This window comes from Toxotes jaculatrix, chromosome 24 (genome assembly GCF_017976425.1).
Source record: "Toxotes jaculatrix isolate fToxJac2 chromosome 24, fToxJac2.pri, whole genome shotgun sequence".
In the NCBI taxonomy this organism is placed as follows: Eukaryota; Metazoa; Chordata; class Actinopteri; family Toxotidae; genus Toxotes; species Toxotes jaculatrix.
In genome coordinates, this window is record NC_054417.1 from 5,967,877 (window position 1) to 6,028,824 (window position 60,948).

General features: G+C 42.6%; 1 protein-coding gene across 2 annotated transcripts; it reads left to right on the forward strand.

Annotated features, from left to right (window-relative positions):
• The first annotated feature begins 26,638 nt into the window (after window positions 1–26,638).
• On the forward strand, window positions 26,639–60,441 carry prox1a (prospero homeobox 1a). Of its 2 annotated transcripts, XM_041032552.1 has the most exons (8): window positions 27,168–27,457; window positions 27,594–28,924; window positions 30,451–30,868; window positions 31,112–31,732; window positions 32,016–33,251; window positions 37,101–37,208; window positions 45,510–45,704; window positions 58,317–60,441. In XM_041032552.1, exons 3-8 carry the CDS (start codon window positions 30,518–30,520, stop codon window positions 58,500–58,502), a joined length of 2,697 nt encoding a protein of 898 aa, XP_040888486.1. In that variant the 5' UTR covers window positions 27,168–27,457; window positions 27,594–28,924; window positions 30,451–30,517; the 3' UTR covers window positions 58,503–60,441. The 2 variants fall into 2 exon arrangements, with proteins under 2 accessions (XP_040888485.1, XP_040888486.1); XM_041032551.1 differs by lacking the exons at window positions 27,168–27,457; window positions 27,594–28,924 and adding an exon at window positions 26,639–27,005.
• The last annotated feature ends 507 nt before the right edge of the window (window positions 60,442–60,948 follow it).

The following is a 60,948-nucleotide window of genomic DNA, read 5'->3' on the forward strand; positions in this document are numbered from 1 at the left end:
ACTGTTTTTAAATCTTTACACTGGCTTCCACTTAGTTGTAGAATATACGCTGCTGCTTGTTTTGTTTGTGTTCTATACTGAAATACTGGGCACGGCTCAACAAAGAGGTATGTGCCTATTTTCCATTTTTAATTTGAGGAAGATCATGTGCGTCAGTGCTTAATGACACAGGAAACTCCTGGTGAGCTGCCAGTGAGTCTGTTCAGAAAAGCTGAACTCTGGTTATTCTTTGGCCCATTGTCAGAAATCATTTCTCTGAGCTTGCTGCGCAGAAAAAAAAAAAATACTATTCTTTCCTTGCAGTTTTGCCCAAATGCTTAATGTGTGGATTGGGCAGTGAGCTTAGGATTCTAGTTTTAAAACGCTATTGACGTTGTTGGATCCTTCATTGTATTGTGTTGTATTTTTCTTTCTTTTTTTTTTTTATTAAAAGACCATTTCCACATTGACATTGTTAAAAAGCCTGTCCAGAGCCATTTTGGACACACTGGCCTAGTGATTTCCTCACATGAGACATGTATAATGGGTGCTGACAGATTCACTCTTCCTGATGTTTAACAAAAGTATAAGAGTGCACACCACACCTACAGCATGAGGTTGCATTCACATGAACGCACACAAGTCCACCATCTACGAGGTCACGTACACTTACAGGGTAAAAGTCGAACCTTGTAATTTCAGCACAGGAAATACAAGGGGAGTCTTAAAACATATGCACAGGTTGATAAGTCCCAGGGGAAACACAGGGCAGTGTTTTTATAGTGGTATTGTTCTGCTATTTGGACAGTTCAGATGAAGTTCAGAATAACTGTGCTGAACGTTTTTCAACGGCCACTGACTGGTTTAAGTGAAGGGACACAGACTCACACAGACTTCAACCAGAGCCACCCTGCACCACTTCCTGTTCGGGGTCAGACGAGAGGTGAAATAACTTTTGCTTCCCGGGTCAAAGGTTGGGGGCAGGTGTAGGATCCAACCGCAGCTGCATCCGTGAGGATACGGCAAAATGTGTGGGTGTGTATGTTTTTGAAACCTCGGCTTGTAACCATGCACACACACTTGGATTTAAGATTCCTTCACTGAAATCGGGACAAACACAGACAAGATGACGTCCATTCAGGTGCAGCCCTGAGGGAACATGCAGGTGGGTGTTTCCTGTTGTTTGTTAGAGGCTGTGTGAGCTGCTCTTTCTATCCAGTCTTTTTCTGTGTGTTGTGCTTGTTTGTGCTTGTAGTAGACTGAATTCATCTACTTTAATGTGTGCATATTGTCATATAACTCACTGGGGGAAGTGAGGGGGCATACACATCAGTTTCTGTGCTTACCACACACACACAGACACACACGCACACACAATTTGCCATTGATTGAACCAATTCAATACATGCACAGACAGTGCTGGCTTGAAGCAGGAGGACAGAGCCTGTGGCAAGGTGATAGAGAGAGCACTGTGTGCGTGCGTGTGTGTGTGTGTGTGTGCTTGGCTGGCAAAACAACTGGTGACATCTGCAGATGAGTGGCATTAAAGACAGACATGAAAGGCACAGTCGAGGTACCTGTCTCTCTTATCTATCTATCTATCTATCTATCTATCTATCTATCTATCTATCTACCTACCTACCTACCTACCTACCGACCTACCGACCTACCGACCTACCGACCTACCGACCTACCACCCCACTCCTCTCTCTCAGATGTGTCGGGGTCTTTAGTAGTGTGATCCAGAATCGCCTGCCGCTGCTCTTTGGGCTTCAAACACACGAGGTGAGATCAGCACACATGAAACAATTACAGAGAGGGACAAAAAGATGGCGGGAGGGAGAGAGAAAGGCCGAGGTGGGAGGGAGAGGGTGTGGGGAAGGGGGAAAAAAAATCATAGGGAGGCTATCGGCAGGAAAGGATGAAAGTGATGGGTTGGGATGAAGGAAGGGAAGGGAGGAGACAGGAAAGAGGGCGAGGAAAGCAAACGACAGGGATGAGCCCTGACGTCTGAATGTTAACTCTGTTTATAATGGGTCATGGATTTTTGTTAAGGACGAGTCCCAGATGGACAAGATCTTTCCAAGATGTCTTCTGTCATAAGCAGTTCAAGGAGCCCACCGCCTCACCCAAACTCTTTTTAAAACGTTCACCCTCGTCTAGCGAGGACAGCTAAAAATCAAAGCGCTTTTATGCGTCCGAGAAGCCACTGTTCTCATAAGGACAGTTGTTTTAGTTGTGAGAGCTTCTCTGCCTCGCAGCAGTTGTGGCCGTAGCGAAGCTCTGGGCAAAGGGAAGTGAAGGGCACTGCTAGCTCAAGGCAAAGCCCAGTAGGTAGGATGACTCACACAGTACAGATACACACCAACACACACACACACAGGCATTCGGTTCACTTTAATATTACCTTCTTTGTACTTTTATTTTTAATTGTACATGTTTTATGGAGCACATATTTTAGCATCTTAAATGCTCCTTTGTCTGGACACAAAACACAGCAGAGCTGTGGAGTCCTCGTCCTGCACAAAGGTCGAAACTGTATCTCCAACTCTGAGTGCTTCAGAGTAAAAGTAGCACACAAGTAAAATCTACTCGATGGCGCCGTTACTAATTTACACCACTGCAACTGAAATGCACAGCGTCAGGTGGGAAGCAGCAGGTACAGCCGTGTTCAGAATATTCACAGAACTAACACTAAATTTCTTTTATTAATTAGGCAACATTTAGATGAAATCCTATCTGATGAAACATCTGTGGATTTAACATTATCTGTGCTTTTGGTGCCATTTGCTGACCATTGACCAGTTTCTTAAACTAAATGCTGAATTCCTCTTGTGTAACTTGATAACAGAGAGGACAACGCATCCATGAAAGAAGTCAAAGGTTAAGAAGCAGTTTACAGGAGCAGGTTGGTGTGCACTGGGGTTTTGTGACTACAGACTGAAAAGACAGAGGAGAAATCCACTGAGCTGCGTATTTCGTCGTCGTCGTTGTCATTTCTGTTGTTGGACCTGGTCTTCAACGCTGCTGATAACTGAGATAATTATGCTAATACTAACGGCACTGCTAGCCTCCCCCGGTTCACGGTGTCAGCGTTTCTCATGTGAACCGAGACACTCGGCGAAATGTCAGCCTCCGCCTCGTGTGTGTATAAGTGTGTGTATGTACGTGTGTTGAAGAGAGATGGCTTGAGATAGAGGAGAGATGGCCACAAGTGTGCAAAGAAACACACAAACATGCACACGCACCCTCACAGACGTACATTTGCATACTTTAACACACACATGCAGACGCCAAGCTCAGATATTAATTAAAGTTCATTGCTTCAGTAATTAGCAGGGCAGGATAATACCAATATGTGACTTATTGCCCCCCCAGGTTCAGCTCTCCCTCGAACTTTAATTGAATGAGAGACATTAAAAACTTCAGAGGCCATTTGGCAAGGTTGACTAAACACTCGTAAACACCAAAGGAAACACTTCAAGCACAGACAAAAGGCGTCTCAAAAACCATAAAAAGTGTCCTCTTCCTTTAGCTGTAGGGAAGCCATAATCCAGACTGAACAAGTTTAAGATGGACTCTGAATGATCTACAACAAGTTACCAGTTTAGGGAGAACAGATTTATAACCTAACAGAACCTACAGCCCTGCAAAGACAATATTTTTGAATGGTTCAGGTTTTGTTGACAGTCTGTCAGAGTTAAATCTTCACCTCTCTGTTTACTGGACTGCACTGTATCGTACAGGTGTCTGCACGGATTTTTATGTACCAACAAACCCAAAAATAGTGTTTTCTATTACTGGAAAATGTTTACTGTAATTAGAAAGTGTAGAAAAAACAAGGGAGAAAAACAAATGAGCTGCTGGATACACACTACAGTCTCTCAAAGTGCATTACTACAGGACAGCAAGGAGTATTTTTAAAGGAACAGATCAACGTTTTAGAAATATAATACAATCTTTAGAATTTTTATAGACATGTGGAGCTGGAGTCAGGGCTTGTTTAACAAGACAGATTAAAACTGTTGCAGTCTGACTCCATCCAAATAAAAAAACACAAAACAACCCTAATTTCATCTCTAAAAATGTCATTTCTGTACTCAACTTATAAAAAAGCAACAGTGCATAGCCCAGAATGTGGAGTTAGTCCTCTGAAGTCTGATTTTCACTTGAATATGTGCAAGTCTGCAGCTGATTGATTTTTAACTTTTCTATAAATCATGAGTCCTGTCAGTTACCTGTCTCCATCTTTCACCTCATCTCTAATTTTTTTCTGCCTTGCTCTTCCTCTCTCTCTCTCTCTCTCTCTCTCTCTCTCTCTCTCTCTCTCTCTCCAAGCATCAAGCCAATCAATCATCATGCCTTTTGTGGCTCTGCTGTCTCGTGCTCAAATCTTATACACACACACACACACACACACACACACACACACACATACACACATGTACAGCCTCATGTGCACATATACAAAGGCATGTGCACAGTTACACGCACACACACAACACACTGTTTCTGCCGCGCCTTTGTGCTCCTTTAACCTTGAGGTCTGCAAGCGCCCAACTGTGATAATCTCTCAGACTGCCTTCATTACTGTTACAGGACACACACACACACACACACACACGTGTGCGTGAACACACGCGCAGAGACAAGCATCAAGGTAAAGCACATACATTCAAGCCGAACACACACAGACCTGGTAAGAGGTGGAACGTTTAAAAGCCACCTTTTTTTTCTCACTATTGACTTGGATCAGCATTAGGCTCATCAGATAGTCAGGGCACTGTGTGTGTGTGTGTGTGTGTGTGTGTGTGTGTGTGTGTGTGTGTGTGTGTGTGTGTGTGTGTGTGTGTGTGTGTGTGTTATTGGCTGTCCTCCCCCTAACTGGCTAGACGGACACAGCCTCCAGGAATGTCAAACCTCCAACCTGCATTCTGATGTGGGCACCCGCCGTCACTTGTACACCGTCGCCCACCGTGCGTTGCCGAGTGTGTGTCTATGTATGTGCATGTGTGTGTATCTTTGTAAACGCGTGTGTGTGCGCGCGCTCTTTACTCATCTTCGCACAGTTGTCTGAGTGACAGGCCCGGGGCGTCGCAGTAACCAGACAGGTACAGAAACAAAGTGGAGAGATGGGGAGGAAACTTTTGACTACACATCATTAGCTAATCTGGGTTTGTGGTGTGTGCGAGTGTGTTTGTGTGTGTCTGTGTGTCTGTGTGTGTGCTTGTGTGTAAATGTGACTCCCACAAAGGCCAAATATAGAAAATATATTTTGATAGTTGTATTTATGTGAGCAAATTTTAAAAGATATTCTTTGTATTTTATCCCTAATATGTGACTATGTGCATCCAGCAGCTGCATCGTGGAGAGGTTAGACTATGTGGTGTGTGTGTGTGTGTGTGTGTTTGTGTGTGTCTGTGTCTGCCCTTTAAGTGCCAGTGACAGTGGCTTGGCATGCGATCTGCCCTGCCAGTCAGTCACCCTGCCGCTCTACCTCTCTCTTTCATTCGCACTCTTCCTCGCCTTTCATCCCTCCGTTCCCTCTGCGACACACCCTGTGGTTTCGGAGAAAGTTTTAGATGATTGATTCTTTCATCTTTTCACGAGTGTGTGTGTGTGTGTGTGTGTGTGCGTGTGTGTCAGTCTCAATCAAGTATATTTGCCTCAGTCTGCTTCACTATTCTTTCAAAACTGGCAGAGTGGGGGAAAAAAAGTCGATTTTTTCCTCCTTACAGTTTAGCACTGAACAAAAAGCTGAATGAACACTGAAAGTTAAAAATCAAAATCGAAGACCCAACAGGGTGATGATTTTAAGTGTTTAGTATTCTCTGAAATTCTAACTCTGGTGGAAGTTGCAGAAACTATTTTTTTTCCCCCACCAAATAAAACCATCACATTTCATGTCAAAGCTGGTGCTTGTAGCTCATGGGCACAGCAGCTTACAATATGTAACAAACATGACGACCATGGTGATAAAATAAGCTCCATTTTAGTGACGAGGACTTGGGTCAGTGCCATCATGCCCTTGCTTCATGGAAGAGAAGCAACAGGAAAAGAACTGACAATAAAAGCTAAGGAGAGCAGTAGAAAACCTTTTAATTTCTCAATGCGAGCAAATCCTTCAAAGGAAATCTCTTCATAGATAGAGGACGCCTTTAATTGAAACTTCATTTGAATTAAAAATAAGATGGAAGAAGAGCAGCAACAGAAAATGTTTTCTTTCTTCAGTGCAAAAAAAAGTCAAAAATCCTTTAAACGTCTCTTAACCTACAGAACATATTCTGATTTTTGTCTAAGATAAAAATGTTACAGGACACTCAGCTTGTCTAAGAACGCCTCTATGTAACTGAAGATGCAGAAACAGATGTTGGTCAGTATGACTTGTTTGTCTGGAAACTGATCGGGGTAGTTTCTTAGCTCTGGCTTTCAACACACAATCACTGCTTTTTCCAGCAGCCTGTACCTCTGTAGCCCAATCTTACAAAAATCAATTTATCTTTAAAACGGATTCATGCAACATGAAACCTGACTAAGGGACACGAGGGTGTCTCACTGAGCACGTTCTCAGAAAAGGCATCTCGTTTGTCACTGTGTCATGGCGATATTTGTCACATTCGTGAGGCGAGTTGATGGCGAGTGATCCCTGAATCTCTGCAAACAAAACTCTCAACAGTTTAAATTCGTTCTAACGTTTATGCACAATACAAATTAACCATTTGAAACTCATGCATACACTGGTCATACACTTTCTGTACAAGCTCAATCAATTTAAGAGAAAAAAATAAGCCTGCTCACAATTCATGGCTGGATAAAAAGAGTTCAAGTTATGAAAAATAATTTCAAAAAGACATAAAAGACAAGGTAATGACCTAGACGGCTGCATTTGGAGAATCAGTGGAAAAAAAAAACTTACAGGAAGAACTGCTGTGAGGTTGGTGCCACTGATGGGACTTTCTTCTGACTTTATACTGAAGTGATTTCAATTATGTTTTTTTTATTTCTCGAGTTTCATTGAGAGACCTCTTCATCTCTTCATCCATTGAAGAGAAAGCAAATAATTAAATTGAAACTTTCTCACCTGCAGCCGCAGACAAAAATCTTGTGCTAAGCCTTCCAAGGCAAGTTTCTCCACAACCAGTATAATTGAATCTACCATAAACAAAAACATGTAAAAATCCAGGACGAGTGAACCGAGCCAGTTCAGTGTACATGTATTTAGACACAAAATGCCAATCTTTTCTCAATGCCCTGACAGCATCCTTGGAGAGATTTAATTTTCCCTCAAGTGCCTGCCTCCCATCTCTTAGAAAAGTATGTTGTCGCTTCTCCACAAGGTTTCCCCACTCGGAGGATGCATCTCTCTTCAGTCAGAGTTCAAGTGTCTAATCTTCTGTGTCTCAAGGTCAGCATTTGTATGCACTCTTAAGGGTCTTGATTCAAACAAATGAGACAAGAAAATTAATCGCAGGCAGCGTAGGAAGCGTTGAGGGTGTGTGTGTGTGTGTGTGTGTGGTCGTATGTGTGCAAATACGAGTGCAAATTGTTGTGTGTGTGTGTCCAACTGGAGTCGGTGCAGGCAGAGCTCAACTGCTCGGGTCCTGGGCCCGACGGGATTGAGCGAGGGATGAAAGAGAAAGATAAAAGACGGGCAGAGAAAAGGTGAAAGAGGGAGACCGATCACTGTGCAGAGCGGAACATTGTTCTCTTGATCACCGTCAGAAGGTTGTGTGTGGTTCTAAGTGTGTGTTCTGGGTCTCTATACGCCTGTTTGTGTTTGTCCTAAATATATGCATGTTTGCGTCAGAGGAAATCTGTGGCTGTATTTTATTGTGTTTTAGGACGTGCAGCTCGTCATAGCTCTATATAAGGACAACTCCACTCTCAAGCCTTTTCTATCTAAAAATCCCAGTTCTGAGGTCAAAATGGGGAAAATACAGTGAGGACAACCTGCTTTTGACCTGGACATGAGCTTCTAAAGTGTCCATTTAAGCCATTTAAGACACTTAGGTCAAAAGATGTCTTAGGTCTCGTTGTCATATACATGTAAATTAAACTTTGCACAACAGCACAAAAAAGCTGAAATATGTAAAATATATGAAATTAAAAAAAAAAAGTTCTTGCCAAACGAATGTTAATAATGAAGCCTTTCTTTGTGAATCCTCGATCGAAGGAAAATCAGATAAACAGATCTAGGTGGTGAAAGAGAACAAGAGGGGCACATGTTCATCTCTCATCCATCCATCCATCCCTCCCTTCCTCCTCTCCTCTTTTTATCGTTCGTTCCCTCACATCTATTATTCAGTCCATTTGGCAAACACCTAAATAAACCTCCAACCATGTCGTCTCTCTCTCCCTTTATCATGTTCTCCTCATTCTATCCGTACCACTCTTTCATGGATTCATTCCTCTCTGTCTCCACCTACCTACAGTATAAGTCCCTTCATCTCATTTACCAGATTCCTCTATGTTTAAGTAATTTAAAAAAAAACAGGGTTTTACTTTATGCTAATTTATTGTAGTGGCCAAAATATAAGAAAAGCCTGGTTATAAAGGAATTAGAAGGATTTTAAAGTTTATACTCCCAAGAAATGTACTTTTAAAAAAGGAGTTACAGTAGATGCGACATGGTTTCTTTCTTCACACCCCGAGAGCAGGTGGAGCATTATACAGCAGTGACTCAGCCTGTTTACACCGACAGCTCAAGAATCAACAGATCACTAACAGTTTTCTACAGAAACACACACAATGCTCCTGTCCCAGCTGCTAAACTGTGTCATGGGAATGTGTCTACTCTGCATTTTGATCTTTGTCAGTGTATCTGTGCTTTTGTAGAAGATATGGACAAAGATATGGAAAAAGAAATTAGATATAAAGAAATTATGCTATGCTATACTATGACAAATGTGTAGGCATGTCAAAGTGACACACCCACACATCCACACATTCAAAGCTAACACCAGGTTTTCCCACATGTGCCGACTCCAGATGGCCTCAAAGAGAGCAGGTAATGTTATCACACACACACACACACCCCTACACACACACACATACAAAGTAATGACCCACCCCTGAGACCCCTCTAAGCAGGTTTCATGTTGAGATCAAAAACAAAGTATAAAAAAGAAGGTGAAATGAAAAATGGACGGTGGTGAAGGCTTTACAGAGAGAGACAAATTTACGTCCCCTACACTAAGAGGAAAAATGGAGAGATCTTTGTGATGACATCAAAGCAATGCCGAGAGCGCCTGCACGTGCACGCTCTCTCTCTCACACACACACACACACAGTGAACAAACTGAAAATTAAACCCTATTTAACATCATATGTTGGCCAAAGTATCCAAACTGCCAATGTTTAGGCTCCTGTCAAAGGACCACAACCATGAGACACAGAAGTCCTAAGTATGACAAGATGTATCTGATTTTTTCTAATGCACTTCTGTTGCTGAGTAGAAACCTCTCTGCCCCTTTGGTGAGATACAGAACACTGTCCCTCATTAGACACCGTAGGAAAACGGCTTCTCCTCTGTAGGAGCTTGCTGACCTTTCTGAGCTGCTAAAGCAGAGCAAACATTAAATGACAGAGCTAACTGTTTCACCCCAGAGTCCATTCACTCTCTCTCATTCCTCTTTACTTTAACCAGCCCTTCCATCATTTCTTCTAATTTCTCTCAATTACCGTCTCCTTATGCTCTCTCTCACGGGGACGTGTGTGTGAGAGTGTGTGTGTGAGTGTGTGGGTGACCTTCCTGAACTGTATGGCCATTTATGGAGATTAGATAAAGTTGCCTCTTGCGTGACTCATTGGCATGCATTAAGCGAGTACAACAACAACATACGCACACATGCAAACACACACACGCACACACACACACACACACGGTCACACACGTACACAAGGAGTCCGTCTTAAATCGAGGATATAGGGCCAAATTAAAGGTAAAAGCGCTCTTGGTTTTCTTCTTTTGTGAGACATCATCTGATTTTCAAAAAGCCATGTTCAGTGTCCTTTTACCCCTCTCTAATGGATTTTTGATTTTTCCAGAGCATGCAACACAATTAGCTCGTCTTTCTTTTTTATTAATGACACATTTACTCTTTTCTTTTCCCTCGCTGTTGTCTATTCTTGCAACAAATTGGACAGCGAAGAGGTCTTAAAAGTGCATGGCATGTGTGTGGCAGCATGTGTAATTTGAATATGCTTAGAGCACATTATTTTATTTATTTATTTGTTTTTTTTTAAGCTATAAATTGATCATTGTTTATGTTAAATAATAACCAAATGAAAATTAAAAGCAAACCAGTGATGCAAAAATCAAAGTAAATATCAGATTTTAAAAATACCATTTGCAGACACTGTAGTTTAACCATTTACTGTTTTTAATAACTTTGAGAGTCTGTGGTGCATAAGCTGCAGCTCATTTGCATTTTCTCCAAATTTGGAGACATGGGACAAAAGGACAAAGGACATGTTTAGTTTAACCTGGAGTGAACAGTGTCTTCTTGAAAAAAAAAAAAACACTTTGTAAGCCGAGAGAAAAAAATCTAGGTAAAAATCATTTTAAACTATTTTGGTCTTTTGAAAAACTCTACAGATATTTTTCAGTGAAAACTACAAACTGAGTTTTACAAATAATTTAGAAAGTGAAAGAGGTCTTATGGGCCATTAGGGTTGTTCGCAAACCTAACTACAACGGTAAATATAAAAGAAAGAGAAGGATATCAGAGTAAATATAAGCAGGACAAATACAGAACATTTTCATTGCAGGTTGTTCATCACGAGCATTTACGAGCAGCAGAGGACCATCACACCGAATGCTGATGAGACACGTACAAAAAGGAAAGAAGCAAATTAAATAATTACAAGGAACAGCAACCGCCATGGACCGTGCATGAGCACACCTGACATCTACACGCAAAGACCTTCCTCCCTCTCAAAAACATGAGCAGCAGAAGAAAGATCCATCCAGACAGTAAAGGAAATCAAAGCACATCAAAACATTCGAAAAAGCTAAACGACCTTCTTCAGCTCAATCTCTCAAAACCGCTTTTGTCTTGACCCAAGCTACTGCCAGGAGAAAGTCCAAAAAAAAAATAATAATAATAAAAATAATAATAATAATAATGATTAAATAAAATCAGAAAGCAGCTTTGTTGTATTCATTAAACGCTGGCTGATACAAGTTCATACACATTTGTTGTGTGTTCTGTGTGACCCTCACTGATTCAGGTGGGGCTGAATGACTAAGAAAACACACATTAAGTAGGAGTGGAAGTGTGCGACACCACACCGCGTGCCCCCCGTGGGTGCTGTTCTTACTCACTGTGTGTGCGTCTGTGTGTTTCTGCCTCTTTCTGACTGGTGTGTGTGTGCATGAACCGGCGGTCCAGTAGGCTCTCACAGCTAAAGCCACGGTGAGTGTTTCACAGTTGTATGGCGAGGACACTGACATTGTCATGCACTGAACTGCACATGAGAAGGTCAGTACACATCCTATATACAGTGCTCGGTTTTATTCTTTTTCTCATTAAAATATTCATGGAATTTAGGTATTAATTTATAAGGTTATTAAGGATACTGCTGTTGATTTTGGTGATGATGTCGCAACAATAAAAATGAGGATTAAACAGATTCTTCCTTCATTTCGATCTGTGAGCAGAAAAAAAACTGTACCTTCCTAAACTACCAGCTTCTCCTAAATGTTTCAAGTCTTCCCACGGCCCTTCAACACAAAGCCTCACCTAGCCTTTACTTTGAAGAGTTCACTTTCATATGATGGTGAAGAATTCATCCTTCCTACCAACAAACACAGTCGTATCTATTGTTCCCCCCTTTACTCTTTATTTAACTTTCACTTCTTGTCCTTCACCGTCCTTCATGCTGATTCCTTTCACCACCAGGTGCAGCCCTGTCAGTCGCTCACTCAGAGCTCTGCTACACAGAAACTCACACCGAGACACAGGCACCCAAATAAAATCGAGCAGAGCTTCCCTCATGGGTCCACGTCCCACTTCCTCAGCAGGCAGTACATGGCCATACTGCCGCCATGCGACTGACGGACTTCTGGCACAGAGTGGCAGAGTGGCGCACACAAAATCCCTCTCAAGGAGCAGATGCTTGCTTCCTCTTGACATATGAGGAGGGAGGAGGAGGAGGGAGGAGGAGGGTGTTCTCTGGGCGGAGAACACCCTCCTGGGCGGAGGAAAGAAGAGAGTAGAGGAAATGAGGATAAGGTAAGAAATGGATAAAGAAGAGTAAAAGTGACGGATCTAAGAAACTGTTTCAAGTTGTTTTATTTACTTATGCTCCTTTAGGTAATCAGCTGCATGTTACGCTAACTGTCAGAGAGTCGTGTTGGTTATGCTGAAGCCCTGCTGAAAGCCACTGAGGAAGTGGATTTAAAGAGAAGCTCTCATTTTCTGTCAGAGAATGACGAAAGAGACGAAAATGAGCTCCTTCTCCGCTAAAGACGAACATATGGTGCTGAGGAGTGAAAGAACTGATACGATGGGATAAGACAGGATGAGGGGATTTTGAGTAAGAGTTGCCACACTGGTATCTTCTCCATGTCACTGCTTCTCTTGGCAGCACTGCTGCTCTTTAGATATTCTTGACAGATGACCATACTCCATTTAAAAAACGGTGCATTAACCATAAATTAGAATATGTGTGGTGGTCAATAAGAGACATTGAGAAATTGCTCAGGTTTCTTGTGGCTTTTGCAGCCAGTGGCAGCGGTAATTTTCCGAGAAATGGAAAATAATAATAGACACTTTAAATTGATTTGGATATTTCCTGGGGACGAGGCTGTAATATGTGAGGAATGTACATGAAATGATCTGTATTCAGAATCAGAATGTTTCATCAGTGGCTCACCTTAAACCAGCCTTGGTGTCCATAGAAAGAGGAAGCAGTAATAACTGTATATATCTTTGACTATGTCACACAAATTGCAAAGCAGGTATTTAGTTATTCCTTCGGCTTTTAGGTCATTCATCTATGAGATTTCTGTGATAACTGGAATTGCATTTTGCAAGACCAACGATCTACAGCCACGCTATAGAAAGCAAAATGAGGGGATCACCAAAGTCCATCAAAAAGTTGTTGAGATGTTTTGGTATGTGCCAAACTGATGGATCAACAATTAACAATCAGCAACAGCCTCCCCATAATTCACACAACACAGAAGTCACAGGGACATCGTTTCTGCAAAGAAATAAAATTAAATAAATAAATAAATAAATAATAAATCCACATCAGTCTGCACTAGAACCTCAGCTTCTCTCGTTCTCTGTCATTTTCCTAATCATTCATTCCCAGCTCTGATATTTCCTTCCCCAGAGTAAATTTGTCATTTACTCTGAGGTGGTAAACGCACAACACACTGCATGTACAGCCATTACACACATACTTGAGAACGTGAACATCTCCAACAACCAAAACTGCTGCAAGGTGAAACCTTTTTCATTAACGCAAACAAACAAGCAGAGAACACGCACAAAATTACAGAGCAGTAAACAGAAATTCAAAGTCTTTCATTAATACACACAAGAATTTAATTAACAGCTATTGATAAGCTTTGTCTGTCTTAAGGACATGTTTGTTTGTGAATATGTATATGTGTGTGTGGGTGCGTGTCTGTGTATCTTAAGGACATACTTGTTATGCAGTCATTATACAGTGATCTTCTTGATTTGTCAAGCATGAAGAGGAGACACACACACACACACTGGTACAGTGTAAGATACAAACACGGTGTGTTGACGGATTAGATGGGAGTTTTTAATCATCTTAATTAAGCCTAATTGTTATTTGTTGAATATGTGGCATTTCTAAAGTTCACAGGGATACAAAAGCAGACTGAGTACTAATTAAAATCCTATACCTGCACTTTATTACAAGAATCTGTTAAGAAGCGAGAGGTGTTCAGTGTCGCGTCAGACAAACCAGAGGAATACAGTGTATGAGGAACTACTGAGAGAGGTTTAAACAGCAGACAGCACAAAGTGTGTCGCTACACACACTTTTTCTACACTCATACCTTGGAACTGTGGACTTAACATGAAGTTACAAGTCTATGAACATGCACGCAAACATTTACCAACTAGTTCACTGAGGTAATCAAACTATGCCTTGTTGTAGAAATAATCCAGGTAAAACACACGCCAGGGTATAAAACCGAAACCTTATCAAAGGCAACACCCGTCACCTCCTGATGCCAAAGTGACTGCACAGAGGGTTTGAATTTCTCAGTCTGAAGAAATCTGAGCCATCGTCACTACGAACAGTTAAAAACTATTCAGGATTCCATGTTTCCAACCATAACCCTGCTTATGCAAAATCATAATTACTTAACTGTTTTAACTTCACAGTTAAATCTATTATACTCACGTCTTTACAAAGGTAAACATACACTGCAGCACTTAAGTGAGACTGTTTAAGTGTGTTGGACAGATGTGAACTAAAAGCAGGACAGGTGTGAGTAAACACACATGGCAGACGATGTGTGTGTGCGCATTGCAGAGTGTGTGTGTGCATACGCAAGTTAATGGTCTCAAGGAGTTAGACAAGTCTTCATAAATCATTAATGCAAACATACACACATGTTTAGCAGGTTGCCAAAGTGCCACCTTACCCAGGTGGCACACACACACACACCTAGCACAATTAACACCTTGTTAAAAAAAAAAAAAAAAAAATGTTAACCCAGAAGAAATCAGAGACAGATTGAAGATGGGAGGACAGGAGGAGGAGGGGGAGGAGGAGCAGGAGGAGGAGGAGGAGGTATCATGATGAGTGAGGAAGACACACCTGTTATTAGCTTTTCTCCAGACGGTCGATGGGATGGAAGTTGGGACAGACGCATCAAAGGAGGGACAATGACAAGGATGAGGCGGAGACAGAAGGAGATCCTGGGAGAAAAAGAGAGAAATTGTAAGGCATTAATAATGGATGACAGATCCTTAGAGACCATGTTCAGACATTAATAATGAATAAGACTCAGCTGGAGGGGGCAAGGGAACACCTCAGCAGAATTTACCTGAGGAAAGAAGAACGATAAGAAAGTACTAGTATGTTGCTCCTTTAGAATTTGGTAAACTTTTTGGTCATTGAGGTAGCTTTCTCAAACTCTAAATTCCAGGTCTTACATGATAATGAATATTTCTTAGAAATTTTCACTCATTATTCTTTCTGGCATGTACACACAGTCCGAGGAACCCATCAGCTTTCTGAGCAGCTTCAGTCCAAAATGAAGATTTTTGTTGTTATATCATGTCTGAGTGTTTTCACTGCCATATTATGTTATGAACACCTGAAACCCACAGGTAGAAATGGAAGTCACTGACATATATATATTTCAGATAGAACAAAAAACACAAAACACTGGTTAAAGAATAGTTGTAGCATTCACTGCAAAATGGAAAAAAAGGTAACCAAAGGCTGTAAATTTCAATCAGATGCTTGAAATGATCATCATTCTGAATCTCTGGCTGAGTCTGATTTTAAATGAGCTGTGAGAAAAGTTGTTTTCAGAGACACGTTGTTACACTGCAGCCCTTAAAAAGGACAAAGTAAACCTTCAATTCCAGTGAAATTATAGAAAAACACCAAAACATTTCCTGAAAGACCCAAGAGGTGGCGTTTAAATGTTCCCAACGAGAGTGGTTACATGCCAGACTGAAAATCAGACGAACCAAAAACTCAAAAATTTCTGCATGACAGGAGCGACAAGGAGAGAGCGCAAGCTAACTATCACTTACAAAGGCCCTTGTGCACATACACACACACACACTCACACAGATGCTTAGGCACACAAATGTGCTACAAAGAATACAGATGCTTCTGCACACACGTTTCTGCACACTTACAGAGACACACAGACTAAAACACACAAATTAACACACAGAGTTTGGTTTACTGCCAGTTCTTGATGACACTGAGAGGGGAGAAAGAGGGAGAGTGCACACACACACACACACTTTCCACAGTATTGTCCTACTGCCGCTCTTCCTCTATGTCTGTTACATCCTCTCATCTTTATTTCACACACTCCCTTTGTATCTACACACACACACACACACACAGGCAAATGAGCAGCACACTTAAACTAAATGGGTGGCCTGATGGTGAATCACTGTCATTTAGCAACAAAGACCTCAGCTTGTTGTCCCTTCATCCCCCTCTCTCTCTCTTCATCTGTCTCTTTTACTTTCTCTCTCTCTTTCTCTCTTTCTGGCCAATATGGGTGTGTAATTGTTGTTGACACACACATCCCTATACAAGTATTTCCACATTCACATCTACTATCGCACACGCGTACATGTGTGAAACACACACACCGTATGGGTGTATAATTACAGTGAATGAAGCAGCACTAAGGAATAATTACAGAGGCTGGTTGCTGTTGTTGTTGTTTCCAACAAATAAACCAGTACACAAACAAGATGGAGGGGTGAGCAGTAGGTCAAGCCATCTCTGTGATGACGCTGTAATACTATCTGGGTGTGTCCTCTTTCACTCTCGCTTTCTACTCTGTATGGACAAAAGTATGTGGACACCTAAATATTACATCTCATTCCAAAAGTATGGGCGTTAGGCCGCAAGAGCATCAGTGAAGCTCGGCAGTGATGCTGGGCGATGAGGCCTGGCTCACAGTCTGCCTTCCAGTTGATCCCAAAGGCGTTGGATGGGTCTGAGGTCAGGGGCCTTCCCCAAACTGTTGCCGCAAAGTTGGAAGCACACAATTGGAAGCACAGTAACATTTCCCTTAACTGGAGCTAAGCGGACAAACTGAGCCCAAGATCAGGTGTCTACATACTTTTGGCCATGTTCTGCATCTTTTTATCCTTCCTCTGTTTCTTATTTTACCATTTCTCTAATTTTTCATTATGTTTTTAGCTTCCTTCAAACTCTCAAAGTCCACTCTAACTCTTTCTCTCTCTCTCCTACACACACACACACACACACACACACACGTATACACATACACAAACACACAGTGCCCAGGCAGTCACCTGCGCTGAAGGTAAATGGAGTGTGAGGTTTTACTGGTGCTGTGATTGCGGGGTACAGCTCAGGAGGAAATAAGTGTTTGGTTTGTTTATGTGCTATCAGACAGCAGGTGGCGGAGTCAGCACACCGCCTCTTGACCTGCACTGGGGAGAGGGGTGGACGGAGGTGGGCAGGCAGGAGCGATGAGTGTGTGTGTGTGTGTGTGTGTGTGTGTGTGTGTGTGGGTGGGGGGGGGGGGTGATACTCACAAAATTTAAATCTAAACGTTTATCAAAATAACATAAAAAAAACTGTACAAGTTTAAAAATGACCACAGAACTGAATCAATAACATACTGTCTTGACAAAAAGTGTTATAGGAACATTAGTGCTGATGTTCACGGATAAATACGTGTAAGTGCTGAATGTGTGTGTCAGTGCTGCCCTCTTGTCTATCAGTATCTGGCTATGATGTGTGTGTGTGAGTATGCTCTACGTGTATGTGTGTGAAGTGGTAGGGGAGGTGCGAGGTTGTGGGTTATCCCACTGTGTCAGAGAGAAAGAGAAAAAGAGGGAGGGAGCTCTCTCTCTGTAGAAAAAAAGGAGATGAAAAATGGACAATAAACGAGTGCAGTGTGTGGTGGCTTTGTTGTCCTGTAGGGTTGGGTTCACCGGCGGATGAAGAGCTAACTCTTACTGGGAAATCGCAGCTTGGCACAGGTCTCTGTCTTTCATTTGTTTGCTTTCTGTCTCTTTATTTCATTTCCTTTAGTTTTTCAGTTTTTGGTCTCAGTCCTTTATGCTATTGTTAGTTTTTTTTCTTTTTAATTTCAGGCTCATCCTCTCTGCTCAGTCTCTCTCTTATCTCTCAACCACTTCCCTCTTTATCAACCTGCTTCACATTCTACTTTAAATCTCCATCTATACACATCTAGACTATGTCCTTATAACCTAAACTCCTCTGTCCCGAAAAGATGTGAACACACACACAACACACACATCCTGCTGAATTTTTACCCTTCTGTCCTCCCTCTATCATCCATACACTCTTCCTTCTCACTCCAATATTTCCAGAATAGATATTTTGTTTTTGTACTTTGAAAATCAGACGCAAAAAGCAAAGACAGCTCAGGAAGGCATGTTCGCTTTTCCACTCAGGTGCAGAAAGGGTTCGTGCTGATGTTGGAGTGAAGGACAGAACATTCATTCAGCTGTTGTACAGCCCACTTGAGGAAAAAAAGAAAACAAAAAAACATTTGCCTTCTGAGAGTTTCTGATTAAATGGTATAAATTTATCCACAAACAAGAAGAAGCAGGAGAGAGGTGGTTGGAATTACAGACACAGAGAAGAGTACGAGCTTGTACTCCAAGTATACAGGTCACCCATATCCAATACACTCATCTAAATGTTGTCTCAATGAAATAACTAGGATGCTGCCAATGATGCCTTTAATTAGGAACAATGCAGAGAAATTACATCACAGCATTTGAAACAACAGAAAACTATTAAATATAGAAATAATTTGCATTTTCTTTGCAGTGAACTAAAATGTTATTGAAACACTGTAGTGACGTGATCATTAGAGTCGCATCTTAAATACGTTCCTTCTAGACATGTTTACTTCAGCTAGACTGAGCTTTAACATATAATTACCTTGTTACTTTAGCTCCCATGTGTGTATGCACATGTGCAAGCGTGCCTCTTGGTGTGTGTGTGTGTTCCTGCATGTGTGTGTGTGGCTGTATTTAATTCCTCTAATAACCTTATTACTTGCCATGTTTTTACCTTAAACTTCTTCCTTGGTTAAATGGGAGCACAGATCAGCTGTAGATCAGCCCCGGGCGTTTCCTTACGTGCCCAGTTAAAGGGGCGGGAGGTAAAACTAATGTAATTCAATTTCAATTAAAGGAGAGGAGAAGAGGAGGCTTTAATTGACTGTCGTTATGCCAGAGCCGTGTGTGTGAGAGCCGGGCCGACCACAGACACACACACACACACGTGTCCTACTTTCTCTCTGCTTGATTATAATCAGCTTGTTTTCAGCCTGTGGTGGGGAATCATGGGTAGGGGGTCAATATTTATCGGGGCTTTTTGCACGTTTGACATTATGTTGTATTTATTATTACATGAAATAACTGGAAAATGTTAATTACACACTTATTTGGTTTGTGTTAATATATTTAAATATTTAGATTTCAATTGAGATTGATTTATTATATTACAAAATAAAAAAAACGGTTATGAACAAGGTACATCAGATAAAAAAATGCCCAGGGGTTAATTCAATTTTATGTTTTGTGATTTTTATTAAATGACAAAAGTCAGCAAACTCAAACTGTTTGTTTAAGCCACTTTGCCCGTACAAAGCTTATTCTAATGTGCCAAAGGCTATCATTATAATACCCCACGCAAATATGGCAACGCGATTACACCGAGGACAGTTTCATCCCCAAACTGATGGCTACTCTAAAACGTCCTGAAAGTCGCCCCGTGATGCCTGCCTGTCACATTGTGTACAAAACGACACGGGTCAATGAGTAGATGTGAAAAAAAAGAGAAAGAAAAAACGCCACAGAACTGCTTTTACCAACTTTGCTTTTGCCCTTTTTTCAGTCTTTTCATCCTTTGTTTGTTTGCATTATTTGTGTGGGGATTTTTTATTCGGCATCTCCCCGTCCCTCGTCGTGCTTTTTTGGCTCGGCTACAAGGCTTTAATGAAAGCATTTCAAGCAAACATGTTGATTTTTGTTTCCATGGGGATCCAGAAGGCCTGACAATGTCACAGAGGCTTCGGCCAACAGACTGATGGAAAACACTGCTGCCTTTTTCCCCTCTTTTATTCACATTGCGTCCCTCTATTTCTTCTCAACTCTCCACCTCTGCTGCATCTTCTTTGCCACTCTACTACTTCTCTCTTTCTTTAAATTTCTCCAACTCTGCCTTCCTCCTTCTGTCTTTCCCTGTACCGTTTGGTTTTCTTACGCATCTTTTTGAGCAGCAACCTTCAGCTCCATTTCTCTCTTTTCTCCTCTTTTCTTTTCTGTTTCTGACCCTCTCTGTTCTGCCCACTCTGTCTTCCTTTGTTGTCGTCTATGTGTGAAGAGCTGTGATAAATAAAGACAAACACAGCAGTATACGTGTGTGTGTGTGTGTGTTTGAGAGACGGACGCCAGCTCTCTGATAGCTTTGTTCGCCTCTCCACCTCTCCTCACTCCACTGCACATCCAGCTACCGGCTTTCTTCCCCCCTCTCCATCCCTCCATCCATCCAGGCCACGAGCCAGGAAGGCGGCTACGGGGCCAAGTCAGGCCAGGTCGGAGGCTTCATTGTGGGGCTGCAGGGGACGTCGTTGCTGGAGGATGCGGACCAAGGATCGAGGCCAAGCCCCAGACCCAAGACCCTGATCTGGCTTGCCAGCCGGCCCACTTGAGGGCCTTCGTGGCTGGGCACAACATCAGGGCAAGAGGGGAAGTGGAGGCTAGAGGTCTCAGCAGCAGTAATGGCAGTGGGTAGATTAAGACCTTCTCTTAGAATCAGCACAATGGAAGAGGGATACAGTGAAGCTACACACACACACACGCAAACACACGTACACACTGCCTCTATTCAGCCTTGTCCATGTCGTCCATCAGAGGCAGAAAAACATGAATAAATACATGAGCAGTGTAGAGCTCCATAGGACTGATAAAAAGAAAGAAAAACACACATGAATTACGGGAACTGAAAGAAAGAATGGCAAATTGAAAAAAAGGGAACAGATGAATAATTTTGATGGTTTTGTACTACAGTAATTGTACTGGGAGAAAAAAAAAGAGAGGGGAAAGAAGGATGATGAATTACGAAAATCCTCCAAGTCCCCGAGCTCAGGAAATGGAATAATTAGGAAAAGTTAAAGTTGGTGGCAGGAATGAACTTTCAGAGGCCTCAGAGTTGTTGTACAAGAAGCATCAGGTTTACTCAAGCACAGTAATGACTGCAGTGCCGGTTATGTTATTCAGCAATATTTTCACAGACAGAGACTTTTTTTAGAGATTAAAGATAAAAAAAGATGAACAGCATGCAATAATACATGATGAGGATGAGTCAAAAAGTAGACTGCTACTGATTTTACTACCACTTCTACTGAATGCTACAAATGACTTGTTTTACCTTTACTATGATTGCTACTACTGGTATTAGAGCACAAATATCAGTACGGGTACATTTACTGCTGCTGGTACTAGTTCTACCTCATATCTCACAGTTCACATCCACAAAGTGTCACTTGATCCAATACCTGACTGGACTAAAGCCCCAGTTTCTGGGCCGTACTGTTGTAGCACCAGGAGAAATTTGTCGTAAGCTTTTGAGTTTTCCTCCAGCACAAAGGTTAAGACACAACTGCAGCAACTTTCTCCTACAGCTGAGAGATTCTTAAAAACTTAACATAACAAATATATGATAACATTTAGACTTTAGACTTTAGATTAAAAGAAGCACGATTAAACACAGTGGATCATTTCACAGAAGATATGGTGAGTGCCAGGCAAGCTCTTGCAAGTGGTTACATTATCCAGAGCACTGCACACATCAGTGCTCCAACCTAATTTGTTCACACAATACGCAGCAATTTTGAGCATCTTTTCACAGATTATTCAAGGCATTAAGAGAGCGGCAGGAGAAAGGGACGCTCAGAAAAGCAAGCAAAGAGAGAAGATGATGTGTATCAAAGTTCACAAAGTATAAATAAACCCATGAGGACATGGTGTCTGCCCAGTGCAACACACCGTGTGTTGCTTTATTGAGCACTGTTCATTTTTCTTTGTGTCAGCTAATGTCCATGTTTTTGGCCACAGAGGAGAGTAGAGGAGCCTAGATACCTGGTAATGTCTGCAATAAGACCTTTTTACCACCTCTTACCTCTTCACCTGTACTATATGGTACTTCTGTAGTCAAAGTGTGTGTGCGTGCATGCGTGTGTGTGTGTGTGTTTGCGTCACAGCTCTCAGAAAGGACCCTGGGACCCTCCTCGACAGTGAGAGCTTTTAGCTCTTCTTCGCTAATGTCCTGAATAATGGCATCTTGATGGAGAGAAAGTAGGTAAAAAAGAGAAAGAGGAGAAAGAGAGAAAGGGGGAGAAAAAGAGACAGAGAAAAGGAGTGGACAGGGAGGGGGAAGAGGCGGAGAAAAAAGACTGAAAGTAAAACCTCTGCATCCATGTGTCTTTACCTCCAGACCTCCATCACTAGCAGGCCCATCATTATTCCCTCTCTCTGCCTTTCTATTTTCATTATTCCCTTTTTGTCTGTTTTTTTCAGCATGATGATCCGCAGAGATTTTATTTTCTCTTGCAAAAAAGACACATCTCAGTGTGCGTGTGCACATGTCCGTCCACATGTACGGTGTCCTTCTGTGACATGCCAACCTTTTAGCAAAGTGAACTTTTGATGGCACTGAGGCATTATTAGAAAGAAAAGGGGGGAATATGCTGTTTTAGCAACATTAGCTGAAGCCACTACAGAAGTCCCCTCAAGATGCAGCAGCATCACTAATGGCCGCTTGATGCTGGCTCCCACAAAACCTCCCATTCTGCAGAGGTCCAGTCAGAAACTTTGAAGTTTTCTGTTGATTTGCAAAGTTAGCTTTTTTTCCCTCCACAGATTAGACCTTTAGATCTCAATATTCAGATTTGTTTCCTGGAATGTTCATCGTTCTAACTGCTCGATTACATTTCAGAGAAGTAAAGCTTCATCCAGGTTTCCTCCACCTTTGCCACAATTTTAAATTTCTGACACAGTGAGACAAAAAGCCAAATTAAACCACAACCTACTGGAACAAAACAGCCATTAGCTAAGCAGATAAATTACATATAACAGAGGCTGACATAGGTTCCTGCACGTCTCAGACTTCAGTGTCTGAGATTCCCTCAGAGGCAAACCATGTTTGAAATATGTGTGACCATGGTACTGTGAGCTGAGCACTGACACACACTGCTGAATCAGCAGTATACGATAACATACACTGATTTTGCTAGTTGCTCATTCCTTTTGAATCCCTTAATTAAACGGTGACACTGATTCCCTGAAAAATGTCACACTGAAAAGGAAAAAGAATTTGAGAATCATGCTCTCGATTTCACAGCTACCCTCGGTGTTACTTTCATCCTTTTGCTTCCCTCTCATTTGTGGGAAAACTGCTCCTGCTATGGATCGGAGTGTCGGCTGAACAAGTGCATCGTGCTGTTTGACCATGACTTACATTTGTTTGGATTGTCAGTTTGGCTCATTGGTTAAATCCCGTAATATCAGTAGCGGGCGGTTGATTAAAAACCTCACCGTTAGTACTTGGGTTGTAAGGTCACTCTGGGATGTCGGTGTTCAGCCGCAGTGAATAAACTGTAGGGACAGTTCAGGGTCACTGACCGTGACCGAAACACACACACACATATGGAAACACACTCGCAGTCCCACACTTCCTCTTTTCTCGCACAGTTCACACACACCTTCTTTTCTCTCTCTGTTTCACAAATGCAAGCACACTGGCTGAGTGTGTGTGTGTCTCATTCATTGAATAACACACTCTGTCTCTCATGCACAAACACTGGCAGGGGTCATCGTCACATCAGGCAAGCAAACACATGGAGCTCAACCAGTTAAACATTAATACATTTATTTTCTGCTCTACAAATGCTGCAAATATTTTCACTGCTCGTCTGTTAAAGCTTCAAATAAGTGAACGCACATAATTGTGAATATTAACTTACAATTTTAGAGATTTTTTTTCCGTCCTACATTGGTCATTATGTGGCTGTTATGAAGCAACACCTCTCTTGAGAGCAAACCATCCTGTTATATTGCTGTTTTTTTTTCTGGTGTTTTAAATTTAGCAGCTGCCCTCCTACTGTTTGTTGTGGCTTTTTTCTATAAACTGTCATTATTTCTTTTTTCCACACTCTCTCATTTCTACCATTTTCAGCAGCAAAACTGTCTCATAAGTGAAATTAAACACTGTCCCCTCCTCTTTGTTGAGATAAGAGGATTTTTCCCGACATGCACTGCACGCACACACCACTGCCCCGTCCTATTTTGGCCTCACTGTCACAAAATCGGGATTTTCCCCCCTCCCAAATACATATTTCTCCATAATCTCAGAGGCCATACTCATTTCGCAGAAATTGGACTTTTATTGTCTTCTCTAAACGTGCGCATTTTCTTCTCCTCCAGCTGTGGCTCGGCTGCAGACGCGCTTCAGCACGCGTGTATGTGAAGGGGAAATATTCAAGTTCATTTCAAAGTTACCAAACTACAAAATGGCATCACCCAGGGCGCTGTCGCTCAAATAGGTCACAGCTTTTGCGGTCCATTGTTAAGTGGAAAAAAAGAGAGCTTTGTGTGTGTCGCATTGTGGTGAAGTTCAGTTGCCGTGTCTGTGCCAAATAATTGGCAAGAGATCATTAGACAAAACGGGGCCTGTTTGCTTCTGCATGCAAGGACAACCTGTGCAGCACGAAACACACCTCTGTCTCCTCGGGGGAAATGCTTTCCGGACATTTCTGGGTTTTAATATTTGTCTTTTTCCCCACAAATTACACGGCACGACATTGCTGCAGAGCACTTTAAACGACTGTGTAACTTCGTGTAAATGCCGATTGTTCCCGTGCGTAATTAGGTTAAGAGGAGAGATGCTGGATAAGTGGCACTGCCATGCACAGCCCTGACACTGCTCGTTTGCTGCAGAGAGTCCGCTGATTTTTAACACTGAAAAATAATGCAGGAGTTCCCCATCAATTTGGAATGACCTTGTTTAATTAAAACGAGACGAAAACGATGCTCAAGAAAATTGTTTTTCCCAAATAACTTCGAATTACAGACGCGCTTTATTTCTAGGAGAAAATAAGTGTATTTCATAAGGTGGCCCACACTCACACGAAGCGCACTGACATACCGTTGCATAAATATGCTCAGTAAACATTCCATATTTAAGTGAATCTGACGAATCTCCAATCTAATTTCGCTTAAAGCTGTTTTTAAAAATCAAATTTAAAAATGGTGACGTTATACAGTTCAACTCTTCCCAGATTTTCTTTGTTTTTTCCTCTGCTCTGTGAGGTTATGTGCCTCACACCTTTCCCTCAGAAACAGTTCAATGTTCACTAAACAGTTTTCCACCTGGTTTGGACAGAGACAGAATTTAGCTCTCGATGCCTTATTGAACACCATTTTCCTCTGAGTCTGGATTATTCTTATTAACGTCCCTGAACAAGCCTGTTCGCTTCATACATTTTATGTGTGATTTGGATTTTATTCATCTGCTGAGCGCCTGTGGATTTACGCATGATGCGTCCAGCAAGAACGGTCAGTGAAATAATTCTGGCTTTTATTCGACCTGCGTACTCAAAAAAGAAAGCGGTGAGTCAGAGTCATTCCTGGGCTCTGACACTGTAGGAACGTGATGTGAACTCAGCAGAGAAACGCACACAGCTCCAAAGTCTTTACCATTTTATTAAATTAGGCCAAACTCCGATTACAAGTCTTTCATGGAAATTGTGACAAGTGAAGCTGATATTTTTTATGCAATAAATCGAAACTCGGTGCGGGATTCAGGGATGAGCCTCTGAGCAGCCTGTCTCCTGAAAGGCCTCTGAATGAGGTCTGTTAAAATTCGCTTTAACGTGGCAACGCGGTGTTTGTATGTTCCTGTGATGATGGTTTATTTAAAGCTCTATGTGAGGGACGGACAGCGGGATGGATCGGTGGAAACGGGGAGACTCCTTCAGCTCGAAGCGAGTCTCCGCTCTGCTGAAGTGTCCTTGAGCAAAATCCTGACTCCCCATGAGCTCCGGGGGTTACCTGACTTCCGATCTGTGCAGGGGAGGAGAGTTTCAACCAGGAGCACTATGTTATTTGTCTGCGCTTTGGGAAACTTCTGTTGATTGACAGCGGGATCCGCAAAGAGGCGCACGGTTATTTGCAATTATTCACACGCAATTACAGCTGCACAGAGGCACAAAAGGAATGAAAAGAAACAAATAAAATTAATAAAATCCCGTGTTTATTAAAGTCTTAGTAATCACAGAGCTGAGCGCATGCAGCGCACCTGGGCATATACATACTGTTGCAGCAGTGACACCGCAGAAGCGTGCAAACAACGAGACGAGTGAGCGTTGAACGTGGCTCTTAAATCATTGCTCTCATTTTAAAGTTGTTTTTTTATTGAATGAAACAAGGACATGTTAAATTTACTGTTTAAATCTGATGTATCACAAATTTGTGTATAATTATCATGTCATCAATTAAACAGAAAAAAATAAATGTGGAAAAAAAACATGCTTAAACACAGAAAAGGAGAAACGGATGTCTTTAAAGTGTGGTTTAAGTTAAACAATAAATTACTTCTTCAGCGTTTTTCTTTTTCTTTTTTCTTCTCCGCTAATGAGAAAAGTTGGTGAAGCTGACTTTCAGTTTACCCTCCGCATCCTCCTCTGCTCCTCTCTCCTCCCTCTCTCTCTCCGCTCTGGCTGCGCGCTGGTTTCGGGGGGCTCCTTATAAATAAAATCCACCGTCTCCGGTTCCTCTTCCTTATTGGTCAGGTGGAGCCGTTACCTCACTCCGGGGCCGGTGACGCAGCGTCTTCACGTATCCTTCATGCGCGTCTCTTCTTGTTTCTTATTGAGAGTCTTGCCGTCGGTCAGAGGGAGAAAGCGGGACTCGCGACGAGCCGAGAGTGCCGGACGGACCGGGTGCGCTCGATACTACACACTTCCCATCCCGGGAGGAGAGCGGCGCACAAGAGCAATCTCTCTCTCTCTCTTTATCTCTCTCACTTTCTCTCTCTCTCACGCACACACAGACACACAATCTCTCTCTGAGTCTCTCTCTGTCTCTCTCGCTCCCTCCCGTACGCACACTCGCGCCCGCGCACACGCACGTCCTGCATACGTCTCCACTTTGCCGTGGTAAATTACGGCATTGATCTCAACGGCGAGTGTGGATCCGTCTCTTGTGTTCACCCTTTCTTCGACGGACCGACTTGGAGAAACGCTCGGGAGAGAAGTAAGTGCGGACACTTCTTATTTATCACGGTTATTATTGTCACTCACGGACTCATATGTTGCAGCCTCTGTGTGAGTGTGTGTATGTGTGTGATTTGTCCGACCGCACCGTGTGTCTTCGGTGTAACTTAACTTCCACTGGTAGTTGAAGGAGACGGTCCATCCCCGTCACACATCACGGATCCAGATGGTTTAATTGAATTTTGGATTATTTTACCCAAACTGTTTCTGCGCGTGTTGACTTCATGCGCGTCTGCCTCAGACTGATTGTGACTTTTGCTGCGTGGACTAAAACCACTGACAGAAGTTTCTATTATAATTAAAATGGGGTTTTTTTGTTCCCTGTCTGCTGCCGGGGTTTTGCTTCGGTCGTGGACACCGCATTGTTCAGCTCGCATGGATTTAGAGTCCTGCCGTTGGATTTGGTGACAGTTGTTACCGGATGACTGACAGGTCGTTCAACACAGATGAGTTTTAAAATCCTATCGTTCATATTCTGTCACATTAAAACAAGTGAAGAAGTGTGACAGTGGACTATAACGCCGTGCGTAAAAGTAACAGCTTGTGTTTTCTGTCAGTCTCTCGACAGCGGTGCTCTCTGCTCAGCGCGCACACAGCTACAGCGAGAGGCACTGAGGGGGACCCCCTTCACACTGAAGCGTCACTTTATTTTAAAGAGAATAAACGCGTTATTTGGTTCCTCTCAGCGGCGCAGAAAGAAGTTAAATTGTGCAAACTGCGACCTCTAACTCTTACAAAAAGTCTGATTTCAAAAACCACTCTGAACCTGTTTTCCATTTTTGTAACTTTAGCCACAAGTATTTATATAACCCTTAGAAATTCTAGATAAAGCCCAAATTCCTATGTAAAGAGAAATTAATTTAGCCACCAGTCACCACACAATTGCCTTCCATGTAAATGAAAATGCCATTTACAGTTATTCATCCCTTACTTCTCATTTCAGTTCTCAATTGAAGAGCAAGTTATTCCTGCCCTTCAAATTGAGATTAGAACAGAAGTTTCTGTTTTGACTCAGAAACCACACACACACACGCACACACACGCACTCTCACATCTCCTTTCAATGCTCACCTTTCACAAAGCATTAATGCAAAAGCTTTTCTGTTGAAACACATGCAGCCTTTCCAAGTTTTTACTACAGCACGTGGGAACTTCTGAGTCTAACTTTGGTTTCTGTGAGATAATGCTGCCAATGTTCACAGTGAAGGTGACGAGGACCTTTTCATTTTTTACACCAATACACCCTCAATCTGACCTCAGACACAAATTTCAAAATAACCAAGTTTTCAAGCTCTTTGGACCTCCCTAATCTAAATTGTTTGTCTCTCACTCTCTCCACCACCCCTCTGTGTGTGTGTGTGCCAGACCTCTGCCGAAAGTAATGCCAAGAAACCAATAATGCAAACAGAGAGCAATGTGTGTATGCATGCATGGACTGTATGTGAGTGTGTATCTGGGTCACTGCTGGGCACTGTGCTGACGGGCTGTCTGTTTTTCTGAACACCTCTCGCCTGCAACACTGAAACTCGGAGTCACATTCAAACTAACCCTTCTCCCCTGCTCGGAAAGTATTTCATTTGGTAACGGCCCCGCAGGAACACAACAGTGTCTGCTTTGTCGGCTGTTGTTGGCTAATGCAAAAGCATCTCGTTTGTGTCCTTGATTAAGTCTGAATGTGTGTTGGAGCACGTTCGCATTTTCTGTCTTTTTTTAAAACCTGACTGTTGTGTCACAGTTACACAGCTGTGTTTTTAACGCGTTTCAACACGGGAACGAAAACTGCTCGGCTCCTGTGAATTCAGGCACAGCTCTGCCAAACTGTTGTAGGAAGCAGCTTTAATTTGTGAAATATTTCCCTAGACCTGACCCTGAAATCACTTGCAAAACAGATGCAAACAGGTAACATGGAAAACGCTGCCTATGAGCATGTGTGTGTGTGTGTGAAGGCACATGTGCAGGCACATACTAACTTGCACTATTTGTCTAAAAATGGCCAAGCTTTGTTTTTGGTGACAATTTTTAAATGTTTTTTTTTTTTAATTTTCTGTCTTTGTACATTAGATGTGACACCTGACGTGAAGGAAGAAATGTTGAAATGGTTCAAATCAGCTGGGACTTAAATTCTGTTTTGGCCTGAGTCTTTTTTCTTTCTTTAAGAAATCGGGCTTTGACAGTTTAGGTGTGAATTTCCTGCACTTTCTGGAGATTTTTTTTTTTTTTTTGCAAATATGTCAGTCAGTGTAAACCAGATAAAGGTGATAGTTTTAAGTGTTTCCAGAGGATGAATAGATCAAATTTGTATGTGTGTAATAAATAAGAAATATTCCCTCATGACAGAAAAAGAAGCCTTGCTTTATAGGCAGGACATGAAGAACTTGTTAGTGTTAGAATTTATAAGTATTTTACTTTTCTTGTTAAACCACCTAAAGCCCAATCTCAAAATTCACAGCTTTTTAAAATGTAAGATAAGTACCTAATTCTTTAAAGTCATGTGAAGAAGTTAAAAAAAGAAAAGAAAAGAAAACTAACACATAAATGGAGAAAAAAATCTTTTTTTTTCTTGAGAGCAGAGTGAAATCCCTCTGACAATAAGACAGAGCCTGTCGATTCTTCACAGCTCCTCACAAGATGCAGAAATCAAGGTTACCCCTCAGGGGAGGAGGAGGAAATGGGAAATTATTTTGGTTATTACAGGCAGGTGTTGCTCCTCTGTGGGAATATCTCCTTGAACTATTTTAAAGAGTGTGTTTTTCTCATAGTGGTTCCCTTGGTTTTTGGTCAAGAAATACTATGAGTATTTTTTTGTATTTTGCTCAGTGTGCGATCGATAGAACTGCCCTACCTTTTTTTTTTTTTTGCTTCTGGCTGATGTGTTGGTTTGTGTTGTTTGAAATTTGTTGTGACGATTTTTGTATCATTTGGCAAAGTCACCCTGTTAATTATTGTCTACTCTGTTTGAACAAAAGGTAAAACACAGACTGAAGAAAGTTTTTTTATGCATTTTGTTCTTGAAAGAGAGAGAGTACATCATCTGAAGTCATCTCGTGTGTTTCAGCTGTGGGGTTCTGATTTTATGAAAGAATGACTACACTGTTAAAAGCCACGAGACAATTGATTACTTTATTAACTTACTTTAAAATTAAAGTGTTTTTTAAAAATTATTTCAGAGCTAGTATAACTAACAGTGCAAAAATATTCTTCTAACTTTCCTTTCCGTACAGACCAGCTATATTTCCAATATCATAAAATATAGACACCAGTTTCACTGACTGGGCTCACTTCATGCACAGTTCTGTCAAATGATAAATATCTGATTAGGGGATGAAAACTTTTAACACTCTAAGCAGAGTTTAGCAGCTTTCTGGGCGATATTGAAAGGCTGAAATCACAGCAGTTTGTCTTTACTTGTGTTTGTTTTTGACCAGATAACTCCTCTCATCCTGCCTGTGTCTGTGAGGACCTTTGGTCATGTCCGTTTAGCTGCCCTGCGTGATGCCTGATCATGACAGCACCACCCTCCTAACCAGACAGACAAAGCGCCGACGTGTCGACATCGGGGTGAAAAGGACTGTGGGTAGCACAATATTCACCCGCGCCAGGGAGACCCTGTTCGACAGCATGAACCAATCGCACGGCTCCGATCAGGACGGAGACTGCTCCTTGATCAGTCACGGCCACGGGGGTACCGCCGGAGATGGAGAGAAGTCAAACGTATTGAGGAAGTTGCTGAAAAGGGCCAACTCGTATGAAGACGCCATAATGCCTTTCCCCGGTGCTACCATCATCTCTCAGCTACTGAAGAATAACATAGGAAAGAATGGAGGAAGTGACTCGGGTTTCCAGGTATAACAAACACTCACACAGTGGTGAAACATTAAGTCAATTAATCAATTAGATGACTTCAGTTCTGATAATCAAATAACGGGTTTTATGACCATTTAATCGCCACTGAATCAACCTCTCTTCTGCATCACTCCTCCAATCAACCAAACAAGCAAGCCACTAAATAGTCATCACTCCTCATTAAATCATTACTTTGATTTAAATAATTATTTGTTAATTCTGTCCTTCTGTCTTCCATCACAGGGAAGCGGAGCTCTGTCCAGTGGAGGCTCAGAGATCCAGGCTGAGGACGCCTGCAGCAACTCCTCCCGTGACCAGGACAGCCCATCTGACTGCCTCTCTCCTGGGCCTCCGCTTCCCCCTCCATCTTCTTCCTCCTCCTTTGGGCGGCCGCCGCCTCCTTCGAGCCTCAACTCCCACGCTCCCTCTCAGCCCCTCTCCCTTTCCTCCTTTGACTTGGACAGGCTATCGGACGAGCACCTTCGTGCCAAGCGTGCCCGCGTGGAAAACATCATCCGCGGCATGAGTCACTCTCCACTGGTCCGGCCCAACACCAGCGACCACAACCAAGAAAGCAACCGTGACAACGAGAACAGCAGCAACAACAGCAACAGCAGCAATGATCACCGAGGGGACGGAAACACCAGCAACCACAACCACATCCGCAGCGACTGTCCTTCTTCCCTCCTGAGCTCTCCAGGTTCGCGGGCCGGTGTCGTCGGCGTCAGTGAGGTTTACAGAGAGAATAAGAGAAAGCAGCGTCTGCCGCAGCAGCAACACAGCTTCACCCAGCTGGTGTGTTCCAGGCAGGAGCAGAGACAGGAAGAGAGACGGCAGCTCAAACTGCAACTGGAGGACATGCAGGTTGGTAGCAGAGGACAAAAATGCATCAGCTGCCTGTTGCTCTTACATATGTATGTATATTATATAAAATGAGAGTCGGTAACGGTGACTGGCATTAGATGAAAAACCCTGGATTTCAGGGTCTAAAAGAAGGCCAACTATTGGCAAAACAGGAATAGGACATCATGTACATATTCCTTGTATCTGTACCTAGAGAGAAGCAGCAGCTGTAGAAAATCATTGCTCGATGTTTTGCATATGCAAAAGATAGCTTCAGTAACATTCTCTATGTTCTCCTGTCCAGAAACAACTGCGCCAGCTCCAGGAGAAGTTCTACCAGATCTACGACTCAGAGACAGAGGAAGAGGAGGAGAATGGCGAGAGTGGAGAGGCTGACCGGGGAGGAGAAAGAGAAGAAGATGGTAACTTGTCGGAGGACAGTATCCGCTCTGACGGCTTGGAGGAGAGGCACAGGGACAGAGGGCGGCACAGCCACGATGAACTGTCTGAGCTGGACCCAGGTCTGTTCCTGGACCGGGCCCGAGCCCTCCTCCGGGAACAGGCTCTGTTAGATGGAGAAATAGAGGAAGATGTGGACGGCAGGGAGGAGGAGGAGAGGAATGGAGAGAGGGTGATGAAGAGGAGAGGAGGAGCAGCAGGAGGGAGAGGAGAAGGAGGAAGGCAGTTAGCAGAGACACTGAAGCAGGAGCTGAACTGTGCCGTGTCACAGGTCGTTGACACCGTCGTCAAGGGCTTCTCTTCGCCTAAGCAGGCCGTCAGTCACCATCATGGCTGCCGCAGCAACACACCAGCTGCACCTTCCTCTTCCTCCAACTCGTCCTCTTCCTGTCCTCCACCTTTCGGCCCCCTCCCCTCCCTTACCCCGGACTCACGCTTTGGCAGTGGTGCCCTGGCTCTCACTCTGAATGGTGACGGCAGTCCCACCCCTAACTACCACTCCTCCAACCAGAGGCTGCATTGCTTCGGCGATGTAATTGTCCCGAGTCCGTTGGATTCATTTGGTGGTTTGAGTGGTAGACTGAGCGGTGTGCCAACGCCAAACGACCAAACAGAGGCACTGCCGCTGGTGGTGCGCAAAAATGGTGGAGGAGGTGGAGGGGACAACATCAACCCCTCTCTTCCTCCTCCTCCCCCTCCTCACCATCCCTCCCTCCACCCCTCTCCCCTCACGGCCTCTCTAGGGTTTAGCCCTCCATCATTTCGCCACCCGTTCCCTCTTCCCCTTATGGGTTACCCTTTTCAGAGCCCCCTGGGGTCGCATGGGGGTGGAGCCGGCTACCCTCCAGGGCCCAAAGACCACCATCGGTCCTCCCCCGATTCCATGGACATGACCCGGGAAACGGTCAGCCTCAGAACCAAAATGGCATCCCTCGGAGGGGGCCATCTCAGTCACCACCACCACCACAGGCAGACCTCACCGAGCCAGCATGGGCAAGAGGGCCTGTCCCTGTCCCTCATCAAGTCTGAGTGTGGGGACCTGCAAGACATTGCTGACATATCGCCCTACTCAGGCAGCACTGTATCCTTGTCTCTGTCAGGTTTTACACCTGTGTGTGTGAATTAATGTTTTCTTGCATTTGCTTTAAACCTGCACATTGAAGTTTAGCCTCAGAATATCATGTTTTAGTTTGGGGTTAGGTTTGGGTTTACAGCTCTGCACTCAGAATACACACTGGTATTATTACATGTTACACTGAACATACTGAACATTAACAATTAGTGTGTAAAAATACCTTCACTCTAAAATTTATTTGTGCACTTGGAAAGAGTGTAAAGAGCCACATGTTTACTGCGGTCAAACACACTAAGTCTTACAGGCGGCGGCGGCAGCAGCACGCAGTAGTCACAGAAAATCTCTAACATCAATTAATCTGCATTAACTGGTTCCTGGTCTAACCCTCTTGTTTCCTCGCCGAGTGGGGAAGATGAAAAGGGGAGCGCTGGGTCTTGCAAGAGGGGGAAGATTAAACAGGTCACACGATGCTCTCTCAAGCTCTTTTAAGTCTGTGCAGCAGGTTGTGGTGTTTAAAGGTGCTGAGAAAGGCTAGTGAGCTCCCTGTTCAACACACACACACACACACACACACACAAACACAAACACACACTTCTCTGTTCCCACTGTCTGAGACACTCTTGTGCTGTTAGGTTCTCTTTCATCACAAAGACTTTGTACATAAATGCTCAAAGCAAATCATATTTCACTGTGTCTGTGCATGTGTGTGTTTATGTGTGTGTGTATGTGTGTGGGTGTGTGTGGGGTAAGACCTTGTACATAGGAGCTCAAAGCTAATCATATTTCAAAGAGCACAGGAGAGGGGCAGGGTGCTTGGCCTCATTGATGGAAGCTTTCTAAATGTGTGTTTCTGGGTTTGTTTGTGTGTGTGTGTGTGTGTGTGTTTGTGTGGCCAGACATAAGGAGAAGTGTAATATCTAAATACACACATTTGTCTGCTCGGTACAGTTTTTAGCTTGTTGTCTCCCGCCCTCTCACTGTCGATCACTCCTACTTGCTTTCATTAGTTGGCCTTCGCTCTCAGTTGCCCGGCAGCTGTGTGTGTTGTTTGCTTCCTTTCGTAGCTCGCGCGCGCACACACACACACACACGTGTGCACACACACACACGCTCCCTTTCATGGCTTGTGCACGAGGACAGGTGTTTGCAGGTAGCTGTTTATCTTTTCGTTACTAACCTTTCATATGGAGAGGGCTTCTCCCGGCCACTACACATGCACATGCACTGACTGCATACAAACACGCGCGTGCACACACACACATGCACGTTTGAAGAACAAAGTGAAAAGAAAAATAAGACTTTGAACCTGACAAATAGGAACTCCTTACAGCTGTGATGAGGATTTGATCACAGTGTCGTCTTCAAAGCCAATTTAGATGTTGCTTTAATTAAAAAAAAGAAATATTTGACACGTCTTTTGATCCTGCGGAGCGGTTTCATTCCAAAATGCTTTTCCATTCATTTGCAAGAGAAAAAAAATCTTTGAAATTGGACATTAGTATTTCAAAGATACTGACCACCCTTCAACCCTCCTCTTCTTATTTTGAGGAGAAAATTATTATTGTTTTTAACAGTATTCTTAATTTTAATACCAGCAATCCATCACACTGAGATCGTTCACTTTTACTATCAATAGATATTTTTCACTTTCTCCTGCTCTACTTTAACAGCCACATCCTTATTTGATTAGTATGGGATAAGTGATTACGCCACTGTCAGTGGACTTAAGGCTTCAAGAGAGCCTGGCAGTTAAATTAAGGTGTTTTGCATCGATCATAGTTTACCTGAAAAACGCACAAACAGCCACACAACACAGTTACACACTCTCTCAGGTCTGTGTATCTTTAATCCTTTGTACAGAGCTGAGCAGATGTCCCCCATTCATTTATGAATTTACGCCCCCCCTTCTCCTCCCTATACACCCCCATTCACACACAAACATGTACACACACACACACACCTGGCAGCAAGGTCAAGTTACAGCTGATACAGTGAGCCCTGCACAAAACACACACACACACACACATTCACAGATGTGTATCAGGATGAACACACACACACCAATTGCAAAGAAGGAGGAAGAGGAAGAGCAGTGGAAGAAAAAGAACATCACCGGTTGCATTGTTTATTCACTGACTCACGTTAGCTTCTGTTACACACACACACACACACACACACACACACACGTCATATGCTTTTTATTCATTATGATATTGCTTCACACTGTTTACTCTGAGTCATGTTTGTGTGCTTTAGTGTGTCTGTCCACAGAAAACAAGACAGGCTGCAGAAACTGAACACAGTGTATTATCTGACCTAAACACAGACAGATAGTGACAGGTTGGTATGAATGTTAACTAGGTGATGGTGTTGTTGTCCGATGACCTGACGTAGCTGCTGCTGAATGAATGATGGATGACAACTCGACGCCCTTCAGTTACTGAGGCAGAGTGAACGCTGTTGTATCGTAACATACAGTCAGGTCACTTTTAGTGTTGTAGTCGCTGACTGTGCGTTTATGTTTAAGGACAACAGTGAAAAAACAACGTTAATTAAAAACCTTAAAAACTGAATTCAACCTATTTCTCCTGAACTCCGGTTGCCAAGGGTCACTGGCGAACCACGCAGCAGTCCAATCAGCTAACAGGCACAGTTGCTCTTTTCCAGCTGTGATAAAACAGATAATGAATTAATCTGAACGTAAAATAAAACTGAGTGAAGAAAAACGCCAAGATAAAATTTCTAATTTCTCCTCTGCTTCCTGTCCTGAAGCTGCTCCATCTCTCTTTATCTTTACAATTTATTCACTTCCTTTCTCTCCCTCTTTTCCCGATTGCTGATGCCTCTCTTCCTCTTTCCTCGCCCCTCTTTCCAGCCATATAGGGCCCCTGGGGTTTCTGCATGTGTGTTTGTGTGTGTGTGTATGTGTGTATTTGTCTGTGTGCTAATTGACCTTGCAGGGGGTTCCATTGATTGCCTCATCTTCTCTGATAGATTATAGGGCTGTTAATGTGGTGGGGAAATGGCAGCGTGGTGGGGCACAGCTGTTGTGACACACACACACACACTTTGCACACACACACACACATTCGCGCCCCTGCAACCAGGGCCTCCACAATTATTATTTTCCTCGTTGAGACAATGGGATTGACATTGGGGCTGCGGAGTCGGCGAGATCTAGGAGCGAATGTGGGATTCGATCCAAAGCCAGCAGGTGCTCGTGTTTGCTTTTGCTTTAGGTCTAAAATGGCACGCCTACCACAGACCCGGGTCTCTCCCATTCTATCTCTGAAATTTGGTGGCCAAGTTAAACGGTGCTGCTGTCGCCCTCCTGATTTTTACTAGCGTGGTCCCTCCTCCCTGTGACATGCTGCCAATGGCCTTTTCTCAGACATGTTTAGTTTTTAAAAAGAAAAAAATCCCTTCATTCTGACCTCTGTTAAGGTTTGAGGGCACAGACGTATTAAGAAAACTGCCCAGTTCCCATCATGCATTTGATGAGAGTCAGGGTTCGACAGTCACTGTCTGAACACAAATGGATGTTGTGTGATTCCTGCTCACAACAGAGGTGTGTATTTAGGTTGTGAGATGCAGCTGGAGGCTTGGTGACACCACATTTCTTCACTAAATGCAGAACTTAAACGCCAAAACTGTTTCAGAGGAGATGAATGCACCGTTCTGTGCAGCATATAATAACTGTGATTGTTGCTGTGGCACAGCCAACACAACGCCATGTCACTCCAGAACACCAGTTAAACAAGCTGATAATAATCTGCGCTGACGGAGAGATAACAAAGCATTTTCAGATGGTTTACTGCTACTCGCTCTCTGGCTCCTTAACATGCTGCTATTCAGATTCAGGAGGGCTTATCTCCCAACCACCTGAAGAAAGCCAAGCTGATGTTCTTCTACACCCGCTACCCTTCCTCCAACATGCTCAAAATGTACTTCTCCGACGTCAAGGTAAGACCTTTACCTCCTCTTTTCTTCTTCCCACTCTTTCTCTCGCCCTTCTTCTCTTTTGTAAACCTCTTATCACTGCTCTCTCCTGATTCTTTTTCTTTTTTTCATCCGCGTCATGTTCAAGCCTCTCGTCTCTGTCCTTTTTCATCTGACTTTACTGGACTTTTTGCTTTCACCCTGAATTCAAAGTATTTATTTCTCTTGAGATTGTAGGAGATAAAGAGGTTTTCAGAGAAGGTTTAAAAACAATGAAAGACAAAGCTTAGACTTGATAAACTCTATGCAGGCACACGCACTCACTCACACAATGAACTGAGAAACAGCAAATGAATGAATACAATATGTTTTAGAGAGCAAAAGCTTGAGAAGGGAGAAGTCATCCTTATCTGCTCTGATTTTATTTCTGCTGTGTTTCTTACTTCATAGTTCAAATTATATTTTTGTTTACAGGACAAATCACTGTCATTCGATCATGCAGAGGACGCGAGAAAGATTTTGATTAAGTTGGTCATGGACGCTCGAAACTAGATAAAGAAAAAGTCGGGTTTTCACTGTGATTGTGCCTGGTCAAGATAAAGTCCTCACTGTGCACGTATACGACTGCTGAGAGAGAAAAGAGAGCAGGAAACAGTAACTCATAGCATGCTTTGGACAGATGAGCGAGATGAGAGGCCATGTGGTCCCTGAGCTTGGCAGAATTCAGTGGCATCTTTAGAATCAGATCTCAAAAATCACATCAGTGTGTTTTTCAGTGACAGATGGGGCAGATGAACTGTTGTAAACAGGTGTGCGTCTTTGTGGGAAGCATTTAGTGTTTACATTTGTTGTCCAATTGGGTTTTCTGTCCTCACCAGCTTTCACTGTCAAATGGTCTCACACACACACACACACACACACACAGCGTGAATCTGGAATCTGTTTGTGACTTCTGTGCATTTTGCTGTGTGATATTGTTCAGTTTTGGTGTTTTTGTGTGGTATTCCCTTGCTCTGTATGTGTGTGTGTCAGTGTGTGAGTGTGAGAGAAACCCTATAGCGCAGATGGGTGCTCCAGTCTGTCACATCTTTGTGGCATAATTAGAGTTTCTGGCCTTAATCGGCCCGAGGTTGGAAAGGGGGGGGGGTGATAGCGCCCACTTTCCCTCTCACATACATAATGTAACCTCCCCCCACCACCACCACCACCCCCCACACACACACACACATACACACACACACACACCGACTTTAACCTCTACCTCCCTTTCACAGAAAATACACCTACACACGTTCACTCTCACTAACATAACACACAACAAATGAGAAGTTGAACTGTTTTTAAATATGGAAACATGACAAAGCGCTGACACATGACAGGATGCACAGGTTGGAGGAAAAAAAGGATGAAGAACCAAAAGAGAAGAAACAAAATCATTTAGAAAAATAAACAGAGTGAGTCGCATGACAAGGAAAATGAGTTAGAAGGAAAAAGGAGGTGATGGAAAGTGTGTGCGTGTGCGTGTGCTTGCGTGTTGGGGTGTTTTGAGAAAATGACAGAGGGAACGCGGGGAGGGGAGGACAAACAAATGAAAGGGATGACAACAGAACAACAGCTTTAAAACAAAGGCGCTGATTGTTTTGTGTTTACAGGCTGCTACGTGTTTTGCAAAGGAGCATACGGCTCCTCGACGGATTCAGGACACTGTATTCAAATGAGCAGCCACACACACACACACACATACACACCAGCTGGCCTTTGGCTCATATCGGTGGTGACCACTTCCTCATGGCGGTGCCACATCCTTATCTGCTGCCATGGCAACAAGGGTCGCTGGAACATCAGGTTGCTAGGCAAACACAAGGTTGCTAAGCCTACCTGCTCCCAGTTCGAGTGAGTCCGATTTGTCATTAACTGGGAGTCCATTAAGGGATAAAAATGGGCATCGTCATTCCCAGTTATAGCTCTTATTAGTGTTAGAGACACTAAAAATGGAAAATGTTGAATTTCATCAACCAATTATCAAAAATTTAAACCAACATGGTTTAAAACTTCTCCAAAAATTCCAGCTTCGCAGCCTAACTCAGAGCGCCACGCTCTCAGGGTGCGACACTGATGATCCTAAAAACGTCATCAAACACTGCATTACCTTCAGGCTAAATATGACTGAATACATACACAGTGAAGAGAAGTACACAGAGGTTGCACGGTCACAATCTCTGCTAGATGCTTTTCATCCAGGAGGAGCTTTTCTGTGTCACACCTACACCTTTTTCAGAGCAGTGAAAGTATTGAATAAATGAATGAAGTGGCTGTACACAGATGCTGGCAGTGCTTTCACTTTTTCTGAAAACCTCTGGGCAAAGGAGACTGCTAGTGAAGAATACCTCATAAATTCTGAACCTCAGCATTAGTAGTAATGAGCTAAGTGAGTTAATGAATTATTGCGAGATTTAACGTGTTTATTGCCGAACTTAGTTCATTTGAAAAAGTCTTGTCAACCTTCAGTTTACGGGGAAAGAAAAAAGAAAACAGTTTAAAACGGTTATGTGCTGACATTGATAATTTTCCATAATCAGCTTACTTTCCTGTCTAAGTCATACTTTCTATTATCTGAGTAAATATGCTTAATATTTATGTGGCCAAATAAACTGTGGATTTGGGGTTTAATTTTGGAAAATGAATAAATTAGGACTAATGAGTTAATACATGGGCTCATTCACGAGTTTATCTTGTGGAGATTGATATTAGCTTTTAAAATTAATCTAGTCTCCAATCTGTGGGTTTATATCCAAACTGATATTCAATTAATCTCTTCATCTCAGCAAACATGGATTTAGATTAGGAGATGTTTGCAGTGCTTCTGGCCTGCCACTTCGCTCAGCAGATGGACGGTATTACCGCTTCGATCTGTAACTGCAGTCGGCACCACAAACAGGACTGGGATTTAAAGGAATGAAAACATTTTTCTATTGGAATTTATAGTGTGAGGTTTAAGGACTGACAGCATACTGTGTCGCAGACACAGAAAACCAGATGTATAGTTTCAATTAGTTTCGACAATTTTTCCTTTCCTGGCTGATTTCAAGACAAGCAAACTGAACAGTAAAATGAAGCTGATTTCAGTTAGATAAAATTAAAAACAGTAGGACTGAATTACACAGTGTGGCTCGCTGATTTTTTTTTTTTTTTTTTTTTGAGCTGTGTGAGAAATAAGAAATAAGACTGATCAGGCTTTGGCTCCACAGACAATGCTATGACTTGCTAGTGGGCACATTTCATTGTTGCTTTTGGTTATTTCATGGGATTTGTTGACAATAAGAAGAACACAATGTAAATACAGCTCTATCCTTTAAGAAAATTACGGTTTCTTATTATTCAGATTTTATGCAAATAATGGTTTACAGTCAAATTTAGTTTTAATTGAGTTGTAATCCCAGTTAATCCAGCATATTTATCTGTGGGAGGAACTCTGCAGATATTATTTTGCTTAATAAAAAAATGAATCATGGATAATCCTATTTATGATGAACAAGGCTGTTCTTTTCAAGGCTTCAGTCGTGTGTGTGTGTGTGTGCGTATGCAGAGTAAGCACCCTGTTGCTTTCTGTCTGTGTATGTGTGTGTGTCCCGTTTCATTGTCCCTTTGCATTCATTACCCTCATCATTACCATATTTCCAAAATCCAGGTCAATGTCTCTTTTTCTTCTTCTTCTCTCTCACCCTCTCTCTTACTCTTACTCCTCCTCCTCCCCCTCCCTCCCCCCTCCTTCCCTGGGAACAATAAGCAGCATGTGTTAGGAGGATCAGGCAGATTCACTGTAAGGGAATTAGGGCCCTGAATGGCTTCCACTAATTGGACTTGAATGGACTTTGTCTATGGGAAACTGGTTCTTAAAGATGAGCCTCTTACACACAATGGTTGGTTGAAAAGTGGAAGTTGATTACATGTCTGCTTTAGGCATGACGTGTCATCTATTAATATTCATTTCATAGCTCTGACCCAGAATCGGGGTTATTACATGAATGTATTTCAAAAGTCACATTTGCTAATTTGAATGTTGTTAAACACCTATATGGGATCTAGACGTCTTTAAACAGATTAAAGTGTTGTGCCCAATTACGAAGCTGGAATGCACCGCACTCGGTGTGGGAAGTGGGCTGACAACTGTTTTTGGCACAGATGAGCAAGCACGCACACACACACGCACACACAGGATCTTAATTGCGCAGTGAAAGCTCTTGCCTTCTGACCAGACAATCATATATGTTAGCATGAGACGCTGAGGTCGCTGCTGTCTCGCCTTGAGAGAGTCAGTGAGAGTAATTAAGACCTTGTTAAGACTGGAGGAGTTAGGATTAATTAGACGCTCACTGGCTCAGGGAGTTCCTCCCTGACTCACACACACACACACACACACTCCCACTCACAAGTTCCCTGCCAGCTGAGGGTTTTTACATATTGTACACTCTCGCTAACACACACATGCGCACACACTGAACACAAAGCAGTGACACATTTATCAGCGAGAGCCCTGAAGACTCTTGCCTTGAGAGGCTGAAATGACATCTCGAAGCCGCCGTCTCAGCAGGAATCAATTAGCATCCAACCCGCCTCTCACCCGTCTTGTCAATTAGAGTTACACAGCCAATTTGGCAACGTCAGGATATGAACCAGCAACAGCTCATCTACTGATATTGATTTAACTGAACTGCAGTAATTACCATGTTTAAGTGTTTCCTCTAGACGACAAAGCATTTAAATCTGCGCCAAGTTTTTCACTGTTTATGAATCGTGAAGACTGTGAAGCCAAAACATGCACTGATGTAAAGGCAGAGATATATGAAACGATGCAACTTTATTTTTACTAATTTAAATGGAAAATGTTGAAATAAAGTTTTCTTAATTCCTCAATATTTTAAACAGGGTTGTGACATTGTCAGAACAGCAACAGGTTTAAGGTCAATAAGGGCTTTGTAATAATTCATAGAGTGCGTTTTCTTTCTTTCCAGGAACATAATCCTGGGTGACGTGGTGTTACATGTTTTTAAAATATGGAGTTTATCCAAAAAGAACTTAAGTAACTCAACTGTAAACTCAACAGAGCAAAGACTTCTGGATTTTTGGATCCACAAGACAATGAAATAGGCTCCAAAAAAACAAAAACTACAGTAAACTATGACTATGAATCAATGGCTGTGCACACTAACTGCCTCTTTCTCACACATACACAACTTTCCTGCAGTGTATACTGTTGAGTAAAGCAGAAATGCTCTAAAACATGATTTGAAAAAGTTACTACAACAGCTATTCCTCCAGAATCCACAGGAAACCTTCAGATTTATGTTGATTGTGCACATTCACACTGTCCTCCATAAAATGTGCCGAGCTACGATGAATCTGGTTGAAGTGGGCAGATTCTTAAAGGATGAGTGTGCTTGCCCTTCCAACGTGGCCTGGGGTGGGGGCCTGACAACACCCGCCATCAGGGGAAGGAGAGGGGAGCTGGAGCACCCTGACACTTTCTCTGACACTCTCTCTTTCCCCCTTTTCGTTGTAAACAGAAAATGGCATTCCTCAAACTCAGCGTTTTGCCCCCCCACCCCCCCCCCCCAACCACCATTCTCTTTCTGTCTTTTGTCTACTCGCCTCTTTTGTTTTGTTTTTTTTAGTTTGTGCTGATTGTGATGAGCTGGACGGGACAGTGGGTGGGTGAGAGGGCAGGTGGTGGGACGGTTGGGTGTATTCATGTCAACCTTTTTAAAAACTATATATATATATATAAACACATACTTTACAGTTACAACTTCAGGATTCATCTGCACCTCCAGTTTGAGTCTCTGATAAGCTCAGAAAGGCCTAAAAAAAACATCTCACTACCTTGTAATATTGTTTATATTACTGTTTATCTGCCCAGATGATACAGTGCATGACTTTGTCCCAGTGGGACACCATGGTACTGCAACAGAAAGCATTTTCCCGTTATCAAAAGAATCGTATTATATAAAACTGTTGGCAGGAAAAGGGAACTTTTTTTAAACCACTGAGATTTAATAAAACTCCCCAATAACAATAATCAGATGTCTTTTTTGTTTGCTCAGCACTCTGAAAGATTTTCATTTTACTAATATAGATGAATACAGATGAGATAATTAGTCGAACATCAAAACTGCGGCTGATTATTATTTTTTATTTTCTGTCTCTCAGCTAGTTGATTTATCAGCTCATCGTATCGGCTCTAACCCCCGTGTTAAGTCTACAGGGTGAGGGAAAGAGGTCATGGCCACTAATGGGTGTGTGTCATGGGCCGCACAGTGCAAATGCCAACTAAGCAGCAAAAAATAATACATCCATGGATTCCTACAGTTACATTTATAACCTTAAAAATACAGTGTGACGTCTTAAGTAAAGCATATTTTAATATATAAAAATGTATAGTGTCCTTCATTTTAACATTTGGCCTGAGTGTGTTGATACTGAGGCCATTTTTGTGATCTCCCTTTGTGTACACATGTCGTTTGCATGTCAGGTTGCTGTTTGTGTTTGCAGATGGACAGATGACACCGTCTTATGTTTGTAACTGTGTGCGTTTGTGTTTTAATTGCTGAGTTATCACGTTCCTTTTCGTGCAATTCTTTTGTGGGTCAAAAACACCCCCACCACACACACACTCTTTCCCCTCCTGTCACTATGCTTTGTAAAACCAACTCCCTTTCCTTCTGCTGCAGACACACACACACACACACTAACACACCAGCCCCCCCAATTATGCTCCATTATGTCACCCCTCTGACCGCTCCTGAAAAAATATCTCTTTCCCTCCCTGTCATCCTCTGCTCGTCTCTCTCTCTCTCACTGCATTCCTTTTTCCATGCTACCTCGCTCCATTCATCGCTCTCTCACTCTGCCGCCCTCTTTCTTTTCCTCCCCCCTCTCTCTCGCTCATCCCTTGTTCCTGTGAGACAATGTCTTGTAACAATACCGAGCTTAATCTCCGTGTCAAAGCCGTTTTTCCCCTTCACCGAACACACACACACAAACACACACATGCACTTTCACTGGGCAGCCACTGTTTTTTTTCCTCCATGTTTTGTTTCTTATGCGGAAGAGATGAAAATGCAAGAGGGCAAGCAGATATCAAACACACACACACACACACACAAACACAGCTATTATGAAAGCCTGCAAATGATTTACATACAACCTACAGTGATCACATGCTTATAAAAATTTATTTAAAGCTTTCCTTTAGCTAAGGTTGCTGTGCATACTCACTTTCTGAAATTATTTTCACTTTCATTCATTGGGTCGGGTTTCTGGAGGCTGATTTTTTTTTTTTTTTTAATGAAGAACCTCAAGGTTTAGACTGTGCTTTAGTGGCTAATGAGGCAGATAAATGGAAATGTTTTAGAGACTTTAACTCTGTGTGTGTGTGTTAGTTAAAGTTAATTGGAGGAAGGGTTTCTTCTGCTCACTGCCTTTGCATTATGTACAAACGGGCACACACACAGAGAAATACACACAATACAAGTAAATTACAGCAAATTTCTCCTGTTTTGATGAATGATTTTCCCATGAAACGTATGTGCTCTTGAGACCAGAGCACACGCTTACAAACTCAAGGTTTGGTTGCCAGTTTCGTTTCAGCAGTTCCTGTGTTTAAGGCCACCTTTTTGATCAGTTTTGAAGCACAAAAAATACCTCAGCTCAGTGTTGATAAAAGTTTTCTTTAAGTAAAAAAAAAAAAAAAAAATTTCAAGCTCTGACCATGTAAGAAGAGTTATAACTGCATGCAAAATGCATGTAAAAAAAAAACTGAGTCACCTCGTATGTAGATGTTGTAATACATATCTCTCATCGCTCTCACAGAGAGAGGCCCAGTTCAAGTCAAATTTGATACCAACATGTAAATAAGCACCAAAGCAAACATCAGGCTGTGCTATTATAAAAGTACAGCACCATCACGCAAGAAGCAGCATTCTTAATCTACCTGACCTCACTCTGAAATTAAAATTTGTTCAAACCTGTTACGATATGTTTCAAAGTTTTATAATTCTTGCAAAACACTACAATCTGTGACAACTCTTTCCATTTCCAAAACAGCTATGTGCATTGAAGTAAAGTGAGAGAGTCTCACATTTCCCTACCGCTGCCATTTTAAACTCCATTTCTGGTCTGAACACTGAACGCTGTTTTGTTCGGGCTGTCACTAGGCATGCTGGGAAATGTAGGATAGCTCTCCTCTAAAGAGAAGTATATGGATACAGTGGATTACAATTTGCAATTACCTACTGAAATACACTGGAATTTCAATTGTTGTTCCAGTTCAATCGCTGCATCACCTCCCAGCTGATCAAGTGGTTCAGCAACTTCAGGGAGTTCTACTACATCCAGATGGAGAAGTTTGCCCGGCAGGCCATCAACGAGGGCGTGACTGCTGCAGAGGAGCTGACGGTGGGCCGCGACGCCGAGCTTTTCAGGGCGCTCAACATGCACTACAACAAGGCCAATGACTTTGAGGTAAGCTGGGCCGGAGGGGGTCACATGTGCATCAGTGATGTTAGGAGATCAATTCGTTTTAAAGTGACTATTGATCTATTATTGCAAACTCTCTCAAACACTTCATTTTTTTTATGAGTGATGCAGCTGTTGTGTAAAAATCTAACTTTTTCAAAATATTTTTGTAAAATGTAAAAAGAAAAATGCACTTTCTTCAACACAAGGCCTTTTTTTTTTAAATTTCCTGAATGGTTCATTTGCTGGAATTCAGGATAAAGGGCCTTCAGTTTAGTCAACATGTGGCTGATTAGAATTTTTCCAAAATATTTCAGCAGTGCAAAAAAGTTTCCTTTATCCACAGAACATTATTTCAAAGTATTCGCAAAGTGTTTCAAAGTTCACGTTTAAAACTGGAATTAAAACCGGATTCAGCACAACACGCGCTCACTCGCACAAACGTCCTCTACCAAGTCAGCTGTTCACAGCGCAACAGTCACCTCACGTTTCTGCTGAGGTGTGGATGTCGCATTATGCGTGTGTTTGTATGTGTGTGTGTGTGTGTGTGTGTGTGTTCGATGAGGCGAAAGAGGACGCCGCTCGAGGCGCGGGTGTCCTTGTCAAAGCGATTTGCAGAAGTCACATTCTCTCCCTCACTTTTTCTCTCCCAATATTGGTCTAAGGGGACCTGAGGGCCCTTAAACTATCCAACGTAACATCAGCGGCATTTAGATGTCCATTAGCACACACCTCACCGCTGACACACACACAAACACACACATACACACACACACTCTTTTCTGCTTATGTATAAAGAACGAGATTCACAGACACAACTCCCAGTCACCCACACAGTCATACACTTTAAGTTATCTAAGTATCCTCTTTGGAAGAATGAATAGCAAATGCTTTGCATAACAAGAGTCAGGTAGCTTTTCACAGGTGTGTATGTAAAGAGCCTGTACAGGAAACAGACACACACATGCAAATAATTTATGTGTGTGTTTATTCAGACTGTTCTTTACTGGGGTTATTTTTAGGGATTATAGGGTAAGGTTCAAAGAGGGGTCAGGAATCTGAGAACCATGCGAAAGCCTTTCAACCACGTATAAATTATACTTTAAATTAGTGCAAACAATTCCTGAAGGCAGACCATAAATGTTTATGTTGATTTCTCATCCTTCTGGCGTTCATTACTTTTAGTTCAATTCATTTCAGTGCAATATGAAAATCAACAGGACACTTGAAACCACAAACTGAGATAGGTAAAGCAGTGCACGATATTGTAGTAGTAGTAGTGACTGCTTCTTCCTCGCTGGTGACGTCAGACTAAAGGAGGAAGTTACCATGTTGCATCGTCTATTTCAGAACGTACATGTGTGACAATTGTTTTACTTGCTGATTTGATTTTCCAAAAAGGCGAGAAGATGACTGCTGATTTACATGCCAGAGAGGTAGAAAATCAATATAAAAACTTATGGTTACGGTGGAAAAATGGTCAAGATTTGTAGTTAAAGGGCCAATTCACAGCACTATTTCTTATGACTGTAATCAGCAGAAGATGCTGATAAAGACTTTAGCAAAAGGACAAGCGCGTCCTCTGTGTGATAACACGATGGTGTGTTTGCAAAGGTAGGTATAAATTTCCTTACTTTGTCCCCTGTTCTGCCTGCCTCCTTCTCTCCCTACGCCTCCCCTCCTTCCCCTCCCACCATCCTTTCGTCCGTCCGCCCTGAGGGAACATTACTGGCTAGGGACCCTCTCTCTCTCTCTCTCTCTCTCTCTCTCTCTCTCTTGCTCCATCTCTCTCCCCCTCTGTCAAACTCAGAGGCGTGAAACTGGAACCACGGCCGATTCAGCAAGTCTCCCGACGTACACACACACACACACATACACACACACACACACACACACACAGAAGTCTTCTCCTTTTGCCAAATTTAGCATCATCAGAGTTCCACCTTGGTTTGTCCCCCATCACACACCCCTCCCCTCCTTCCTCCACCTCTTTTTGCTCTTTCCTTGCTCCCTCTCCTTCCTCCCCCACTTCCTGCTGAATCTGTCCTCTGTCGATATGCTCTCTTCGTCACCTCCTCTCCTTATCCTCATCTTCTTTTGTCCCTCTTTCATTTGCCTTTGTCCTCCCTCTCTATCCCCTGCTGCCTCTTCCTCCTCTACCATCGCCCTTTTCTCTCCAAGTCCTCCACACTTTTCTCCCACCATCTCACCTTCTCTTCCTCTGCTCACCAACTTTTGCCTTATTCTCTCCCTCCCTTCTGATGTACTTCTTATCTTATCTACTGTACTATTGTCTAATCTTCTTCTCATCTTAAATCCCAAACAGCACTGGTCTGCATTACAAATCTGCTCTTTGCCGAATCATGTGATCAAATTTAGCCTTGCAAGGTTCAATAATTTGCATTTGTTATGTTTGCCTGGTTATAAAAAACAAGTTAATGTCAGTCAACACTGTCTACGTGGTGAAATAAGAAAGTGTTCTCAGGTTTGACGAGTTATTAGATAAAGCTTGTGTCATTAGTCGACGTACACGGCCAGCATTTTAAATAGTAATTGTAGATTGGTGCTGTGGAAAGGTGAGTGTAATTTGTCGGGAGTGTGTGTGTGTGTGTGCTGTTTTCCAAAGTTGGCGTAAACAGGCCTCAGTAATTATAGCGGCTTCATTAATTACCTCCTCCTCTCCAGCCACATTCTTTCAACTCTTCTTTCTTGTTTACCTCTGTCTCTCTCTCTCTCTCTCTCTCTCTCTCTCTCTCCATCCTTACTGTCTCCTATTTCTTCCTTCCCCTCCTCTCCCCTCCCTCTTCTCTGAAACAATTTTGTCCTAATTGCTGCTCTGCCCACTAACTAATGAGGAAGGCACAGAAAGGAAGGAGGCTGGGAAAGGGGAAAGGAAACAGGGAATAGACTCATCTTCAAAAAAAAAAAAAAAAAGGAGGGAAAACAAAAACAGACAGAGAGAGATTTTCTTTGCCAGGACACTCAGGGAAAGGTGTCAGCTTCTACCTTCTGCCAAGAGGAAGAGAAACGTTTCCTCTTTTTCTTTTTCTTTTTTTTTTACATTGAGAACAGATTGATGAGTTGTTGGTTAAGTCTGCCAGCAGCATTGGGCATGGCACTCTTAACTTGCCTGAGTGTGTGTGTCTGAGTGTGTGTGTGTGTTAAAGTTTTGGTGCGATATTTGAAGTACACCTACGCTTTGGTGACTTAGACATGCCAGAGCACATGCACACTCTTCCAAACTCTCCAGCAAAAACATAAACACACACACACACTCAAACCAAATGTGAATGTGAAGTAAAGAATAGAGGTCTGGAGTGTTGAAAGGGATGAAGCTGTCATATTTCGGTGTGTGTGTGTGTCTGTGTGTGAGTGAGTGCGTGTTGGGAGAGGAGGGACAATGAGACGTTTTTATGAAGCCTTCTAGAGGACGTTCTCATCTTTCCAGTTCAAGGATCCTCACTGGCTCTGTCAGCACCAAACGACAGCACAGCTGCGCCTCACTCACACACACACACACACACACACACACACACACACACACACACACACACACACACACACACACACAGACATATGTTCACACACATACACACACAGATACTCATTTGTGTTCATCTGAAAGAGCAGAGATACCCTCCCTTGAAGGGTGGGTGTGGCTGCTACCAAAATCTGCCCTTTGACTTTGAAAGACATAAACACACACACAGACACACACACACACCTGGAGGCCACAGAGTGGTCACACACTCACATTTCAGGGCTATCTGGTTTCATAAGCTGTGCACTTCATGAAAGGCTAAAGTTCTCATGTCTTTCTTCGCCGTTTTAGAGTCTTTGTCATCCTTTCGCTCTCCTTATTCATCTATTCACTCATCTTTTCCGCTTCCTCCTCGTACGAGTCCATTGAAAAAGGGGCCGAGCTTGACTCTCAGCAATCGATGCTCACAGTGGGCTTTCTATCAGGTTCTCTCTTCTCACAGAAAATGCTCTGCGGCTTTAAATAACTGCCTTGGTGCTGAAGTTTGGGTTCATTGTTTTATTTGTGTATTTGGCCCGAATGCTGCTTTACTGAATCAGCACACACCGAAATATTAAGGATTCATCTGTCTCAGTCCATCCGCCTTATGTTTGTAATTTTTTGTTCCTCATGTCTTCTCAGACTGTCTGTTGTCCTCATCTCTCTTGTCTTCTCCATGTAACCTACCCAGAAGGCGCGCACACACTCGGATGAGCCTTTAGAGAGGCGGTGAAGTTCAAACGCTACACCTGTCCTGCTTTCTTTTCCCTCTTCTCCGTCTTTCTCTGACTCTGATCTCTCTCTCATTCTGAGCGCAGAGCTTTTGGCAAATACTACACCTTACACGCTCGGGTTCATGTGATGTTGGTTTTACAAGGCTTTTACCACTAGAGACCTAACTGGAATCAAGCAGCTACTCAACGACGCTTTGAATTTCTCTTTAATTTGAGACAAATTCAAATTAATCCAAGAAATTCTGAAAATTAAATATTTAATGTGCCACCTAGAGATATCCTAAAAAGCATCTGACACTGAATTTTACTCAGGTGTCTTCAGGATTCGGTTCAGATTAAGGGATTCACAGCAACAACCGATACTGCTTCATATCTACTGGACCAGAGGTAGATTCAACCTTGTCTCCCTCAAAACACACTACCATTATATGCCTCTACACGTCTGAGTAGGTCAGTACATATTTTGTACTTTACCATTTAGCATTTTCTTCTTCAATATTTAACCAATAATGTAAATTTTTCCCTAGCTTTAAGAACAGAGGCTATAGAAAAAAAAAATACATACAGACACTTCCTTGTTATGTTGAAGAAAAAAACTTCCTGGTGTCATTACATTTACTACAAAACTATTTGCTAATGCAAATCAGCTGTATATGAACATACATTTCGAGGAAACAAGGTTTAATACACACACACACACACAGAGCTCATAATCCATGTGAACACACACTCGTTGTTGCTGTCACTCAACGTCGTTAAGAAAGTATGAGCACTAAGTAACCACTGTCTCTCTCTCTCTGCTGCTGGTTGACAGAAAGCAGTATGGTACAGACAATGCCACCTGCCAGTTTCTGTCACTATAATTATAGCTATCCACAGTGTGTGTGTGTGTGTGTGTGTGTGTGTGTGTCTGTGTGTATGTGTGTATGTGCATGCATGTGTTTTTGTGTGTCTTAGTATTCCAGCTGATAAGAAGAAAGCATCATCTTTGTCACTGAGCCTGATTGGAGTCATGAGGGGGCGGTGTATGTGTGTGTGCCTGTGTATGGTCTTCCTGTATGTGTGTGTGAATATGAGTGTGTGTGTGTGTGTGTGTGGTGGATGCAGTGATTCCCTTCCCCTGCCCCAGCTGTCTCCTTAGCTTTAACAATAGGCCTGGTAACAAAGACGTGGCCTTCAGCCTCTGTCATGTGATACTAGTGGTCTGCAGCCTCTCAGTCAGATGACCCAGGCTATTGTCCTCTATGGATGACACACACAAACACACACACACACAAACACACACACACACACACATACACATACACACACACACACACAAGGAAGAACAGAACACACACACCAATCCAAGGAAGCACAGCACGTGTATGAAAGGACACACACAAATGGCAGCAGGCAAGAGATACGAAGACACGCGCAACAGTTGCACACAAAAAGCAGATACACACACTCATGAGATAGTGTGAACAGACACACACAGACGCAATCTCAGGACGCAGACCCTTCCTCTCGGTCACATGCAGTCTGAACAAAGAGAAACTTTATTGCCATTGTCCTGGTGATAGTGAGATCAGTGACTGATTGACAAAAGAGCAGCAGAGAAAGGAAACATATTGCTGATGTCCTGGAGGAACCTCCAGTCGCCATTTTTACCTTCAATTTAGGCAGCTTTAAGTGGCAGCTACAAAAAGTCTTGGCTCTGAGGTCAAGATATCATTGAACAAGGGATGAGAAGGTTTTATTTGCCATCAAACAGCTGGTTAACAGCTATATGGTCTTTTGTTTTTTAACTTTATGTCGGTGACAGTGCGATCTGTCCATTTCCTGCTTCACTTAGGAATGGCAGCTATCTGCCTGGTGCAAATATGGGTGACTGTGTCAAAGAGCACCTCGCTAGCAGGTTGTTGTCTGTGCTATTTATGTGCAGAACGTACGGTGCAGCAGGAACACAGAGGAACATAACTGAATTCCCTGACTGTAAGGGTAGGCCTTTTGCAAGTTTAATGTCCTTATTTTTCTGACTAGACAAAAATCTACACTCAGTCAGACTCAGCCTACAGCTCTAAACCACTAAACCAGAAGTAGCAGCTTGTGGTTTTATTCAATCCTTCTAAATCTTAAAAGTTCAAAGTTGCACAGTTTGACTTTAAAAGTCATTTCATATCATATTACGCTGTTACCTTACACCAGAGGAGCACATGCACAGGTGAAGGAGGAGGACACACCTTCGTGCAGGAGAAGTGTGTAGTATCAAACCAAAACACAATGTTTTGTATACAGATTGAGGAGAGTCTGTCTGACAGAAAAAAAATCTAACATCACGTGCTGACCCACAGCTACAACTACTAACATTGAAAGCAACCAGAGAGTTTCCCTAACTTCCTCAATGTTTGTCTCCATTGTAAAAGACTATTTTAAAGCCAAGCCAGAGACAGCATCAGCTCTCAGAGAGCAGACAGTCCTGCCATGAGTTTTAAGCAGGCTGAGGGATCTTTGTACGACTGTTACGCCACAAATGAAACAAAAGGCAACATTATTTAATTTGCAAAAGTACGAAGGATGAAAAGACAAGACAGGGAAGACGAAGAGTGAAAGGACACACCATTCTGGTTGTGTGTGTGTTTGTATTTTCCTGCCAGGGTGTGTGTGTGTGTGACTAACGCCAGGCCTGATAGCAGGGAAAGCGAGAGAGTGAGAGAGAGGAGGAGGAAAAAGGAAGCAGATGCTCGTGTGTTGGCACAAAAATGATATGTCCACCCAGTCTAACACACACACACACACACACGCACACAAACACACACACACACGCAGGCAGCATTTACTCAGTCTACAGAAGGAGGAGCAGATGAAAGAGTTCCAGTATTGTCTCTGTGATAGAAAAATACTCTACTGACCAACAGTAAAGTGGACCTCAAGGCCACGAAGCGAATGAATGGCAACAAAATGTAGAGTGTGGAGGTGTGTGTGTGTGTGTGTGTGTGTGTGTGTGTGTGTGTGTGTGAAGGCTGAGGGTCATCTGAACTCTAAAAGAGCAACATCTTGGAGCTACAAGACTACAACAATGGCTTAAAAGGGACAAGTGAGCGGGAAAATGATTAATGATCAAATAACGCAAGTAAACATGAAATCATGAAAAACACTTAACTGGCCAAACAACTGCGTACATGTGCACACACACACACTTGAGTAAACAGTGTCATCATCTCCGACGTCGAGGGAGGAGACTCCAAGTAAAACAGAAAAAAGATGGAAGAACACACACACACACAGTTTACTTCTGTTTGTACACCTTGAGAATCAAACATATGGTGTTTGTGCAGTGATTTCTTAAGAGCCTTGTGTGTGTGTGTGTTCCCATTTGTGCACAGCAGTGAGTGAGGATGGAAAGGTAAAGGAGAGATAGGCAGGCGGAAAGACGTATGGGGAGGTGAGCAGGTAGAGTCAACTGAGGACATGCAAACACACACACACACAGCTCAGACGTCTGCATCAGTTTCATGGTGACAGCGTGGAGAGAAAGAGAAATTAATCCTTTTGGATGGAGGGAGGTGGAGAAAGAGGAGTGGCTTATATTCAGACGAGAGGAGAGGAGGGCAGGCAGAGAGAAACAGGGAAAGGACAGAGAGAAGCAGCTGATGAGGGGTGGAGAATGGATGGACAGACTAGAAGTGCAAAGTAAGTAAAAGGAAGTAACATTTCACGCTTTTTCAAAGACAAACTCTCTCAAAAAGTCCCATAGTTGAACAGCTGACAGTCACAGAATGAACAGCAACAACATCAACAAACATAAACACACATCAATATCACATCAGCGCCAATGATCAGCATGACAGGCCGAATAAGGAAACAATCACAGAGAAGGTTTACAGCACTGACACGTGCTACAGCGTGTCAGTGGTTTAAAGGGGAACTACTCACCTGTAATAAGGAAGAGAAGAACTGCTGTTTATGTGGCATGTCTTAGTCGAGGGAGACTGTGCTACTCTGTCATGGATAAAGTGAGGATTCGCTCGATGATAAGGGGAAAAAAAAGCCTTTCCTGGGCAACGATGCTGTCTGTGTGTAACTTAAATCTACGTTAAGTTTCCCTATTTTAGATATGTTAAAATGGGACAGTGTCTCCATAAAGAAGTAACCTACTTATAAAGGGCTCTCCTTTATGCTAAAAATAATTTTTAGTACAACAGTACCCTTTTGTGCTTGTGGCCTGCACTGCTACCAAAAAAAAAAAAATCACAAAATTAGCAAAGTAGACGTCACTGTTGCTAAGTGCTTATTGCTGTGCTGTTTCCGCACTTCAGGTTTTCTACTGATGGCTTGACTTTGTGTTTTCACTGCTCGTGCTAAGAATGTTATCATGCCTAAAACACGCATCTGCCATCGTTGCTACCAGAACTGTTTAATACCTACAAACATATACAATATACTCCAGATGTTTTGTTTTCTTCATATACTTTGATTAAATGGACCATAACTTTCCACCCATAATAAAAGTTAAAGAAAAGCAACCTGACACTGAGAGAGAGACACAGATGATGAAAGCAAAAGGCAAAGGTTGATAAATCTGAAAATGCAAATGAGCATTCATGAATGAGCCTGACAGTGGAAAATGACCGAGGAGAGGCCGCAAACACAACGTGAGAAGCAGAAAACAGCTGAAGTAGCCTTAATGCAGGTGACTTTTCTTGAAGGCAGCAAATGTGTCTGTCAGCACTTCAGTCATTTCAAAACACACCATGAGTCTGCATGCGCGATGAAAGATAAATGGTTAAGTGAGCTTGTGATTTTTCACAAGATAAAGAATAAATAAGAATATATTTCCACGAAGAGGCGAGGCACGGAGGAGCCGACGAGGAAGAGGACGGAGGGAGAGAGTGAGAGGATGAGAAAAAGGAAGGAGACAAGGGAAAAAAAGAGGGAGGGAAAGCGTCCCAGTAGGCCTCTTTGTTGGGCAGCGATTTAGAGATTTACAGGCTCTTGTCCTTCTGTGTGTGTGTGTGTGTGTGTGTGTGTGTGCATGAAGAGAGAGTAATTGAGCCTCCCTTCATCCAATATTTACCCACCAAACCAGAGCAATCATGCGAATTATGTTTACTGGGAACGAAGTGTCTTTCTTCCTCTTTATCTTCCTTTCTCTTCCCCACTTTCCCCATTCCTCGCTCACTCTCTCTCTCCTGGCAACTACACATCATATCAACATCCAAGCCAGGAGCAAATCACACACAAACACACACACATACACACACAGGGGAAACAGGCCCATCTGTATTGATGATGGCCTAATTTAGATCTCTTTATTGGACTGATTTACGATGGCCAGACAAAATCTGGGCATCTGGACCCAAGCGTGTGTCTGTGTATGTGTTTGTGTGTTGTCCAGTCAAGCTGATACCCAAACCGGACACACAATATCCTCCCGGCTTCATTTCATTCCGTCTCCTTGTGTTTCCGTACCTCTCTGTGAATCAGCGGTGTCCTTTCCTCTCCCCGTCGTAGTCTTGTTTCAGCACTTTGAGTCCTCTCACCGCTGGAATGATGACGCACACCGTCCTGAAACATTTTTAAAACACACCAATCATCGTGCTGAACAAGGCAGTACCAGCGCTGCAACACAAAGACACTCAGACAGAGCCCTTCTAGGTCAAGGTCACTGAATCTCTTACTGCCCCACTGTGCATGTTAGTTTTTGTTTTACAGCTCTTTGCAATCTGAAATATCAATCACAAACAAAGGTCGGATGAGGCAGAGCTAAGAGGGGTTTGATGAAGGAGCGGTGTTCAGTCACAGCTTTCAGATTTCACAGCTTCACCTCTGCATCTGGGTGTTTAGGTCAACTAAACACCCAGATGCACCTCTGCAAAGCGAAAGAGAAGCTTAAATTTATAAGGAAGGAAAAAATTAAGAAAAACTGTCCTGGGGAGACATTAAAAAGAGTGGATTTGTCTTTTTTTTTAAAGATGAGAGCAAATTTGAACAACTAAGGGATGAAGGGATGTAATCCAAGAGGGAGAGGACGCCTCAAAGGCACATTCATCTTCAAGATCAAGCTCAGGTTTCAACTTTTATTTGTCCCAGAGGGCAGTTTCACAGCAGCTATTAAAAACAGCAGCTTGACTTTGGGGCTTTCTTTATTTTCTTGCAGAGATAAAACAATGAGTTTTAGCCTTTTAGAACCGCATAAACGTTTCGGCACCTGCTGAGGTTTAATGATTAAGCCTCGTTTCCATTTTTCTTTTTGCTAAAATTACGTCTGGGTCTTATTTTTGTGGTTCTGCCTTCCTGTCTCTAATAATACGACTGTATTCACTGAGGTAAATGCTGAGATCTCAAATGTGGCAGCATCAGTAAAAAGAAGACAAACTAGGCAAGAAACACAAGGAGTCAGCTCTAACTCTATTATCACGAACATTTTGAAAGGCTCAGTTTTGGTTTCACCTCAGAATAAAACAGTTTAGATGATCTGGCAAAACGACTGGCTTCTGACTGTCTCACTGCTGGTTCCTTGCCCTGTTGGGACTTCACTGTTGCGACATATCCATGCTTTTAGATCTCATTAGAAAACACTGTGTTATCAAAAGTGAAATGATGGCCAAAGATATGAAACACAAAATCAAGATAAAGAAGAAAGAGTACGACTACGTAGGAATCAACCCTGCTGGTAAAAAAGTAGATATCAAAGTTTGAACCTTGATTAGTGTGTGAAGAGAGAGCCAGAGTATGTGTGTGTGTGTGTGTGTGTGTGTGTGTGTGTGTGTGTGTGTGTGTGTGGGTACAGTAGTGTCTGTACCAAGACAGTGACAGAGGGCCTCATTGAAATAACTGTGGTCTCAAAGGGCCACCTAAAAAGAGAGAGAGGGTAGGTGAGGGTAGACGGAGTATATGAGAGTCCAGGGAATCATTTAGGGTGTGTGTATACGTGTGCGTGTTGGAGTGCGAGTGTGTGCGGAGGGTGATTCATCCGTTCTGGTGGCGGCTAACCTTGGCATGTCCTGCCACGCGTGACGGGGTTACACCCAGACGGCACACTGCTGTCCTCTACGCATGTGTGTGAGTTTGTTGGGGTGTATAGGAGCATGTACTCGTCTGGAAGAGACAGCCTAGTGTGTATGAGAGTGTGTGTGTATCTGCATACAGAAAAAGAGACAAGAAGAAAAAAAAAAGGGGGGGTGGGGGTGAGAATCCTCATCAGGTTGTTTAGTGTCTTTGTATGATCTTGCCCCCGGGAGAAAGGGCAGAAAAAAGAATGAAAAATGTGTGTGCTTGCGTGCGTGCATGTGTGTGTGTGCCATTGTTTTGCTGTCAAACACTGCTATGAGCACATACGCAGCATTAACACACACACACAAACACACACACAAAGCCTTGTGATGACAGTATATTTATGCCTGCATGTGGAAAGGACAATTGGATCCCTGCAACCCCTCCGTTCTTGTTTAAACTCTCCAACACACACACTGTGACAGATCACAGACAACTGTTCACCTGCCATTGTCAAGGACTGTGTGTGTCATCTGTCATTTTGCGTGAGTGTGTGTGCGTGTGCATAAGGAACTCTGACACCAAACACATACATGCACACACACACACACACACACACACACACACACAGCTGGGGGCTGTTAAGAAAGGAGAAGTACATTTAGGGGAAGTTCACTGCTGACGAAAAACTCGGTACAGGAATAGAAATATATGGACACCTGAAACACACGCACGCTTCACCTAATTCTGTGATTCAGTTCAGTCACACAATCACTTTTCTAAAAGCAAACTCTGTGTTTTTGAGTACTTGTTCTCTATTTAAGGATTTTTGCATTAGCACATATGAAAAGCTCACAGGATAAAAATTGTAAAAACCCGTAAGATATAAAAGAAAAACATCTGTAGAGTTTTCTTTGTAACTTATAAAATTATTTTCTAAAAGAAAAATCTGTCCCGTTTTCGCTTTTTTCACTATTTTTTTTTTTATTGCAATTGCGATTTCAAACAGGTGAATGTTTCACCCAATTCACTGCAGACACACATGTATTAATGGTGTGGAGATTTATGGTTTGGATTCGGCTCCTGAATTCCAATCAATGTCGGTCTCAAGGCCAGTTCTACTCAGACGCTGTGAATGTGCTCAGCAGTTTGTGGAATACACTCCATTTTTGCTCATACAGAAGTAGCACAGTTCTTTTATATTGAGCTTTTTTATGATCATAAATACTGTATTGTAAATTTAAATTTAGAACAAAAAAAGGAGAAGGTGCTTGAAGGGAGTTCCTCTTCATTTCAATCAATCGAAGCAGGCATATCACTCACGATTTCCTTTTTCTTTCTACCGCTTTCTCTCCTCCACTTGTCTACTTCCCTTTTCCCCTTCAGGTTCCTGATCGGTTTCTGGAGGTGGCCCAAGTGACTCTCCGTGAGTTCTTCAACGCCATCGTGGCCGGCAAAGACGCAGACCCGTCCTGGAAGAAGGCCATCTACAAGGTGATCTGCAAACTGGACAGCGAGGTTCCCGAGATCTTCAAATCCCCCAACTGTCTACAAGAACTCCTCCATGACTGACTAGGACGAGGGAGGAAACACGTCAAGCAAGACAAACCTCCGAGGACTGTGAGAAGACTGTAAGAAAACGCCAGTAAAAGGCGCACAGTTTGACGTTCATAACGCGATGCAGAGACTTGAAGTTATTCTGCTCGGAGGCTTCTGGAGAGGTTTGTTAGTGGTTGTTTTCAGTCAGCCCATCTTTTAAAGACAAACCTGCCCTCTCAAGATGTTTTATATATTAAAAAAATATTCCTCTTCAGCAAGGTGGAGGGCTGAGACTCGAGAGTCAGACGACACTCAAAATTTACAAATTGTGTTGAGACTTTTATAAATTAAAAGCAAAACGGTGAAAAGTGAACCTCCTTGCACTTAGAGAAAAGCTCCTCCTTGCCAAAAACCCTATCTCCTCTTTCTCCTCCAACTCGTCCAAGCTCGCTCTTCATCCTCCTTCAGGGATGAGGAGGATTATGGATCAATCTTCAGGCCTAGAATCGGGATCAGGAGCGAACTAAAAATAAAGATGATAATATATAAAAATCTTTTTATTGTGGATGTTTTTAAGTTACATGGACATTTTTGAAAAAAAAAGTGATGTTTCTGTATTTTTTCTCCTTTGTATAAGCTTTCAGCTTCTCAGTCACAACTTACACAGACACACAAACACACACTTACACACACACACACTTACACACACCTTTTGAACAGGAAAGCACAGTAGCAATCCCAAATCCTCACCCGGACCCAGACAAACTGGGCAAAAAAAAAAAAAAAAAAAAAATGACTTAGTTGTTGTTTATTTCCCTTCATTTTCCCTCCTCTTTTTACTTCTTCCTCTTCTTACTGTACTGAGACTTACTGAGTGTTTGTCTTGACTGTGTGGCTCTCCCTGCCCCACCCCTCCCACGGCTGCCCCTTCTCGGCTCGCGCCGCATTCAGGCGCCCAGAGCATCGATGGCAAAAATCTTACTATTTCACTTCTTAAAGAAATGAAATAACTTTGACTGTGTCTGTTCCATTTTTACAATTCTAGAAAAAAGTGTTCTGACACAAACTTCAGCTCCCACACACTGTCAGCACTTACGCTGAATTTATTCAGTGGCTGTGTTTCAGGCACTTAATACCTATGAAGCATGGAGTATCTGATGAAGGCTGCTTGACCGAAACATACCTGTTTTTGCTGTTGTTGTTGTGAACCACTACACACTGGTCTGTATACAGGTGTGCACAAAAACCTTCTGCACAATAAGGAGCCCTTATATTTATATTTATATAAGATTTATGACCAAGGTGTGTGCTGAGTGGGACTTTTTACTTTACTTTTTACAGAATAAATAAACATGTCACTGCTCTCTGGTGGACAAACTATGTAATGGTGACTACATGACCTAAAACACACTGTTTTGCATTTTATTGTTGCAGATCTGCCAACTTATACACAATATCAAAATAATAAGCCTAAGCCAGGGTCAACTACTACTGGTTTATTTGTCAGTTTCAAAATACAGCACCAATATAGGATTATGGGGGTACTTAGGCCATGATTGGTGCTGTACTAATTCTGGTGTCATAAAAAGACAGAACTGTCTTTCTTGAATGGTGCTATGACAGGCTAATCTTTTCTTTAAATCAATACACAAGATTATTTTAAGTATTTATTGAATTTACACACTTGCACTGAGGATTTTAACACTTAACAAAACTCTGATACCTGGCTGTGGTACAATCAGGTGTTTTTAAAGTTGCTTGTATCTCCTACATTCAGAAATGTCCAATTTCATCCCTGAAAACTTCACAAAAAGTCACAAACCACAGGGTGGAAATGTGATTTCTTTGGATATTTGTCTCCATGCTCTGCGCAGCCAAGAGGGGCAGCTGCACCAGCCGGGTCATGTGTGAAGTGTTTAAGGTTTTAACAGCAGAAAAAAAAATACATACAACAAAATGCTGATATTTGTAGCTTGTATAGATGTAATAATTACTCTGATCACTCTGATACTGTTATTATTTATAATTGAAATAATTATTCCTATTAATGTTATTCTGATGATGATGATTATTATTAATGCTTGCTACGGATTTGACCAGTGGTTTACTTATTGTTTATCCATCACACTGCAACATGAAATAAATTATTCTTTGAAAAAAAAAAAAAAAAGGAGGAGGAGGAGGGGATGCTTCTGAGTGTGTGATTGTACTTTTCTCTGTTCTATTTGCGCTCAGCAGAGGTGCAGAGGGCGTTGACCGTTTGCATGTGCCTGCCCACACACACCAAATCACCATCAACCCGAGCAGTAACTAGGCAACATGATGGCCACTTTAACTCTGTCCATGCCCTCTCTCCCTCTCTCCCTCTCTCCCTCCCTCCCTCCCTCCCTCTCTCTGTCTCTCTCTCTCTCCCTCTCTCTGGATTCTGTATAGGGGACATGTGATCCCTTGTTGTTGTTGCTGATGAATTGAAAAGAGG

Coding starts and splice junctions, on each gene's coding strand:
- prox1a (XM_041032551.1), top strand. CDS start 30,518: ATGCCTGATCATGACAGCACCACCCTCCTAACCAGACAGACAAAGCGC. Junction 33,252..37,100: donor CGCCCTACTCAGGCAGCACT/GTATCCTTGTCT, acceptor GCTGCTATTCAG/ATTCAGGAGGGCTTATCTCC. Junction 45,705..58,316: donor ACAAGGCCAATGACTTTGAG/GTAAGCTGGGCC, acceptor TTTCCCCTTCAG/GTTCCTGATCGGTTTCTGGA.